Genomic DNA, 72,089 nt, shown 5'->3' on the forward strand with positions numbered 1-72,089 from the left:
TTGCCTTCAAACAGTGAAAGCACAGCACAGCCTCGGTCACTGGGCAGAGGAATAAGGGCCACTATGTCAGTAGCAAGGGAAGATCAGCCTGGCCCCAGCCAGCTATTATTTAAAATTTCTTATATACTATCTAATTATAAAATCTCAAGGTAGTTTACATAAAACCAATAGAAGACAGAAATGCTTTTTTACTGCACACTACTTTGTTTGGACCATGTTCAAATGCTCTCTCCCCTTTACCTCTTCTCTCCAGTCTCCCTCCTCTGTGTGTTGCCTTTTAGTTTGTAAGCCTGAGGGCAGGTTCCCTGTTGTTATCATTGTAAGCTGCTTTGGCATAAGAATGTATTTGTCTGAAAAGTGGAATAAAAAGGTATTTCTGAGAGTAATATTGTGCAGCACAGCCTTCTGGTGGGATGTGAGAGCTCAACTCTCTTTTACCCTGGACAGCTCTGTCAGAACTGTGGACACAGAGGAGACTGCAAGGAGAAAGATAGGGGACAGAGATCTAGAAGACAGACTGAGACAATTGTGAAGAGGGAGAGGCAGAACAGAGGAGTCCTGAGTAATCTCAGAAAGACCAGGAAAGGGAACACCAGCACCATTCTAACCTTGTTAGTAACCAGTCAGCAGTGGTTCTGTAACCAACTGTCAGTAACTAAGGTCTAGTTCTCTCAGACTGCATTTGATAGTCTGAACCCACCAGACTAATTAACTTTAATTTTTATTTTATTATTTTTATTTATTTTTATTAAAACATTTTTATGCCGCCCCATTCGCCGAAGCCTCGGGGCGGCTTACAACAAAAAATTTAAAATAACATTTTAAAATATATACAATAAAATACAAATATACACTATAAAACAAGCCGCCCTGGCCAAATAAAATTCAATAATATTAACATTTAAAATACTGCTTAAATAAAAAGGTCTTCGCCTGGCGCCGAAAAACAAATAACGACGGCGCCAGGCGGACCTCTCTGGGGAGCGCATTCCATAACTTAGGCGCCACCGCTGAGAAAGCCCTCCTCCGAGTAACCACCCTCCTAACTTCTTCCATGGAGGGCTCCCGGAGAAGGGCCTCTCCCGCCGATCTCAGGGGGCGGCTGGGCATATAAGGATGTAAGCGCTCCTTCAGGTAACCAGGACCCAAGCCGTTTAGGGCTTTATAGGTCATAACCAACACCTTGAATTGGGCCCGGACTTCAATGGGAAGCCAGTGAAGCTGACGGAGAACTGGAGTCATGTGAACATAACGTCCAGTCCCCGTCAGCAGCCTGGCAGCTCTATTTTGGACCAATTGAAGTATCCGGACCGTCTTCAAGGGTAGCCCCACGTAGAGCGCGTTGCAGAAGTCCAAACGGGAAGTCACCAACGCATGTGTCACTGTCGCAAGGCAGTCATTCTCCAGATAGGGGCGCAGCTGATGAATTAGCCGAAGCTGGAGGAAAGCACTCCTCGCCACTGCTGTTACCTGAGCTTCCAGTGAAAGCTCTGGGTCGAGGAGCACTCCCAAGCTGCGGACCTTGTCCCTAAGAGGGAGTGCAACCCCATTCAGGACAAGGTTCAATTCACCCTCTCCGAAGCCCGATCCACCAACCAACAGGACCTCCGTCTTGTCTGGATTGAGCTTCAGTTTATTGGCCCTCATCCAGCCCATTACCTCGGCCAGGCACCGGTTCAGCACAGCCACTGCCTCACCTGGATTGGTGGAAAATGAGAGGTAGAGCTGGGTATCATCAGCGTACTGATGGTTCCGCAGCCCACACCTCCTGATGACCTCTCCCAGCGGTTTCATGTATATGTTGAACAGCAAAGGGGACAAAATGGACCCCTGCGGTACTCCATGGCATAGCTGCCATGGCGCAGAGCCATAGTCCCCCAGCACCACCTTCTGGAACCGGCCATTGAGATAGGAGCGGAACCACTGCAAAGGAGTGCCTCCAACCCCCAATCCCGCAAGCTTATCCAGAAGGATACCATGGTCGATGGTATCGAAAGCTGCTGAGAGGTCCAGCAGAACCAACAGGGACGCACTCCCCCTGTCCTTCTCCCTGCACAGGTCATCATACAGGGCGACCAAGGCAGATTCAGTACCGTACCCGGGTCTGAAGCCGGACTGCAATGGGTCCAGATAATCAGTTTCATCCAAGAGTGCTTGGAGTTGTCCCGCCACCACTCGTTCTAACACCTTGCCCAGAAACGGGATGTTGGCCACTGGTCTATAATTAGTGGCCATCTCTGGATCCAGTGACGCCTTCTTCAGGACCGGTCGGACTACCGCCTCCTTCAAAGGGGCCGGCACCCGACCCTCCCTCAGAGAAGCGTTAACCACTTCCAAGATCCAGGTTCCAATCCCGTGCTTGGAATCATTTATTAACCAAGACGGGCAAGGGTCCAAAAGGCAAGTGGTTGGACGTACTCGCCCAAGCACCTTGTCCACATCATCGGGCCGCAATAACTGAAATTCATCCAATAAATCTGGACCAGACGGCAGCATTGGTGTCTCCTTTGAAACCTCTGAATCAATAGTGGTGTCCAGCTCGTGACGAATCTGAGCGATTTTTATCCATTGTTATGTGCCTCTGACTACCCCATGAATGAATGTCCTTCAAAATATCCTGCCCCTGACAGCCCTGCTCAGTTGTTGAAAACTCAGGACTGTAGCTTCCTTCATGAAATAAATCAATTTCATAGTTTGTCTTCCTTTTTGTCTTTTTCCTTTGACTTTCCCAAGCATTCTTGTCTTCTCAGCGAGTCTTGCTTTCTCATGATGTGCCCAAACTACAGCAGCCTTGTTGTCATTTTTGTTTTCAGAGCAAGTTCTGGCTTGATTTGATCTAGGACCCGCTGATTCATCTTTCTATCAGTCCAAGGTGTTCACAAAGTTGTCCGCCGGCACCCAAATGTATCAATAGTTTTTGTTTATTTTGTCCAATTATGGCTTATGATTTGGCTTTCTGAATTGCAGGATAGTTAAGATTAGTCATATTTCCAGGTTGCCATTTATTTATACTGCCTAGTAGCTGAAGCTCTCTGAGCACTTTACAACAATCCATCAAAAATATAATCCAAAATACAGCACATTATTAAAACAAAAGGTTGCTATACAGAGTTTAAACCCAAATTTAAATGATAACTTAAATAAATCTTGGAATCTGATTATGCAGCTAACAAAGCTGCAGTAAATAAAGTGCTCTGAGGTAGTGGACAGTCTTAACCTGGCATTAAGCAGTCCTCAATGGATAGCTCATTCCCTAATAGGGTGGCCACCACTAGAAAAGGTCCTTCTTTTTGCCACTAATCAAACCTCCTTCAGAGGTGGGAGTCAGAGCCAAGCTGCAAAGTTCCATCACAATGTTTGGGTAGATGGCGGTTGGGAAAGGTGTTCCATCAGGTTTTGTGGTCCCAAGGCATACAGGACTATATAGCGTAAAACCAGCACCTTGAATTGGGCTCAGAAGCATACAGGCAGCCAGGGCAAGCAGGCCAGAATTGGTGTCATATGGTCAAACCATTTGATCCTTGTAATTAGTCTGGCTGCTGTATTTTGCAGAAGCTGCAGCTTCTGAACAGTCTTCAAGGACAGCCCCCCTGATTTAGCCAATGGCATCTTCAGAGGTCCCCTCTGAAGATGCATTCCTGTTTCATTATTGTGAAATAATATGAACAACAAGAACAAGCAAGAAGCACAAAACTTTCAACTATTTTGATTCAAAGATGATTTTCCAAGTTAAAAATAGTAAAATTACACTTTATTAACAAATGCATTTGCCCAAATAGTATATTAAGAGTTAACAGGAAGATTTTCATTAAGTGTTTTTAAAGCTTAGCTTGTTATTCAGTGTAAAAACTTGGAGGCTTAAATAGAATACCTGAAAAAAATCAGTACAGTAAATTAACATATTTCCATTCAGATAGTGCTGCATTCTGATAATCATCTCAATACCATGCCCATTCTTGTAAGAGTGGAGCAATTCCATAATTTACCATAAAAATCCCTCCATATATCCATTTGTGAGTTTCCTAGAAATATACAATACTTAACAGCTTAAATATAAATACATTTTCATAATCAATATATTTACAACTGTTTTCTTAAACAATGTTTTAAAAAAGGCTATGAAACATTAGTGTTTAAGTGAATTTAAATCCTAATTCAAGGAGCTATAAAATGTCTGAACTGTCAAGAAACTTACAGAAATGCTGAAGACATTTGCAGAGAAAAAAGTGTGCAATGCTAGCTTTCAAAAGGCTCATATACAAGTACTGTGTTTCAAAAATACTGAAAGCCCAAGGAGCTCACAGCAACAAGATTCATAAGGCAACATGGACTTCAGAGGTTTTTATTTGGCATTCATCTATACCAACTTGTTACCCTTTAAAAAATTGTGCTGGGATAATAATCTTAGCTTGCTGTACACATGAATCTAATCTAAGGCAATGCTTAATTATGCCCAGACTCATGGGGCAGGGGGGGTACTTCAACCATCACTTATATACTGTTTCAGTTAACATCCATCCCTCCAGAAAGAAGGACCTGTTAGTTCTAATTTGAGCACAACTTCTGGCTGTTTGTATGTTCATGCATCATCCTCTTGATTTCTCAAAGTTTATTTTCAAAGTTGAACTATCTGTTTAGAACAGGCTGATAAAATTTAATAGGCATTTTCCATATGGCTTTATATGGCTGAGGTACTGTCATGTCAATATCCAGCAACCCAATTCCAATGCTCAAACTTTTTACATTCATAGTTAGCTTTAACACCATTTTTATAAACAAACACGCACACACACAGACAAAAGTACTAGATAACAAATCCAGTTTCACAGCTGAATACAGCTCTTTAGTTGCTCTTCCTAACAGGATTTAAAACTCAGTGCAAATTACTGGCATTAATGAAGAAGGTCCATATGAGCAACTTATACTATATGGAAGAACTACTTTAACTTATTAACTTCTTTAAATTCTGCCTCTTCTTGTATTTGACAGTATGTAACCAGGAATTCACACACCAAGACAGCAAAGTACACAGAATGGAAACAGATTGGTGAGGCAGAGAAGAAATTGTGACTTTTGATTATCAATACAAAGAACTTAACACAGGCAAATGCACTATGATACCACTATGACTTATCATTTTGCAGAGGATGGATAACAAGTAGGATATCTGATACATATATATTTCTCCATTTTGATTTTAAAAAGAAAAAAATGAACATGAACATGGCAGGTTTGAGGCTCTTCAAAAATTGTATCTGACTTAGAAAGCTGTGTTTCACAAATAGTGCAACTTTTTCTATACATTTTAACACACAATTATATCCAAGTCTAGGCCATTTTCAAATAGTGATGGATATTTCTGAGAACATCAACCTTTATGCTTGAACAAGCATGCTTGTATACTTTCTGTGAAAATCCCTAATATCTTAATTTTTTTCCATGATCTTATATTTTTGAGGCTGGATCTAGAGCCTTCAAGTGGAGGAAGGGGCAAAGGCAATGTTTAAATTCTATCTGCAGCTCCCAGTGCAACCTCCCATTTTATCCAATCTATCCTGAAACTCCAAAGCAGTCATTGAGGGCCCTACGGCAATCTGCAACCACTGCTCCATTTCTTCAGGAGGAAAATCCAGACATAATGCATTGGTTTACCTTATTTTTCAATAGGGCTCTACAGATGACAGCTATATAAGCAAAGGCATGGGGGTAAAAGATTAAAAACTCATCTGAACAATGTATTAAGTGTTCAGGTGCGACCTTCCTGTGCTAATGGCTTTCATGGTTAGTTCTAGTCAAAACAGAGTGAAAAGAAAAAGCCTACTGCTAGGAAGCCACTTTTATGCAGGCATTTCGACAGAAGTGTGCCAGTACGTTCATTTCTACAATTGAGAAGTGTCACAGTCTACACTTAAATCCACATACTCATCATCTCTCCTGGCCAAGTCTTCCTCACCTTCCAAGTCTTTCCAAGTGCTGGTAGGTAATATTGGTTTGAGGGAATGTCTTTGATGCATAGCAAATGGAAATAAGGATGATAAGCGAGCAGGATTCCTCTGGAAGGGAGATGTTGCTGCATTGTCATCAGATACAATCTGACTTTGCTTTTCATCTATTTTCTTTTGCAAGCTCCGCACATTCTCCATCATATCTAAGATTTTTGTTGCAGTAGCAACTGTGCCACCACCTGGAAGTTGAGCTTCAGGGATCCATCGTAAATACCTCTGTGCCCACACTTTGATTTCTGGTCCTTCTAGGCGTGGCAAAAGCAGTCCATGGAGATCGGCAGGTTTATTGTGCCAACTATCATAGAACTCTCTAGAATTATTCTGAAGTTCATCAGAAGACGTTATCAGCCTGCTGATCCTTTTGCCCAGAAGGTTTTTAATTAACTGATCAGTTTCTTCTTTAAAAAAGCCTTTTTTTGGAGGAGGCTTGCTTTGTGTTAGTGGCAAAGAAAGCTGTCGCTGATGCTTTAAAGAGGGAATGGAAAATAGTTTAATAAACTTAAAACATAATTGAAATGGTCCTTAACACAATTTTAGCTCAATTTCTAAGGTCTAAGAGACCCAAAACACAAAGGGGGTTTTCACAGGACACAAGGCAGTTATACAGACAGCGCAAACGTTACTCATCTTATTAATTTCAAGAAGACCACCACTTCATTTCTATATATTTTTATATATTGAAAACCTAATGCTTCATTGTATCAGGCACCTCTATTTGTATAGTGCTTTACCATTTTACAGCAGAACGTCAATTTCCATTAGTCAAGTGATAGTAGCATAAATGGGACACTAGATCTAACATTCTACCCCCACCAAAATAAGCTTTTTACTTCAATAACTAGTAAAGACATCCAGTCAAATCTCTGCAATTCAATGGTTACATATTTAAAATGCATGCTAGTCAGGCATGCTTTAATATTAAATTGATTGGTTATCTTGTATTTCTAAAACAAAATATGTGATTAAAATAAATTACTAGGCTTCTAGTGAGGATCAAAAAAAGCAGATATAGCTCCAGTTAAGAACTACATACTTCATCACATGCTTCCAACAATCATTTGATCTGCCTAAGATTACGCATTCTACAGCGATTCCATATGGCAAAACATTATTTTGAGGACACATACATCTTAGGGTGACTCGTCAAAGAATTGTTTGCACTTAGAATTGAGGGAACGGTATGTCAAAATTAATCCAAAGTGTGCTATCCAATTAAAAAAAACAGATAATACAAATTTACTTTGCTATGAAAAGGTATAAATTAAAGGTATAATTCATTTCTTTAACTTATAAAGGTTTAAAGAAGCATGCAAATGAAATACTCACCATGGACATGATATGAAATATGACCATTTCACTACATCAAAAATACCACCAAAGTATAACACTGGTGTCAAGTTTAATATGTCCTCTGGCTCAGGGGTCCCAAGACTGCAACTGTATGCATTAATTAGTATGCTGATGCCCATGCAAAAATATATGAAGTTTTAAACTTCAGGTTTTCTCTTGACTCTCTGATAAAACTACAGTTGTTTAAATCTGCATATTCCAGTTTAACTAAACAGTGGATGGGACTTAACTGTCAACCACTATCTTTACTACAAATTCAGTGATTATATAAAGGCAGAAAAATAGTTTAGAGCTTTCAGAGTTGAACATCTTACCTTGAATCGTGTTGTTTTCCTTTGATTTTTATCTAGTTTTGGCTTTTCCGCATAAAGAGGATTGCTAAGCAAAGCTTGCGCATCAGGTTCAAACTGCACAGACCAATCCCAAACTGAAAGAAAACTAAGTTTGCTGCCTTGTGTATCAAGGCTTCCCCCATACTGTCAAAGAAAAACAGGCTAAAATTAGAATCTAGAAATATGATTTGTCTAATACATGGTACTTCATACCTTATTGCATAGAACCTCTTTACTTCAGAGATTTTGAATTGCCTAACAAAATCTCTAGACTACATAACCTTAGATGTCAACTTCTATAAAATGAACATAATACAAACTGATTTTTAGTTTTCTTTTATGAAATTCACAATAAAAATAAAGATTCAAGCAGTACACAAATATTTCTGTAAGGCCCCACAACTTGAACTGTTCTCTTACCATGGCCATCTCTCTCTGATGTGGAGAATTGAAGAAAAAGGTGCTAAATATAGGTATGTAAAGACTATCTGACAGGACAGTTAGATAAGTCTCTGTAAACTCAAATGCTGCTGGATATTGTTGAACCAATTGCCATACACAATCCAAGAAGAATAAAAAAACTGGTGCCTAAAAAAAAAGAGTAAAGTAGTCTAGAAATTATTTGACATACCACTTAATAGTTTCTTACATTTATCAAGACATAATTTAACAAGATATGCATATTGTGTCCCTCTCTCAAAGGCCTCTCATTAGAGGTATAATAGGTGGGATAGGAGTATTTTCAGTTTCAGCACCCAAATTATGGAAGAACTTCCCAGGAGAGGTTGTTCTTGCATTATTTTCCCATTTTTAAATGGGATTTCAAAATCCTATTATTCAGGCAAGCTTTTGCCCTATATTTTAATCACATACAATGAACTTGTGATACTTCTGTCATTATACTAGTGCTTGATTTATTGTGTTTTGATGTATATTTTACCTTGGATTAGGCTATTTTACTAGAAATACCTTATGATCAGAAAGTCTTGAATGCCAATGAACATGTACATTGGAAAGTATGGTTCTGCACACTAGTTTATACAGAGTCCTGAACATTGGTAGTATTTTTAAAAAATCTGATTATTTAATAATCAAAAGAAGTCAAAAACTTGGGGATTAGTGTTTGCTAGTTTCCTCTTTAGTACACTTGGTATATTATTGCTCCAAACACATGCAGAATTTATTTCATCATTAGATTGTTATACCTCCTCTTTATCACTTTGCCGCAAATGGTTACATCGCTCCAAGAAAGCATGTCCTCCCATAACCCATTCTTTCTGAATAAGGCTTTGAAATCCCAATTTTGTTCTGCAGTATGAATCCATCATAACTTGAACCAGAGAAGTAATCACACAACATAGATCAGAAGCATTTTCCTCTAAAGAAAGACAGAGAAAGTGAAGAATTTGAGACACAATAAATAATTTTATGGATGCTTGAACTGAGTACATTTGGGAAACACACTGTTGTTTATTAACAGTCCCTTTCTTAGAAAAACCTTGATGTCTACAATAAGGTATTAGCTACTTCAGCACCCATGAAGAGTTTACTGAATATCCTTAACTTCCCACCTTTCTATTCAGAGATCTTTTCACAAACTGAAAAAAGACTATGATTTAGTGCTGATACAAGATCCACAGTAGTGACCAAAACATTGTTTACCCAGAAATATAGAGTACTTTTGCACAATTACATTTTTTGGTAATTCTCTTGCTTTTTTAGTTGTTTTCCCTGCCCTATTATTAGGCAAATGAGAAGTGCAATTCCATCAGCAGCGTGAACAAAAGCAATATGTCAGTGTGGTCAAGGCAATCACTGCACACAAGAGGACTGCATACTACATTAACATTACAGATAGCAATACGCACAAGGTGGGATAACCCATATAACATATAGTTCACTATGTGACACAAACACAGTTGCATGGAAGAACCAAATATGGCAGGATAGACAACTTGTAAGCCAAATCTGTAGAGGATTATAACTCCCATAACTCCTCACCACTGGCTATGCCTTAAAGTGCTGATGGGAGTTGTAGGCATGAACATCTGGAGGGCCACAAGTTGCTCACCTCTGAAATACAGAAACTCCAGGAAGGTTTTAGGGCCCTAAAACTAATAGCGTATCCAAGCACATCAGAGACAGCAATCATTATGTCAGCTTTAAGCCTTCTGAGCAACAAGGTAACAGAACAGCAACAGTCATGCTAAATACCAGTCTCTCTAATCTACCCATCTGTAGGCTAGCCAACAGGACTACTCACAGGTGGAGAAAATGTGACAGCAGAAGACAGGGTCTTCACTGAAAGGAAAACAAGGAGATGAGATAGATGGAAGATTCAGGTGCCTAGCAAAAGTCACATGTTAAATGGTTCCTCCAACTAAGGCAACATTTCAGAACGAAAGGCAGTTACTTGGTGTGCCTTAGTGAAGGGGCCATCACCATGTATAAGGCTAACAAAGGTCTACAGATTCAGCTACAGTGAGGAGCTTAGCACATTTCCTTCTGAATCTAGAAATGAAAAACAAATGCAGTGAAAGGGGGTCTAGTTATCTCTTCTATAGATGGTCCAAAGAAATAGGATTAGAGCATGACATGCTTATCACCACCATCCACATTCTGTATATGAAGTTAGAGGAACCAAGGCAGATGAAAAGTAAGGAAACTAAGGCAGGAAACCAGGAAGTGTCTCTCAAGCATTAATTTCCTCAAGTATTACTTGTAGAGTAGATTAAGTGAACTTCTGATCAAATTGCCAAAGCAGCAGCAAACTTTTCCTTATTCATTTTCTGCAAGTAGGCATCTCAGTGGAAGAGATTGACTAAAGAGACATGGAGTTAACAGAATATTTTGATCTGGACATAGAGAACCATGCAACCAGTTTAGCCACAAGGCAAACTGTTTCTGAGACACAGGAAAACACAATCTGATTGGTTTGTTTTTTTGTGCATGCAAGTTCTTTGAATCCTAAGAATATGAGCAGTTGGAATTAGTGCAATTTACACTACAATATTCTGTGTTTAGTTAGAAAATACTTCTAGCTCCTTCTTAAAAGATCCCTCTTTCCACTGGTCCTGAAGAAACCTAGCCTGGACTTAGCCACTGGTCTATGAGGGTTAAAAGTCAGCCAACATGTCCTTCCTGGGCAAGGTACTCAAAGGTGGCAGTCAGTAAAGAATATCCAGATTTAATTCAACCTGTTTTCAGGATTTGTTTGATGACAGTCTATTTCTTGGTTGACCTGTGGGATGACCTTTGTTGAGAAAAAGACAGTAGAAGAGCAGCCTTATGAATTTTCCTGGCTTTCTCCATGGCTTCTGATCCAATCAACTAAAGTATGCGTCTCTTTAGATGGCTCTCTGGATTGAGTTTGGAAGCACCACTGGCAGTTTTGCTCTTAACTGGCATGCTATTTCTAGAAGGTGGTACTAGGAAACCACTACTGATTATCTTTCAAGGCCATGCTATGGAGTTCCGCAGGGTTCCATACTTTCTCCTGTGCAATTTAACATCTACATGGAATTGCTGAGAAAGATCTTGGAGCTTTGGTCTGAAAAGTCGCCTCTTTCGTCAAATGAGGAAGAGGCTGTTGCTGTCCTGAAACAGGCAACGGATGAGAGCAAACAACCACATTCAACCCAGATGAGACAGAGGCCTTGTTCATCAGTGGTTCATCTAGGTGGGTGAGTGGCACTGAGCCTGTTCTAGCTGGGGGCTGCATTCCCCCAAAAGGATCAGGTTTGCAGTCTGGTTTAACTTATTGACCTAGAACTGTTAGAGGCTCAATGGACCTCTGTACATCAAAACACCCTTTACCAGTTTTGGCTGCTATGCCAGCTGCAACCTTACCTGGATGGAAACAGTTTGTCCTTGCTTTAGTAAACCTTCAATTTAGACTACTGCAATGTGTTATTGAGCAGTGTAGCTGCCTTTAAAAATGAGTTAGAAGCCACTGCTGAGTCCAGAATAGGGATGCAAGATTAACCAGGACTAGGTTATTTGAACTTATTATACCTGTTCTCTTTCAGCTACCTCAGCACCTAGTCTGTTTCTGGATGCAATTTAAAATCCTGGTTTTAGGTTTTAAGGCCCTAATAGGTCAGTTTCCAGCTGACAAGTCGGGTGCTCCTGTCGAGGCTCTGGTCGAACTATGGAATGGGGAGATGACCAGGGCTGTTGACACGATCGCTCCTAAGCGTCCTCTCCCACCAGGCAGAGCCCGCTCTTCCCCTTGGTACACTCCTGAATTGAGGGCGATGAAGCAGGTTGGGAGACGGCTAGAGCGTAGGTGGAGGAAATCACGAGATGAATCTGACCAAACACACTTGAGAGCCCACTATTGGGCCTATGCTGTGGCAGTGAGGGCGGCAAAAAAGAGTTTTTTTTCCGCTTCCATTGCCTCCTCACAATGCCGTCCAGCGGAGCTTTTTCGAGTGGTGCATGGCCTGGTTAATCCAGGTCGGAAAGAAGACCTGGTTACACCCTCAAAGGCCCGCTGTGACGACTTTGCCAGGCATTTCAGGGAGAAAATCACTCAGATTCGTCACGAGCTGGATTCCACTATTGATTCAGAGGTTTCTGGGGAGACGCCAATGCTGCCGTCTGGTCCAGAATTATTGGATGAATTTCAGTTATTGCGGCCCGATGATGTGGACAAGGTGCTTGGACGAGTACGTCCCACCACTTGCCTATTGGACCCTTGCCCGTCTTGGTTAATAAAGAATTCCAAGCACGGGATTGGGATCTGGATCTTGGAAGTGGTTAACGCTTCTCTGAGGGAGGGTCGGGTGCCGGCCCCTTTAAAGGAGGCGGTAGTCCGACCGGTCCTGAAGAAGGCGTCACTGGATCCAGAGATGGCCACTAACTATAGACCTGTGGCCAACATCCCGTTTCTGGGCAAGGTGTTAGAGCGAGTGGTGGCGGGACAACTCCAAGCACTCTTGGATGAAACTGATTATCTGGACCCATTGCAGTCCGGCTTCAGACCCGGGTACGGTACTGAATCTGCCTTGGTCGCCCTGTACGATGACCTATGCAGGGAGAAGGACAGGGGGAGTGCATCCCTGTTGGTTCTCCTGGACCTCTCAGCGGCTTTCGATACCATCGACCATGGTATCCTTCTGGATAGGCTTGCGGGATTGGGGGTTGGAGGCACTGCTTTGCAGTGGTTCCGCTCCTATCTCAACAGCCAGTTCCAGAAGGTGGTGCTGGGGGACTATGGCTCTGCGCCATGGCAGTTATGCCATGGAGTACTGCAGGGGTCCATTTTGTCCCCTTTGCTGTTTAACATCTACATGAAACCGCTGGGAGAGGTCATCAGGAGGTGTGGGCTGCGGAATCATCAGTATGCTGATGATACCCAGCTCTACCTCTCGTTTTCCACCAATCCAGGTGAGGCAGTGGCTGTACTGAACCGGTGCCTGGCCAAGGTAATGGGCTGGATGAGGGCCAATAAACTGAAGCTCAATCCAGACAAGACGGAGGTCCTGTTGGTTGGCGGATCGGGCTACGGAGAGGGTGAATTGAACCTTGTCCTGAACGGGGTTGCACTCTCTCCTAGGGACAAGGTCCGCAGCCTGGGAGTGCTCCTCGACCCAGAGCTTTCACTGGAAGCTCACGTAACAGCAGCGGCAAGGAGCACTTTCCTCCAGCTTCGGCTGATTCATCAGCTGCGCCCCTACCTGGAGTACGACTGCCTGGCGACAGTGACACATGCACGGGTGACTTCCCGCCTTGACTTCTGTAACGCGCTCTACGTGGGGCTACCCTTGAAGACAGTCCGGACACTTCAGTTGGTTCAAAATAGAGCTGCCAGGCTGCTGACGGGGACTGGGCGTTATGGTCACATGACTCCAGTTCTCCGTCAGCTTCACTGGCTTCCCATTGAAGTCCGGGCCCAATTCAAGGTGTTGGTAATGACCTATAAAGCCCTAAACGGCTTGGGTCCTGGTTACCTGAAGGAGCGCTTACATCCATATATGCTCAGCCTCCCCTTGAGATCAGCGGGAGAGGCCCTTCTCCGGGAACCCTCTGTGAAAGAAATTAGGAGGGTGGCTACTCGGAGGAGGGCTTTCTCTGCAGTGGCGCCTAAGTTATGGAATGCGCTCCCCAGAGAGGTCTGCCTGGCGGCGTCGTTATTTGCTTTTTGGCGCCAGGCGAAGACCTTTTTATTTAAGCGGCATTTTAACTGTTAGTATTATTTGATCTTATCTGGCCAGGGCGGCTTATTTTATATTGTATTTTTTGGATTTTTAATGTTTATATTTATTGTAATTTATTGTTGTAAGCCGCCCCGAGGCTTCAGCGAATGGGGCGGCATAAAAATGTTTTAATAAATAAATAATAAAAATAAATATATTTTAATAACTAATTTAGTCTATTTAAATACCTGTTTTTTCATAGTGGAGTTGTTGTGATGGGGTGGGGGTAGGATTTGTTATTTGTTTTCGTATTTCTTGGAAGCTGCCCAAAGAAGTTGTGTTATGGAACTGAATACAAATGTCAATAAAATAATGTACTTAATTTCAATGGCACTCTTAGGTTGAACTTTGAAGAATCTAGTGGGAATCCTACAGGCTTGCATTGTTAAGAATTTAATGGCTCTGCTGGGGACTCTCTAACATAGCCTCTTCAGAACCATTATCTACTGGCTGATGTAAAAGGAATGGAGACAAAGTATGGCGAATCTGGGATCTCTGTGCAGGCCCAAATATATATATTCAACCTATATTCCCCACATCCACACACACACACACACACATAATTTTTAGTGATAATTCTCAACCTGGACTAATTGCTACCTGGCTTTTTCTCTCCTAGAATCATCTACTTCATTGGCCATTTCAACTGACCATCAAACATTTATGAATCTAAGAATGACTTCTTTCCCTCTCCTCTTTCTACCCTTTTTGCATAATTTCTCTTTACATTAAGAAGAGTTCTTGCCTGCAGGTTGTAATCTTCATAAAGAGCTTACAAAAATCAATTTAAGAATGTATAGTCCCATCCTTCTAGCTCTTCAACACCACTCAGGTGACTTGTGATCAAAACAATTGGTAAAAATTCAACAACATTCTAAATGAGATTTAGCAGCGAAAAGAGCAAATTATTTTCTCAGTTACACAAATGCCAACTAGAAAGAAATATGTATACAATCTAATGAAACACAGCAGGGGTGTATGTATTTAATAACGAATAATCTAAGATCCAACTACTGACTGCTGCAACATCTAAAAATAGATTGCTAAAACATAAGCTTCTTTTGCTTCATGCTGCAAAGGTTGATAAATGTATTCTCTACCCCCTCACGGTTCATTGCACATCCCCATGAACTCTGGTTAGGAAAATCCTGTTTCTCCTACAAGGAACAGCAGAATCAGCAATCTTCCTATTCTGTAGAAATTTAAGTATTAAAATATGTGTTCATATTCAGTGACAGGTTCTGTATAGTTCACACAGTTCTAACTGTTTAAATAAAACAATTTGATATGTAAATATATTGGTCCCTTCTCACATGGAGGATTTGAGCTGTTCTCTCTTGGAAGGGGAGAGTCAAGAGGAGTCACCATGGGCCCATAAACTGCAGGTTATGGCAAATGAATGTTCTAGTACCTACAGTGCAACTTCACATGGAAAACCACAAAGGTACCCCCTTTAACTTCACAGGGTACCCCCCCAAAGTTAAACAATTGTTTTACTGATTTCAGCAAGTATCCAACACTAAAATCAAAGGAACAACCTGCTTTGCTTAGGTTGGACTGAGCTCCAAATATACTATGGGGTAACACTCAAGTACTGCAAATTTATGAGTACAATTTAAAGCATTAATGGAGCATCCAATTCAACTGTTAAGACTTGGATTATTCAATCTTTCTTCTTTGAATAATCCTCCATACAGCCAGGTCGATATGTGCCAAATGTAACCCATAAACGAGAATGTTACAGCAGCACATCTATACTGGAACACAACCACTTTAAAATACAACTTCAGGACAATTCTAAAAAGCAATTTACAAATCACTTCCTTCCTTTTTTATGCATAATTGATAACTGTTTTACTTCACCTACTTAGAAACAGCTGGGTGGAAGGCACACAGAAAAAAAGCCATGTAACCCTCAACTTACCTATAAGGAGAACATTTGTATTCTGTGCTTCTAGTGACTCAATAACCTCTACTGCTTTTCTCAGACACCTCCTATAATACGGAAAAATAAAGGCTTTACCATAAGCACCTGAAGTAAAGATATGTAAGTATGAAGTGAAGTAATGGTATTATTAAAGGACTTTGAACAACTGCCTCTAGCTATCATTTCTTAGATTTAAATTCACATTAAAATCTGTAGACACATATTTAAAAGAGGTCCTGTAGCATTTTAGGGACTAGCTGGTTTACTGTAGCATAGTCTTTCAGAAGTAAACCTATAGATGCAGTTTAATAAGTTGGAATTTAACCAACCTTATGATTTCCAGCCAATTTGTACTCTCCAGTAATGAAAACCATTTTACATCAGTATCCCAGAAGTCTCCACTGTTATCTGAAAATTAAAATATTTTTCTATTACTGGAAGAAGTAGAAAATTTAGCAAAAGGCACTGTTGTGTCTCAGTTACATCTACCTGTATTTTTGTATCTCTTGTCTAAATTATGAAGTAGAACATTAAGTCATCAATGCAAGTGCAATTCAGAAAGATGCATAATAAATTCTGGACAAAAAAGTAGAGGGCTAAGAAGAGAATGCCAGACAAAAGGTATTATTTAGTAAAAGTTCTACTAACTGCAGGTAGAATTGAGCAAGGAGCAATCACACCAAAAAAGGGTGGGGGTCACATGAGACTCTAAAGCCCCTCTTCAAATAAGCTACACAGTGGGCAGGCTTGATGCACCCAAAAAAACCATCAGGCTCACAGTGGGTTTTGTTCCTCCTTCCTAAGTGGTCTTCCACCTTCCTGCATCCTTGCCTCTTCCTCCTGTCTCCAGTTACTTTTTTTGTTTTCCACCCTTTGGTGGGGAAGAGTGGGTCAGAGCCTCAAAAGTGCATAGTTGGGGTAATTATCCTCCAAACCCAGGAAATTGAGCAATTGCATTTGTCATTTAAAAAAAAAAGTATTTTAGATGTATGCAGGTATGCACTTCCAATTGTTTGATATAGGTTAATTTCACCTAGACAATGTCCTTCTTTGTTTCAGTCACAGAAACATAGAAAAATATGCCCACCCGCCCCTTGAGATCAGTGGGAGAGGCCCTTCTCCAGGAACCCTCCGTGAAGGAAATTAGGAGGGTAAGTACTCGGAGGAGGGCTTTCTCTGCAGTGGCGCCCAATCTATGGAATGCACTCCCCAGAGAGGTCCGCCTGGCGCCGTCGTTATTTGTTTTTCGGCACCAGGCGAAGACCTTTTTATTCAAACATTATTTTAATTGTTAGTATTATTTATTTTATTCTTTGGCCAGGGCGACTTAATTTATATTGTTAATTTATATTGTTTTATTGAATTCTATTTATTTATGGTTGTGAGCCGCCCCAAGGCTTCGGCAAATGGGGTGGCATAGAAGTCCAATAAATAAATAATAGATAGATAGATAGATAGATAGATAGATAGATAGATAGATAGGGTGAGTCAGAAGGGGCCTCCAGGACCATTTAGTCTTGATCCCTGGCTCCAGACAGCTCTGCTCATGACATGCCTACCATGTGCATGTCCAGCTTATCCTTAAACACCCTCACCGATGGGGCTTCAACCACCTCCTGTGGAAGCCCATTCCATACCCTCGGGGTCCTGACTGTCAGGAAGTACTTCTTGGCATCCACCCTAAATCTTGGTTCCCTGAGCTTTGCTCCACTGGAACGCATCCTGCCCTCCATTGCAGGGGAAAAAGGATCATGACCCACTTCTGTGTGGTATCCCCTCACATACCTGTATGTTGCTAAGAGGTCCCCCCTCTGAGTTTCCTCCTCTCAAGGCTGAAAAGACTCAGCTCCCTCAGTCTCTCCTCATATGGCTTACCCTGCAAACCAGCCACCATCCTAGTGGCCCTTTGCTGCACTGGTCAAAAGAAGCAAAGTGCTGTTGATAAATGAGATGGAAATTGGCACTGTGAGACTGTACAGAGGCTCCCTGACTGTCAGGTAGCTGCAGTAACAGCAGTAGTAAGTGCTCCTAAAAGGAGCCCTAAAAAACTGAGATGGCTACTATCTCTCCATTTCTGGAATGACTGGAGAACCAGGCAAGTGTCAAAAATGTGGAAGGCAATAAAAATGGTCAACATTTGAAATCCAGAAGATCAAGTTGCTGCTGGGGAGATACTGTCACAAGGCTCTTTGGCGCACCTAGATTTTTCATGTCTACTCATGATTTTCAACTGACAGCTTAGCAATTATGACCAAATTAGCCTATATGCAGTCTCACCTTGACAATATCCATCAATGTTACCAACTGCACTTTACTCCCTTTAATTAAGTGAAACTTTCAAGGACATTGCCCAGACAAAATTCTACATGTTGGACAGCCAAGTGTGTACACTTGCATACCTTCAAAAGAACAACAAAAAATAAAAATCATGAAGCCATCGGCACACATTTTGGGAGCCATTTTTTAAATGCAAACACCAGTGATGTTCGCTGCACTGTGCCACATCGGTATCAGTGCAACAGCACAAACAAAATCATGAAGAGTGACAAGGGGTTTTTGCCGCTCTTGCCAGTAATTCAAACCATAAGCTGCTCCCTGCAACCCATAAAGGAATTAGTCCCCTACATTCATACAGTATAACAACTCACCACAGCTAGTTACCCACAGTGAATTGCTGTGTTGTGAGAACCCAGTCAGTGAGAACACACTGAGCAGTGGTATTGGACAAGGACGGGACTCAGAGTACCAGTCCTTTGTAAAGTAACATCATGATATGGCTGTTATTACTAAAAAGCTAGAATTATAAGCAGTCGAGTTGGAAGGGGCCAATAAGGCCATCAAGTTCAGCCCAATGCTCAATGTAGCACTCCAAATTAAAGATGTTGAACCCTGATTTAAGATACATGATGCACATCATGCATCTGCAACTTGCTAATTTTTCTAAAGGAGTTCCATCATGAATCAAGAGCAAATAAAAGCTTAGCTCCAAATTTAAAATCTTTGAGGGTACTTCTTCACCAGTGTTGGGGTTATCTTGAAAAAAATATATATTTTTCTCATTTTAGGAAGTCTATAAATATTCTTCTATGATTCTCTCAATATAGTTTTCACCTACCTATTAGAAACAGCTGCTTAAATTTAATATATGCAACTTGGATCTCTTGCAGAGATGGAAGACTGTTCGAAAGGTCATCAATTTTCATGGCTTCATAAGGAGGCTTATCAATGGTCTTATACATTCTGAACAAACAGAACACAAAGTTTTTGATTTTGAAGGATTATTAGCTACTATGTTTTCTTCAAGATGGTAAATTTGCAATCCAGTACTCAGCCTAGTTTGGATACAAGACAAACCTGTAGTTTAGCACTACGTAGATGATCATGCTCAAGCACTCCACACTCCCTTCTCTTTTTGGACATATTCCAGGTGAAAAAGATTCCAGGCAGAAGAGATTCCAGGCATCAACTTCCTTCCTTAAACCAGGAGTTGTCATTACATCCAGCCTCAACCAAAGTGTAGTTTCAGTTAAACATAGTTTTCAGTTTAAGTGTGTTAATGACTTTAAATTGAATTCTAGGCTAGAAACCAACTTATGCACTGAAATATGGCTTTCAAACACTATTGTTGGAGATTCAACTGGATAAGCAGGGTTCAGCCTGTGTTGCTGCAATGCCCTGTGAACTCAGATCACCACCTCCAAAGTACATTTCAACAGGTGACGTAGCATCCTAAAGATCTGAACTTTTAAAACATGAACAACTTTCTAGCTATTTTACTTAACAAAGTCAGATTCTGCTAACTGCTCAGAAAATTAGATACTGCTCTAGTTCATGTTTCCAAAGAGGAAGTCAACAGGATCATTAAGTACATGTTAGAAACATAGAAACAGAGCGAGTCAGAAGGGATCTCCCAGGCCATCTAGTCTGACCTCCGGCACCAGCCGGCTCCGCTCACGACATACCCACCATGTGCATGTCCAGCCTATCTTTGAACACCCGCACCGATGGGGCCTCAACGACCTCTCGTGGAAGCCCATTCCACACTCTCGGGGTCCTAACTGTCAGGAAGTGCTTCCTGGCATCTAAATGGAACTTTGGCTCCCTGAGCTTTGCTCTGTTGGAACCCATCCTGCCTTCTTCTGCAGGGGAGAACAGGCTCTTCCCATCTCCATGTGACATCCCCTCTGAGTATCCTTTTCTCCAAGCTGAAGAGACCCAGTTCCCTCAGTCTCGCCTCATACCCCATCCCCTGCAAACCGGCCACCAACCTTGTGGCCCTACACTGCACTGACTCTAACCTGGCTATATCCTTTCTGTAATGAGGGGCCCAAAACTGAGCACAATACTCCAGTTGCAGGTGCACCAGAGTTGTATAGAGTGGTAGTAATACCTCTCTTATCTAGAAGCCACACTTCTGGCTATGCAACCCAGGGTGGCGTTCGCCCTCTTGACCACCGCATCACACTGCTGACTCATGTTTAGCCTGCAGTCAACCAGTACCCTGAGGTCCCTTTCACAACTGCTGCTCTCCAGTCACTTGTCACCTAACCTGTACTTATGACAGCTATTCCTACGCCCCAAGTGCAAGACCTTGCACTTATCCACATTGAACACCATCCCGTTGTCTCCTGCCCACTTCCATAGTCTGTCCAGATCCTTTTGGATCTGGAGTACCTGCTCCTCAGTTGTGGCCACTGCTCACAGTTTTAGTGTCGTCTGCGAATTTGATCAGCAGACTGTTCACCCCTTCTTCCATGTCATTGATGAAAAGATTAAACAGGATCGGCCCTAGGACAGAGCCCTGGGGGACCCCGCTTGTCACTGGCCGCCATCCCGATGATTCCCCGCTAATGGTTACCTTCTGCTTTCAGTCAGTCAACCATGCCCTAATCCACCGGACAGTGCTTTGGTGTATCCCAAAACTCCTCAGTTTCTCCACCAGGATATCATGGGGCACTCTGTCAAAGGCCTTGCTGAAATCCAGGTATACCACATCCACTGCATCCCCTCCATCTAGCCATCTCGAAAGCTTGTCATAGAAACCTTGTCATGTTGTAGTCCTCATCTATTTTTCCTACTCACACTTATTTTGATACTAGTCAAGGGAGGAATCTCCATCATTCACTTGTACATTTGGCACTTCTGTGTAAAACAGGAAACAATATGTATCCTTTGTCTTGTTATCAGGCAAGCCCAAATAGATGCAGGAAGCAGATAAAAGGCTTTTGCTTCTGGATCCCAGCACATAGAGCAAGAATCATCAGCTAGATGTGTCCGAAAACAGCCTAACCCCTTTCAATCCTAACCATTTCCTGTAAAGAATCATGTTATCTACAAGTGTTCAAACATGCCATTTCTAGTTAAGAAATAATATCTGCCTGGCTATTCCATAGTTTGGTACCAGGAGTTTTCTTTTATAAGAACTTCCAGCTTTCTTCCTGCATGATCGTAGGTTTTTGTTTTGGTAACACAGCCATTCCAGGAAATTAATTAGATTTAGCTTGCTTTTTCTATATGGTCTATACAAGACTAAATTAGCACTAAGTAAATATGTAGAAGCTTATGCATTCAAGGGCTTAAAAGTTGAAATGCTAGTCATTATTTATTAGAATGAATCTCATTTATGAAAGTACATACCACCTTTCAGTTGTACTTACAGAGCAGTTCTCAAAAAAAAAAAAAAAAAAGGATTACACTGTCTTGGGAGAATAAAATGTTTCATCTGACACTAAAAGGATGACTTAATACAGGAGATATTCACTTCAAAAAAGAAACAGGATTTCCTGGAATGTTGAGTATACGATTAGCTATTTATTTCAATAACAGAGATAAATTCTATCAGAACAGACATTCTTGCTATAGCTGAACAAACAAAAAAGCTATCCTTACTTTAGAAACTGGCTTTTATGAACTATGTTGAGTATATTTGCATTTCATTTTCTTTGTTGCATCTACCGTTTATTGATTTTTGTACCTGTACTACTATTTTTTATAGCTAGAATAAAACAATAAGTTCATTCATTTGAAGGACTGCATGGCTAATTGGTGCATTTGTATATTCTGTTCTCAAGGCCAAGAAAGTTTACATAACTGATTTTGAAGACCGAGTGATACACAGAACCTGCCTAGGCTGATCCTGTTCTCTGCAGACAGATATTCTAGGCAAATATCACCAACTGTGATTAAAGGTGGTGAGAAATTCAATAATTTTTTGTCTGGAAGACATAGTACAATGTACAAAACAGTAACAGCTTTCCATAGCAAACAACCAGCATAAGTCAATAGTCATTAATAAGCAACATGCAGCTCATAGTACATCCAAATATTTTTATAGTATGGTATAAAGCATAGATTGGTGGGAAGACCCTCAGCAAACACTTTTTCAAGCAATGAAATGAGAACTCCAAGAAGACTCATAGTACTACCTATATTATACATCCTTATATATTGGTATATAAAGTTTCATTAAGTCTTCTGCCCCCTGTGTTATTGTAGGTGGTCATTTATCAATCCAATGTTGTAATATTAATCTTTGAGCTATCAAAAGGGCATGGAGAATTCATTTAGGTTGACCTGGCACTAATTCCAACAGAAGGAATTTGTAATTCATTAAAACATGTAATGAAAACTGTGTATCCTTATAATATTTTAACAAACTTTCCATCACAAGATTTATCTTAACTATTACCTCCTCCCAAAAGGAAGGTGCCACTGTGCACTGACAAAACCTATGGAGCAGCAGTATGCCTCCAACAATTAGATGATTTAATCAAGCCCTTATCAAACAGATACTGTTCTTTCCAGGATACTGAAAACATCAATTTTTGGTCAATTTAATGTAAGATCCATAACTCTTGCAAAATGGAGGATAATGAAGTACTCCACTGACTGGGCAAAATGGGGTGCCCCCATTCATTGTTCTGTTCTTGGTGTATCATTTTTATTCCCTGATAATAGATACTTATACATATAAAATGTAGGCCAATGTAGCTGTTCGGCCTCAGTCAAGACTTCCAATGACATAGGCAGCTCTAAAGCTGTAAAAGCAACAGGGCCATTTCTAGTTTCTAACAAATGTTTCAGTTGTATATACTGTCATGCAGTCACAGCTGATAATATATTATAGAACACAAACCAGAAAACAACAAAAAGAGAAATCTCAGGACAAGTTGACCCAATTTTTAAAAATCAGTTTGTCCACTTAAGTCCACCAAACAGTCTTTTTCTTGCCAATTTTAAAATCTGGCTTCCGCCATAATGTTATTTTTACATGTGATTACATCAGATTGTAATTTAAATGAAAATATACACTGCAACTGTAGTTGCAACAACTAGAGAAAGCACATTACTTTGGTATAATGAGAGCCCAATGTGATCCACTTGGAAAGAGGATCCAGAAATAAAAATTGTAGAACTGACCAGGGAGAGGAATCTAAGTGGAAAAAAACAATATCTACTGCAAGACAGCAAATCGGACTGACAGAATAAAGAAAGGTCAAAGAGACCAAATTCACTTTCTTTGTTTGAAATTGCATCTTTTTCAAGGCTATTTGTGATAAGTTAAAAATTTCAGAAGCTTAAATTTTTGCTTCACAAGCACTTGCCAAGTATAAATAATACAGGCAGTCCTTGGGCTACAAATGTCCAAGTTATGAATAACCTGTACTTACGAGCGAACTGCCATAAAGCTTATTAATTTAAAATTTGAGTTAAGACCTACTGCAAAATTTGTCATCACTGTAGAGAAAAAAGAAGTAAAGGGGAGAAAGGGAGGCCTTCAAAGCATGCCTTCTTGCCAGTCCATTAGGAGAGAGAAATCTCTCTCTTTGCTGCAAAGAGGATGCACTGCTGAGTTTGGGGGAGGGGGCTAGGAATATTCGTGGTTCTTCCACTTTTGTGGTAGTCCTGCACTTGTAACCCGCACAAATGTGGAGGGCCAACTGTACATGATCCAACTTACGCATTTGACTTAAAATCAAATTTCCATTTTCTCAGGCGTGGAACTTGTTTGTAACCCAGGGACAGTTGTATCACATATAATTTAAAGTGTATCTACCCTGCTACATACATTTAACTTTACAGATTCCTATGTCAATGTAACTTGATATCTTATTAAGTAGCTTACTTAAATTTAACTTAATCATTAGTGATATGGTATGTGATATGTCTCATGGGATAAGTATTCCCAGATAAGTAATAAATTAAGTGCAAAGTCTAAATGTCCAGTTAGATCACACACTAGGAGGCACATTATATCCAAAAGACATACTTTCTGTCTTTGACTAGTTAATCGAATAACCAGATAAATGTACAAAATCATTTATCATCTGCATCAAAGCAGGAATAGATGACTGAACTTCTGAAATAAACAATGGTTGATCATCAGTATAGAGATTAAGTTTATAGTCTGATTCATTATGCATAAATCTACAAATATTAGGGTTTTGTCAGACAGTACATTCCAGGGGTTCCAAACATATATCAATCATCAAAGGGGAAATGACATCTTCCTCTGGTACATCTCTGAAGTAAAAACAAACTCAGAGAAGACTTCATTAGTCCTAACTCTGGTTCTACGTGTTTAATATACATTTTTAACCAATTTCTGAAATTCTGGAGGAAGACCAAAAAATCTTAATGTTGCAAAGATAAATTTAGTTCTAATCTCCCCCCATCCTTTCTCCAACAGTGTGGTTTTGATGTTTTTGTACGGAACAATAAAATAGAAATATTTTAAAAAGCAATGAAGAGAGATCAACTATTACTGACCCATCCAAGAAATGTCTATGCATTTGTGAAGCATTATCATCTTGTTCTTTGGGGAAAGTAGACATCTTGAGAAGAGCAGCACCATTATGACAAGACCAACACCAGATCTGCAACATACATTTACAGAAAGCAGTCAGTTATATGAGAGGGACATTACTTTTCTTATGAAGAGTGCTTGCAACTTTCAGTCTGTAAATTTTCACTTAGATTAAATGTGTTTATTAAACCACTCTAGCATGCATGAAGATGTTCTTTTTGGAGCAGCTAACAAGACTGCAATAGCTTCTAGATGAAAATCAATTAAACTGGTTTGAAATTAAGTGTTTTCTTTCAGTATATCATGGTTTGGAAGATGATATTGAAGGTCTGACTCACATGTTCCCTCTCTACTCGCCTCTTTGTTTTTGCAAGCCACAACCCTATTTCAGGTGTTCTATTTCTGAACATATGAGGAGAGCAGGGACAGACAAATCAACACATTCCTACCCCAGCATTGCCATTCTTGTTGCTTTCTATGACTTGGAGGTAAATATCTTTACTGGGGAGCTCCTGCAAGTAGGGTAGGCTTTCTGCTGCAGATGTTATCTTTCCAGTTTGTGCAGAGTGATGAGGACAGTGATGAGAGAAGAAGCTAATGTGCTCATCTTTGCTTTTCCCACAATGTCTTCTGATTCTACACTTGAGTAGAATATCTGAATATGGCAACAGTTCACCTCCAAACCAAAACTGAAAACTCAGCTTAGACCATATTTTCTGATCTACTGCATATAGAAAGATGACATTGTCCATATTCTGTAATACTAATTTCATGCTTGCACAAGTATATAGAAATATATATAACTTAAAATTAAAGATACATACCTAATATTCGGTTGTTTAGCCTGTCACCTAACTTGCTTCACCTCTGTTCTTAAAATGCACTCAGCTGAATTATTTATCAGATTCTCAGTTATATGGGAGAAAGCCTAGAATTCAATAGATGCTTGGAAATCTATTCACACTTGCTACAATATACTCACAGGAATTCCTCTTCCTTGATACTGCAAAATGCACTCTTCAGAGACAGCCATGGGAACAACAAAGTATGCTGGCAATCTAAGAAAATGAAGTTTAATAAATTTAACTCTAAGCATGCACTTACTAAGCTGAAGTTTACAGGAGCTTTACATTTTAAAATATTTTTTCTTCAACTTTACCTCATTTCTGTCTCCACATAACAGTGGTGGGGAATGGAGAGAGAATTGCTGCACTTGAACACAGATGTAATTCAACACTGAAGTGAGAACTACAAAGCATTCAAAGAACAGGAGATTCACAGAACAGAAACTATTGCTAAAGGGAAGAGAGAGGCCTTTGCTTTTGCTTGCTATTTTAAGGCTCCATGCACACTTTAACTGTGGTGAAAGGAAGTGTCTGGCTTCTAGAAAAAGACTTCTCAAAAAGAAAGCACTGCAGATATTGACTGGATTTGTACAATATGTTAAACCATAAGACACAGTGGTTTAGCATGATGTCTGAACTGAGGCATTTCTAATGGTAGGGTTTATTAAGTCCACCACTGTGCTGTCCAAATCCAGACAACAAAATAGGCCATGATCAAGTCAAAAAAATTGACAGCCACTTGGCAAGAGCAGCAGAAAGACATGCTGCTCTAGCCAAGGGCCCAGTGGGCAACTGCCTTTCCTAAGCACCCTGAAGTGCCAAAGCAGCATTTAGGAACATTCGGAAAAGGCTTCCTCCATCCTGCTAGCAGTGCATACTTCAAAACTTGTGCAACCATGTAAACAGGCTTGTCTCTTAAAATTAGAAAACTTATGCTCCTCCTGGGGTTTTCCTCAGGATTTGCCACTTCCCCAAGATGCTATTCAGAGTAAATTACAAAACTGAAAAGGCAACTGAAACTTCATAGCATCTCAAATAAACCCTGGGGATTCTTGCCTGGTAAGGGAGCAAATTGGGGGAGTGTTTCCCCAAACACTTTACAGGTTCTTGAGGGGTCCTTTTAGGGAAGACTATCTGCCTCTGCTACCCACACTGAGTGACAATAGCCCAGGGCCACAAAAGTAGCCACCAACAAACCCTGCCCTGCAAGTTTTCTGCTATAAAGAATGCCATGTACACCTTTTTAAAATAGTTAAAAGTGATTAGCAGTGAGCTAAAAAGTTATATGTATTGTGCCCATAACTTTCCAACTTTGTAGCCCACTACTACTTCAGAATTTTTAAAAAGTAGTATATAGACAGCACTCTTTATAAACAAAAATAAAAAAGTCAAGCCACAGCAAATACTAAATGGCTTGCTGAAGCTCAGGGGGTATCTCTATCCTACAGAAGTGTTTTTTGAAATGCAGGAAGCTGAAGAAGGGAAGAGACACACAACTCCTGTTGTGCTTTATCACCTGTCAGGTGAAGAGGAATGTTAAAATGCATGTTTAGAATTTGCAAGGGGCTTAACATGTTAGATGGAAGGATCACATCTTTAGCAGTCAATGGAATAAAAAATGCTAGCTATAGTTTCACCCTTCCAAATTTGTACTTTCTCCCATTCTGCAGTTGTTTATGTAGAGAGAAGGATGCAGAATGGCATGTTCCATGGTCAATCCAGCTGTGGTGGTTTGACTCAAATGGTCTGGGGGGCTAAGTACAAGGGAAAGGCAAGAATTGGAAAAAAATCAGTTGAAAATTCGACCTGTTACGATTATAATGCTTTGCTGTGGGCTCACTCTGTGTTAAATGAAGTTCAAAAGTAGTATGTTGCAGTGAAGAATGATATAAAATTAACGCTTTCCTTGCTATCTGTTTCTGAAATTCTTAGATGAATTATTTGGCTACTAAAATGGGCTCAAGTGAGGTGGGTGGGGTGGGTTAATTCTAGGAACAGCCAGTCTGCACTAAGGTGAACCAACCAACTTCTCAAACTAATATGCAGACAAGATTGCAATTAGCCTCCCATTTACACACCTGTCTCAATTTTGTGACATTTTTCTGCTAAAGGTGTACAAAGCATGTACAAAATTATTTTTTTATGAAATGTAATACTCAAACATATATTCTCATTTTTCTTTAATTTGTAGGTTGATGCAGAAAGAGAACAGCACAAATACTGAATACTAACATGGAATGGAAAGAGATCTCTCCACCTTTGAAGAGACAGCAAGGAACTGCCAATTACAATTCCTGCTTAGCAGAGAAGCCAAACATCAGACTTCTGCCCATGAACAGGATGTTTCTTGGTTTGCAGCACAGATTCTCAGGATTAAAAACAGCACACAAGCCTTGAAGAGGCCTGATTCTGAAAGCGATTAATTTTAACTGCATTGAAATAGGACACACTATGTACCTCACTGTAAAGGCTCAGAAAGCATTGCCAGCATTTCAGTAACATCCACCTGCTTATACATTTTCTACTTAAGTGATTTCATGATTGTAATCACTACGGAAATTAATCCTGCCAGTCCTGCTGCTGCAACAAACTCTCAAGCCAGGAGTCAACCTTTTTGGCCATGTGCAAGTATCTGGGAATTTCAGCAAGTGATGTGGGCAGCTATCTGTCATGGTTAATGATTTTAGGTGGCATTTTATTCAGACAAAAATGTTTTTGTCCCTGGACACTGTAATCATTCCTTAATAAAGAACTATCAAATGCAGCTAATTGCTTGTACTGCAATACAGCTAATGTTTCTTTTAAATAGGTGCTTTGGCCATGTCCAGTAATTATCTCTTTTGAAGGGAAGCTTATTACATCAATAAACTTTGTACTGAAACAGCTCTTAATAGTGATGTACATTATCTTTGCTTGTTTCATGGAAATTAAACTGTCGGCATAAATGCATTTTCTGAACTTTTTTGATAACAAGAATACTGATCTTACAACATTATAACTAGCATTGGAAAGATGAACACCTTGTATAATGCAATGGATTGAGAGCTTTACCATGCTTTCAATATTCATATGTGGCATATAAATGCCATCTTCAAATGGATACTTAGCATGTTATTTGGTCAAATTTTGTTGAGACTTATGTGTATTTCATAAGAAATTGTGTATTTCATACAAATCCATGCATGTACATTGAAAAAACTTGTTTTTAAATGGGAAGCTGACTGGCACCATGTTGAAGACAGTTCCATGATATGAGGTATGTGGCTCTGCTGCTGGCATAATGGATATACTGAAAGCAAGATATTTTCTGACAAGGAAAATTGCCTTGGATGTGCCTTATTTTTAAAGGATTCTGTTCAAACAGCTTAAGGGCAGCCAAACTACCTTGTCAATTACCAATTATTACTATTCAAAGGAATCTGTTCATAAAACCAGTTTGTTGTATGGATTATTTGAACAATGGAATACTAGTATACATTTATACATGTAAACTATACAAATAAAGACTGCATTCCTACCTCTTAGAGATTTTGTAGCCTTCATTGGCACTCATTGCTTTGAATTTTAGGTTTCCTTTGGTACGCTCCAACTCTTGACGCCAGTCCTTAATAGAATCAAACATCATTGTTTGAGTCTTTATTTCTGTTAAAAAAACCAAAATGGTTAGATTTAGCTATTCTTAATTCTTCAAGCGGGTTTTATGTCTTGACTAAAAACTTAAAGTAATATTTGGAATGGTTAGTTTAATACCATGGACCCACTAGAAAGTTTGTTTATATAGTTATCTTTTTTAAATTTTGGTGTTTGATGGTAGAAATTAGCACTGAGATGTTTCCAAAAAGAAACATCACTTCATACAATGTCCACAACCCAAAGCACATGCTCCCAAAATTTTGGTGAAACTTGCAAGGAAATTATTGCTTGTCCATGCACAACATTTCATTTTGAACTATTCTCAGATCCTCAATCTGCTTTTCTGTCTCAAAACAGTTTGAGGAACAGTGTATGTATTTGACCAAGCAAGCATTCTAAAAAGTAAAGTGCAGAAAATTCACATGCATGTGTGTTCCTTTGTATTGTGATTTATACACACTTCACTACTCTGGCTTACAATCTGTTTACACCTTTTGGAATTGGAGAAGCATTACAAACATTAACATGAAACACTGATTTTATTCAAGTGTTGGATATGCAACAGCATTAACTAGCATCTATACATCTATAATACAGATCTTACACAAGATCACTACAGTTATCCACAATGTATGAGAGAAAAGCATTTGATGAGAGATTTTCATAAATAGTAGTATGCAGTGTCAAAATTCTAAGAGAACGTAGTCGTAAGTAAAACAAAATTCAGTTTATAAGAGATAGTCATCATGCTTCTCAGAATAATTTCTTCAATTACAGTGTTGCTTCATTACACAATTAGAATGTATCATTCGATCTACTCAAAAATTACAAGGAAATACATAAGCTTTTATCAGACACTGGTCTGCCAAGAATCTCAGAGAGACTGGAAAAACTACATTTTATGGTTGTTTTATATCTAACTCTTTCCCTCCACTGAAATAATCCCTATTTGGAAAGCACATTCTTCCCATGATTTATTATGTATAAGGCATTTTGTTTTGCTATAAGCATAAAGATCAGGGTAACCCAAAACATAATAGGACACTGCTAACTATGAAAAGGACTAATCATGCAGGTATGAAATCATGGAGGGAATTCGTCTATGGAAGGAAAAGAAACTGTCCTTGGAATTCTAACAGATTGATCTTGTCTTTCCTTTAACTCAGTATTTACATATCAGAAGGATAAAAGTCAGCAAGTAGAATAAAATGCACGAGTGAAGACAGGCCAGGGACTATCGGAAGCAGAGTGTGAAAGCTTTTGACATCATCATGAAGCATCTGTTCTGACAATTTCAGGGTACGACCAAGATGACTACCTATTCTTAATTACACTATTTATAATTACATTTCAGGAAACTCTTTTTTAAAAGTAGCATCAGACTAAAGAAAGCAGCTGCTGCAATAATGCGTTTGGAAAGGATCAGGCAAGGTATGAATTTTCCAGAGTTTCTTCCCCAAAATGTGTGGGCAGAGACTTGGCACAGCCCAAAATATCACATAAGTAAAACAATGTTTTGGTATAAATTGTGCTTCTATTGCATGTGTTTATCGTACTTCACTTTGGCAAAAATCTAAAGTTTGGGGAGTGCTCCTTACTATATGCCTGATACAAAAGGTTAGTAAACGTCTGGCTGTTATCTATGATATTTGGGTACATAATCTGACACCTTGGTTAACACCAATGCCTTATTCTCACAAAAACATTTGCCAAATGGGCAATACATTTAAATTTAAAGATGTAGATAAATCTTTATCCTTCTTCCCTACGTCCCCACAGCTTGGCTTGATCTCAACACAGTAAACAGCTACATTTTCTTTATTATTGATCAGGCTCCAGAAGTGATGGCATCTATCCAATACTACACTTATTTCAGTTTGGCTCCTGACAAAACAAGAGTATTTTTCTGCAGAATTTTCACTCTGAATAAGACAATTTTGTGTCTGTCTTAACACAGCCACTTTCCGCTCTCAACTATGTGTTATTTATCAAATAAGAAGCCCATGCATAAAGAATGAGTTTTGCCATTTCCCCTCAAATTCATATTGTTCTTACCAAAAATTCAGACAATTCAGTCACTACAAAAATTAGTGTATTTTTAATTAAAGACTCAACACCCCCCCCCTTTTAAGGGTTGAACCTTAAGCAGATGTCTACTAAAGCACATCTCTTTGATACCGCACAGATAAGCATTATCTCACACCTGCACATAATTTGTAATAAAACCCACCTTACTACTTCGCAGAAGGATACAGATGATCAAGCTAACTATTGTAAGAAGCTGGTCTGGTCTGCTGTATGAGTTATATAGCTGCTCTATTAAGAACCAAAGCATACAGAGACAGAAAATTGCATATGCTCACCTGTAGCATTTGGTACAGCTGTTGCATAAGAGAATAGAAACAAGCGTTTAAACAGCTTAGGAGTCTGCGTTTGATGAACAATGCCACTGACGATCTAAGAAAGGATTAACAATTCAACACACTCATAAATCAGAACAGGTATTAGCCAGAAGAAATGAACAGTTAAGATCCTGTAAGACTGGCACACAGTCTGCTCAACCAATATAGCTTTTCACTCTTTTAATGAGCTCCATGTATCCTTCCCCATTACTATGGACAATTGCTTGTAGGGGATGGCCTCTGATCAATGTATTGTTTATAGTTCTATAACAGCAACACCAATCAAGGCTACACCATCAACATTATAAAATAGATGAGCCCCCATATGCCTTTAGTAAGAGTATATTTTAGTGTAATGTTAGTATTATGTTTAAAAGGAACAGAAATTCTAGTATGTACAGAAATGCCACAACCGAGACATGGTTTGGCTGCATGCTAGTTATATTCCCTTCTCTTTCTTCTATGTAATGGTTTCTTCTATGTTAAGGACATTCCAATCAGGCAAATTAGTCAATGCAAACTAGGAACTAAAGAGAGAATCAAGGCAAAACTGCAAAACATTCCTATCATCCAAATATTGTCTGGGTTGTGGTGCCAAAACAGTTCGGACACAAGATTCAAGTATGGCCACAGGAGTACACATGTCAGAAACCATACAAAGAAAGTCTCACCATTATGTAAATACAAAGTCAGTTCCAAGACAATCACTGAAGGGTTTGCATGCTTAACAACAATTGGGAAGGGGCAATTTTTCAAATTAAGACTCAGAAAACTACTTAATAGTTAGCACCCAGCAACTTAGGATGCTCTCTACTTTCCCTAAACTGGAGATCTGTCAGAGCTTCAGGAAAATACATGCACCAATTCCATGGTTATTCCTATACTCTTCTGTAAGCAGCCACCAGAGGCAGTGGAAATTAGGCCTTTCTCCTTCCCCAGTACACACTATTCCTCCCACAATTAAAAAATTATGGAGCTAGATCTCCATAAAGAAAAAAACTAAGGAAACAAACTGCTCCACTCACAGGAGAGTATTTGTTGATATAAGGTGGACACAATCAATGATGAAAGGACTGAAAATTACAACAAACCTATGTCTAAAAAATTTTATAAGCCATCCCCAGCTACTACCCATGTGCACCAGTTGCTAGGGAACTTGGGCAGGAGGATGTTGTTGTACCCATATTCTGTATGTGGGATCCCATAGACAGCTGGTTTGCCACTGTGTGAACAGAAGGCTGGACAAAATCAACCACTTGTTTAATCCAACTTGGTGGTTCTTATGCAATGTCAACTGTACTTGCTGCTAAAGATGGTCCCTAGTAAAGACAACAAATGCAATTTGTATTCGGCTTAATCTCAAATATTTCCTCATTAAGGTGATTATGTTAACACTCTCTGAAGGAATCAAAACTGTATGGTGCTTTTAATTGTGATAACAAATGACCCATAACAATATAAAACTGTAGCAAATATATTTGTCATAGATCGATATTGCATTTGAGAGTGAAAACTTTCACCATGTACTACAGTTTGTCTGGATACACAAAGTGTGCCTCCAGTAAACTGGTCTTATCATACCAAAAATGGTGTAGAAAGGGTCGCTTCCATCATTCAGGTTTAGCTTGATTGCTTCTTCCAACAGAAAGTTGCTCCAGAGAAACTCTACAATACCTTATGGGCAGAACTCAAAATGTTCTTAAACACAAGTTCCAACTTTGCAGAGACAATAGGAATATGGGGATAGAAAGAAGACATCCTTTTGTACTCAAGATTTTCTCCTGCAAATGCTTCCCATCCTCAAGTAGGTTTACTTTGACTTGGTGCACACAGCTTAGCAAGGATATCCAGCTTGTGTGGATTGTCACCCAAACTCAGGATGTTTTCCCTGGGGTAGCCTATTTTCCAACCATCCTATGACCCCACAATGGATTGTAGCATAATCCAAAGCTGGTACAGTGAGTTTAATATGGGTTGTAGAGCCACTTGGTAAGAGTGGGGAAAAAATGCCTGTGCCACTCACTTTTCATAAACTTGCCAATGGCAACCTTTTCACTGATCCTGAAATGGCACTTTGGAAGGACCGTCACTTGTTCCCTAGCATTTTAAGCGCCTCAGAAACGTGCCACTGAGGTCATAATTTTGTTTAAATCATCATCTTATTGATCTTTCAAAAGCATGCACTTAATATGAGCACTGAAAAGACAAGATTGCCTCTCAGCTAATTTGTATAGCTGCAAAGCACTGGAGAAGGGAAAGAAGGGACCTGGTAGCACAAGTGAGAAGTACAGAAACTAAGGGAAGAAAGGCAAAGAAGTGCACCAACGTTAGCGGGGAGACAATATCTCAGCTTTGCGATGTGATTCTCTCAGTTTTGTGTTGAATTGATACTTCTCAGTGTTTAACACCTTTTCAGCACTTCCAGCTACTACAGAAAGAGGAGATACTACCATCCCCATTTTTCATGGCTCCTTTTCAGAACAGTTACTCTGGTGTCCTGATAGTATTTAAAAAATGTACAGAAATGTAATGGCTGAGAAGTAAATGGAAGGAAAGTCAGAGCATCTGCAGTAACTGTTCCACTTGAGCCCAGGTTATGGAATTAAAAATGGCCTTGAGGCAGGACAGTTAAACATTTTCCTCATGTCCATCGACTGTCCCATTCAAGCATTACCTTGAGTTTTACCCTATTACTACGAGGGGAGAACATAAATCATCCTGTTCATTAAAGCCCCTCATTGAAAGGTTTATTTTTTTAAAGGGGGAATTAAGTGAGGCTATAGTTACCCTTTTAACTTCTTCCTCCTTGGTGTATCTCAAACAGAAGTGAAACACTCTGAGATCTTTGCAGTAAATTATTATTGTCTCTGGGTATTTTCTCAGTTGACCATATAGAGATTTCTTTTTCTCATCATAAACTACAAGAAAAACCTATATGTTAATTTTTAACATTTCTTCAGGCAGAGAGTCATCTGTCACTCTTATCCAGACAACCAGTAAGATAAACACACATATAGACACCCCCACCTGAAGAGTGAAATCTACCCATTTTCCCAATAATTTAGGTTACAATTATAATGACCATAGCTGGAGCTGAAAAGAAATGTACTATCATCTTGATATAGAGAATGGAAAAACCAAAGAGGCTTATCTTGCCAAACAAGACTTGGGGACTATTCCTGATATTGGAACATAGGTTTTATAGTGAGCACAGAGTTCATAGGAACATACACTTTCACTGAAGGATTTGTGAATCTTATTCTTGGTTTGGGTTACCAATGATGCATTTAGATTTCTAGTACTATTTTGTCATGCCACCATGTAAAGTGCAAATATTTTCCTTGAGTATGATGTTTTTGTCATCCATAATTCTTGTATGAAGAATCACCTATGCCCAAGCAAAGAAATCTGCATTCTTTCAACTAATACCTTCAATTTTAGAATGGTATTTTAAAACGTTTGCATATACCTTGAAGGATATTTACAGTAAAATTTAATGTAGACAATTCAACAAAGCTGGAAACAGAAAGAGGAAACCAAAAGGAATTAGGCAGGAAGAAATGTGAGGCACAGAAACCATCTAGACAATTCCAGCTTTGAGCCTACAGCAATTTTGTTTGAAACCTTCCAGAGGGTTTCTCCACTTCCTGATTTTCTCTAGATAATACTTTCTGGGATTGTAGTCTGCTGTTTCAGATAGATCGTAGTCAAGAAAAATAGAAGATCTTTTAACTTAGTTTATGCTTAGTGTCAGTACATTTAGTGAATGATAGAAAACCTGTATGTTATTCCAACACATCCAACATTGCAAAATTTAAAAACAGATCTCTCATCAAGTTAGACAACACTAAACTGGTTTCATAGACATCAAACAATCACAACAAATTTGCCAGCCTACCTCCATAAAGCTGATCTACACATTGAAGAGTGATGTCATTTTCCCCAACAATTGCATTCTTGAATTGTGGTTCCTGAAGGAAGGAAAATGCCTTAGAGTTCCCTTAACAGAGCACCATAAGAGCCCGCTTATTAATAGATTTAGACCAACATTCACATATCATCTAATCTGAAGCAATTTCTAGATCCAATTCAAATTCCTCATTTTGATTTGGATCCTTGGATCCAAAGGTGTCCTGCTGACTACCACCATCTTGTATTAGCTACAGTATTATCCACAAAAACAGACCTTTCCTGAAAGGGAGATTGGTAGCATTGTATCTGTTACCAAGAGAGATTCATATAACCTTGCATATTACATTTATGCAAGACTTTAAAAATATTCAGATTGCCTTGTTAGCCAATTTTAAGAGCTGCCTTCCTCCTATGCCTTACCATGTTATAGGTATTAAAAGCTTACTATGTTGAGTTGCTGTTCATTACTTAATTTTAAATTTGCTTTTATTACCTTGGCAATGTTGTATGTTTCTGCAGAGTTTCAGTATAAAACTTTTAAAATAAAAATTCTATACATGTTTATTCAGAAATCCTATTCACGTTCAAGAAAGTACTTCTGGGTATGTGTGCATAGTATTCCAACTTCATTTTATTTTGTTACTGTGTTACTGAAGTACTTTGTAAAAGTGCCATTCACATACTCTGCCATATTTCCATGGAATATAAGAACCAATTTCAAATCCCTAGGAATGTGGATTTTTAAAATTCTATTCACCTACCACATTCTCGTCATACATTTTAGTTTTGTTTTCCCCGCCCTCAAGTTGCCAATCTAATAATTTGCCACTTTCAAGTGACCAGCAAATGCGAGTACAGCTTAAGTGTGAGTAGAATTCAAATTTCCCTGGATCTAACTCTACACTGTCTACAGGAAACTGTCTACAGGAAACTTTTATAGGCCTACTTAAATATTTTGTATTGACACATTACCTTAACTAGTTTCATCCAACATCAAAGGACAGCTGTAGTTTATCATCTCAATATCTTTGTATCAGACTTCCGTCCATAATGTTCAATCAGAAATGAGAAAATGTATTCTACCGTATGTAATAAATAGGATTTGCTCACAAAGATAAAGCAAAAGTTAATTTTCATTTCTTACATCCTCCAAAGCAGATTCTTCACCAAGGAATGAAATCTTGAAGTTGGTGCATATAAGTTTCCCGTAAGTACCACGATTGGATCCATCATCTTTTATATACTTCAAAACCATGTTTGCTTCACAAAGCAGCAGTTCACCTGATGGAAATTAACATGCTTCTTAGTGAAGAATAATGAAGTATTCCAGTTCTTGCATTCAACACTTCTCAAATTACATTTTACTGTAGCTGCTGAATATAAAAGAACTATATATGTACAAAGTATTTAGATTAGCCACTTGCTGCCAGTATTATTGCTCTAAACTGAATCCACTTTCAAAATTTAAGTCATTACATAATTGTGAACCTTATAAAAGAGACAAAGAAAATACTCTTAAGTACACTTGGCATAATTTTGATTAGAACTGTATTATATGGCTAGAAAATTAAAGATCAGCCCACCAGCAGCAAAACCAAGACCTGAAGCCTTCACTAGGGTGGCATGGTAGTTAGAGCGTTGAACTAGAGATTTGGGTTCCAGTTCCCACACAGCCATGAAGCTCACTGGGTGACCTGGGGCCAGTCACTCACTCTAACCTGAACCAACCTTTAGAGGGTTGATAAAAATGGGAGTGGATAAGTACTTGCAAAAGGAAGTTCTTTGCAAAAGCAAAGAAAGGCAGGATATAAATGCTATGCAGTAATAAATGCAAGGTAGTAATATTTCTTGAATTCTAGTAGTTTCCCAGTACTTGTTCATGATCATATTCATTGAACTCAAAACAGTCGTCATACCACTAGCTGTCTGACATTGGAGATCTATCTTGAAATCTAACATAGGACACCCACTTGGCTTGATGCAAAGGGCAGAGTTCTTTTACCTTAATAGGTGCACAGTTTTTTGGGGGTGAGGCAGGTACAGTTTATAATCTATATTCTACAGTAGCTAAGAATCCTTCTTCTACATGCCTATTAAATGTAAAGGAACTCTCATGGGCACCCTATGCAAATTTCTTCTAAACAATATAATGCTAGTGCCCAAATACTGTAACCAGAATTAGATTCCTGTAATCTAGGAATCTGAATCCAGATTCCTCTAAACAGGAATCACTACAATCATATGAGGGTTCCTCTAACCTAGCACCTTCTTTCTAGGCCAGGGGTCCCTAACAATTTTGAACCTGTGGCACATTTGAAAATTTGAAAAACTGTTTCTGGCACCAACACAAAATGACAAATCAGTGGATTGCTACTTTGGCATCTACCTGTGATACAAAATGATTTTAAGCTGCATCTTATTGAGCAAGAGTGTGTGTGTGTGTGTACACGCACATGCATATGTGTTTACTGGACACTGTAAGATCTCTGATGAAATACAGTTCATGCTTCTTTAAAATATAGATTTTGGCAATGTTCGGTAATTACCTACTTTTGGGGTAGGCAATTAGAGAAATTTTATACTGGAAGACACGGGATAAACATTCACCTTTTACAATGCAATAGACTGAGAACTTAGCAACACATTCAGTAAATGAATAGGTGGCATATACTGTAGATACCAGCTGCAAATACAGTATATCACAGAAGTGAGTACACCCCTCACATTTTGTAAATATTTTATTATATCTTTTCATGTGACAACCCTGAAGAAATGACACTTTGCTACAATGTAAAGTAGTGAGTATACACCTTGTGTAACAGTGTAAATTTGCTGTCCCCTCAAAATAACTCAACACATAGCCATTAAATGTCTAAACTGCTGGCAACAAAAGTGAGTAAACCCCTAAGTGAAACTGTCCAAATTGGGCATTATTAGCCATTTTCCCTCCCCGGTGTCATGTGACTCGTTAGTGTTACAAGGTCTCAGGTGTGAATGGGGAGCAGATGTGTTAAATTTGGTATTATCGCTCTCACTGTCTCATACTGGTCACTGGAAGTTCAACATGGCACCTCATGGCAAAGAACTCTCTGAGGATCTGAAAAAAATAATTGTTGCTCTACATAAAGACGGCCCAGGCTATAAGAAGATTGCCAAGACCCTGAAACTGAGCTGCAGCACGGTGGCCATGACCATACAGCGGTTTAACAGGACAGGTTCCACTCAGAACAGACCTCGCCATGGTTGACCAAAGGAGTGCACATGCTCAGCGTCATATCCAGAGGTTGGCTTTGGGAAATAGACGTATGAGTGCTGCCAGCATTGCTGTAGAGGTTGAAGGGGTGGTGGGTCAGCCTGTCAGTGCTCAGAACATACGCCACACACTGCATCAAATTGGTCTGCAGGGCTGTTGTCCTAAAAGGAAGCCTCTTCTAAAGATGATGCACTAGAAAGCCCGCAAACAGTTTGCTGAAGACAAGCAGACTAAGGACATGGATTACTGGAACCATGTCCTGTGGTCTGATGAGACCAAGATAAACTTATTTGGTTCAGATGGTGTCAAGCGTGTGTGGTGACAACCAAGTGAGGAGTACAAAAACAAGTGTGTCTTGCCTACAGTCAAGCATGGTGGTGGGAGTGTCATGGTCTGGGGCTGCATGAGTGCTGCCAGCACTGAGGAGCTACAGTTCATTGAGGGAACCTTGAATGCCAACATGTACTGTGACATATTGAAGCAGAGCATGATCCCCTCCCTTCAGAGACTGGGCCGCAGGGCAGTATTCCAACATGATAATGACCCCAAACATACCTCCAAGACGACCACTGCCTTGCTAAAGAAGCTGAGGGTAAAGGTGATGGAGTGGCCAAGCAAGTCTCCAGACCTAAACCCTATTGAGCATATGTGGGGCATCCTGAAATGGAAGGTGGAGGAGCGCAAGGTCTCTAACATCCACCAGCTCCGTGATGTCGTCATGGAGGAGTGGAAGAGGACTCCAGTGGCAACTTGTGAAGCTCTGGTGAACTCCATGCCCAAGAGGGTTAAGGCAGTGCTGGAAAATAATGGTGGGCACACAAAATATTGACACTTTGGGCCCAATTTGGACAGTTTCACTTAGGGGTGTACTCCCTTTTCTTGCCAGCGGTTTAGATATTAATGGCTGTGTGTTATTTTGAGGGGACAGCAAATTTACACTGTTATACAAGCTGTATACTCACTACTTTACATCGTAGCAAAGTGTCATTTCTTCAGGGTTGTCACATGAAAAGATATAATAAAATATTTACAAAATGTGAGGAGTGTACTCACTTCTGTGATATAGTGTAGATACTTATTTGTATATTTGTTTTGTTTTGTTTGGAACCTACATGTAATTCCTAGAGTCCTTATGAATTTCACACAAACCTATAGACATATATAAAAAGGGGAAATTAATTTTGGGGGTACCCACAGGTACTATGCTGCAGACCCTAATCTAGGCTGTTCAAGTAGCAGTTTATTGACACAAAAGATGCCTTAGCTACAACACTTTAACTTCTATCTCCACCAGCAACCAGTGAATGCTTAAAGCTGCTCTTTTTTTTTGCTAAGACTGCAGTATGTATCTAGTCAGTCTTTCCACCCTCCCTTTCAAAAGGTTGGGGCCTTGGAAAGAAAATCACTGTTCCTTTAACAGCTATGCTGTCTGCCTTGGGGAGTTTTATTGTTGTTAAAAATGTTTGATTTATTGTTATAAAATTGAGGAAACATCCTGCAAAAAAGTAAAAATGCAGTTAGACAAAGTTTGACCTATGTTCTTTATTTTAAAGCTCAATTCACCTCAGGCTAAGGAGTGTGTGGCATAAAGTATAACTGTAAAAACATTAAAATGATTTTACATCATTGTCTGTTTAACATTACCTGGCAACAAGTGAGGATCTACTTCCTTTTCTGTGGGTTCCCTTACATATACCTCCTATCAAAAAAGGAGAGCATGATATTAGTCAAATAGTAAGGAAAAGAACTTTGAGTTCCAAGTAATAAGTGCATATGTTAATGTCAAGTCACTTTAAAAGTGCTATACTGATAAAAATACAATGGTCAATGTTACATAGTAACTTAAGGTCACAGCTATGTACTCGTAAGTAGGCAATCTAGTAAACATCTTAATTTATCTGCTAAGTTGCCTTACACCAGTTTAGTAGAAATTGCTTTATTTGTGTTGAAAATCATGAACATCCCCTGTTGATGCTACTACGTCTGTAAGTTACTTTGAGAATGATCAAAGAAAGCTCCCAAGTTAAACAAGAATCTAGTACATGCTTTTTAACACAGCGGGAGCAAAAGGGAACGTGTGATCAGACATTAAGTTACCTGGGACAGATTTAACATTCCACTTGATACAGCAATCATGTATTCTTTGTCAACAGGATTGTATAGAGGTACATGATTTCCTTAGGGCACAGAATCAGCTCATTTAGATCAAGAACCACCACCAGATGCCTAGGGGTCATACTCATAAGGCACTGATGAAATGCTACATTATTTTGATGGTGGAAGAAAGCAGTAGAGCTAAATATTATTTTTTAAAAATATCTGACTCTGCTACTTCCATAAGTAGAGCATGTGCCTTGTATATCCAAGGTTTCAAGTTTAATCCCTGATATCTCCACTTGAAAAAAACCAATATTGAAAAATGTTTCTGTTCAAGGTTTTAGAGAGCCTCTGTCGGGCAGAAGAGATAGCACTGCCTAGACAGACTATAGGTCTGATTCAATATGGCAACATTTTATATTTAGTGTACTATCCCTTTTATTTTCCATATCCCTTAATCATTTCTCCAGAGTCCCAATACAACACCTCTAGCTTGTCTTCAAAAATCCAACATAACAAACTAATCAACCCTCCTTCCCTGAATTGCTCTTTCAGTAAAATTTGCTTTTTTTAAAGTAATTTTCCAGCTACATTATGCCAACACCTAATAAGATGAATGCAAAGATGCTCTTAATAAGCTACCTCAGTAGTTCTATCAGGGTTGTAGAACTCAATAAAGAGGTCAGTTTTTATGTTGTTCTTCCAACCATGAGAAGACACAAGCCACCCAACAATGGCAAGGGCACTACTGCATTGTTTGGTGGTTAGAGGGCTGGACGGGGGCCTTGGGAGATCTGGGTTCTAGTTCCCCCATCATGAAGCCCATTGGATGACTTTGGGTCAGTCACACTCTCAGCCTGACCACATTCACAGGGTTTGTTGTTGTAAAGATAAAAGGGAGTGGAGGAGGTCTATGTAAGCCACCTTGGGTTCCTCAAAGGAGTTGTAAATGCAACAATAACAGTCATCTAAAGAAACACTATACTTACAGGACTCAAATAAGTATAGTGATTTCCACTCTTTCTGGGTGGAAATCATGACTATATCTTCTTATTATTGATATTATTCATTGTATTATATATTATATTATTGTATTAAGGTTTGTTTGATTTTTGTATCGCTTACAGTTAAATATTGTATTGTTCTAATGTACAATTGTATTTTTATGAAATATGTTTTTTTGTTTTGTTTTTTGTTTTGTTCTATTGTAAGCTGCCCAGAGAGCCCTATGGGCTATGGGGCAGCATACAAATAAAGTGAAATGTAAAGTGAAAAAATGTAAAAATACACTGATATACATAAGTAGAAAGGTATGTTTGAACTCTCTGGTTCAAGCAACAGTAGATATGCTGTAAAATTTAGCAAATACCATCATAAATAATTTATTGCTTTAGTATTAATTTATCAGCTGTATCTGGTAATCTTATCCTCTGTAAAGTAAGGCATTTTATTGATCACTCAACTGTCAGCCCTTTATTTTTTCAGATACCTTTTCTGAGCTTTCTCTTCCCCTTCAGAGGGAAGGAGAAATTCAGATCAGCCATGATTATTCCTCCCCTTATAGCAGTTACATTATGGGCCACTATACCCAACTTCACCGCCCATTCCATTTTAACAAGTTAGGTGTTCCAAGATACTAATCTAAAGATCTTTTCACCTGGAAGAATATTGCAGTCCATATTTAATATGTTGTATGACATGAAAATACTTTTAGAAATGCTCAACATTTAACTGTTGGGCAAAGTAAATACAGTGGTACCTTGGCTCACAAATGCCTCAGTTCATGACCATGAACAGAAATTTTGGCAAACTCCGCTTTGGGTGACAATTGCAATCGCACCCGTCTTCCCTGCAAGGCACGATTGCAGTCGTGCTCGGGGGGGGGGGGCGGGGAGACGGCCGCCATCACACCTGTCTTCCCTGTCCAAGCGCGATCGCAACCACAACCATCTATGATCGCAGTTGCGCTTGGACAGGGAAGACAGGCGCGATCGCGGTCGTACTTGGGGGGGGGGGGGGCCGGGATCATGGTGGGGGGGGGGGGAGATGGCCGTGGCTGTGCCAGTCTTCCCTGCATGAGCATGACTGCGGCCATCTCCCCCCCAGTGCAGCACAATTGCTATTGCACAATTATTGTTTGGACTCTCCCTCCAAACAAAAACCTCCCCCGCCCATGGTTAGTGTTCTCTACTGTACTATGATTAAATTTGTGTGATAAAAAATGATTACAGAACAGATTAACCTTATTTACAATGAACCTTATGGGGAAATTTGACTTGAATCACAACCAATTTGGGTCATGACCAGAGTCCTGGAATGGTTTAAGTTCGTAAGCCAAGGTACCACTGTATATTTCTTTTCAGACACAAAGCAGTAAGAAGAAAATTGTATGTCTAATCACAATAGGACTAGAAATAAGTGGGTTAAATTTGTTATGTATTGTCAAATCATCTCTGATTTATGTCAATTCTGAATGAATGACCTCCAAAACATCCTATCCTTCACAGCCCTGCTCAGCTCTTGTAACCTCAAGGCTGTGGTTCCCTTTATGGAGTCAGTCCATCTCACAGTCTTTCTCCTCTTCTGCCTTCAACTTTCCCTGGCATTTTTGTCTTCTCTGTGAGTCTCGCTTTCTCACGATGTGTCCAAATTATGACAGCTTCAATTCCATCATTTTTGCTTCCAGGGAAAGTTCTTGCTTGATCTGATCTAGAAGCCACTCATTCCTCTTTCTGTAAAGCTCTCCTTCAGCACCATGCTTTAAATGCATTGTTTTTTCCCCCTGCAAACTTTCTTCATTGTCCAGCTTTCTCACACACACAGAGTGATTGGGAATACAATAGACTGGATGATCTTGGCCTTGGTCTCCAAGGAATCGTCTTGGAAACATTCGTTGGTTTCAAAGGAACCAATTTCTAGTTCGTTCACTGCTGCCCTTTCAAGGTTCAATTTTCTAATTTCTTGGCTGAAGTCTGCCTTTGAATTGATGACTGAGGCAAGGTATGTAAAATCTTTCACAAGTTTTATTTCTTCACTGATGACATTAAGTTGTGTAATTCTTCTGTAGTCATGATTTTGTTTTCTAAATATGAAAAGTCATGGTTATTCTTTTGCATTTTCTTGTTATACCTTCTTCAGGAGTTGTTTCAATTCATTGCTTTCTGCACATGAAATCTGAAAAGCTTTTGATGAATCTTCTACCAATTTTCACTCCTGTTTCCGCTGATCCTAATCCAGCTTTTCTTATATGTTCTATGTACAGACTGAACAGAAAGGAAGATAAAATATACCCTTGCCTATAGGAGACTGTTCAGTTTCTCTATATTTTACCATAGCTGTAGCTTCTTGTCCATAATGCAGGTTATACAGATCAAGACAATCAAGTGGTGAAGTGCACCCATTTCCTTCAATACCATCTATAGCTTCTTATGATCTACACAGTCAAAGGATTTGGTGTAGTGTATAAGATATAGACTGATCTTCTGAAATCCTTTGGTGTGCTCCAGTAGCCAACATAGGTTGTAATATGATCGTGAGTGCCTTTTTCTTTTTGGAATGCAACTTGAACATCAGGCATTTCTCATTCCATATGGGGAACATTCTTTCTTGAATTCTGCTGCAAATCACTTAGCTGTCATGGGAAATTAGTGCAATGGTCCTGCAGCTGCTGCACTTTTTTTGCATTCTCTTTTTTAAGAATTATTTTTCAAAATTACTGCAGAAAATCATCATTATTATAGAGAGAGAAGTGAAAGGGGAACAAGGGAGGGCCTCCAAAGCATCACCATAGAGAAGAAGTAGAGAGGCAGGCCTTCCAAAGCCAATTTTACTGCCTCACCCATCTGGAGAAAGAAATTTTTCCAGAATGTCCTTGTTGCAAAGAGGATGTGCTGCTCAGTTTGAGGGGAGGGGGCTAGAGATACTGTTTTTCTATTTTCATGCGGGTCCTGTACCCCTGAACCCCACAAATGTCAGCTATGTGTGGACGGTCAGCTATGTGTAATCTAACTTATATACAAATTTGACTTAAAGATTAATTTCCATTTTCTCAGGAATGGAACTCATTTGTAACCTGGGAACCACCTGTACACAAAAGTTGACTACAAGGCTAGTCTAAAAAAAACTTACAGGATTTCAGGGAGTTTAGGAGCTACTACTCAATTGAAGACTTGAAAAAGGAGTTTGTGGTATATTGAAGTGAATAACCAAATTACAGCTTAAGCTATATAGACAGGGATATAAAGCCTAATTCCTTCTACGATTAGCCATCTTTTCTCATGTCAACTATCCTAACTTCTAATACTTTCATAGTAAAATGTTCACACAAAATAATGTCAGCATAGCAAAGTATTACTGAAATATGTCAGTAAATAAAACTCCTACTGAAATCGCCTCCTACAATGTATTAGGGAATGCAGTTCACAATTATTATGGTTTCTTCAGCAGTCTTTACTTTCTTGCAAATATGTTTAACATAAAGGATTGGTGCATGCTCAATTGTTTCTTTCCAAAAATAATACTGTGAATTCTGCAGCACTTAAATTCTACTTATCATTAAAATTAGGGGGTTTCAGGTTAGTTCAGCTGAACTTATTATCAGTCACTTATGAAAACATTTGATACATAACCATTGCTGGGAACCTAGCATACCAACTTAGCCTTCCAAAAGACAAACAAGCCCAGATACATTTTATATGATTTGGCATAGCTCTATTTCTTGCCTTAGATACTAACATTAATAGCAGCCTTCTGCTTTACATTCAAATAGATATTTACTACTATATACTGGCCAAATCAATGTAAACTAGTCAGAAACAATGCAGTGCCAACAGTCAGTTGACTTGACTTTAATAATCCAGAACACCTTACTTGCAGTATAAATACATGTTAGCCACTGAAGACATAAAATGTCTGCAGTTAAGTTGCTAAATAAATTTAAGTTGTGTCAGGGAACAACTTCCACCTATATGCAGAAAGTCCCTGCTGCTCCAAAGCCCTTCACTGAAGCAGAAAGACTTTGGAGTTTGCCACTGAACACCAAGCAGTGGTAACACCTATCATCAAAAGCAGCAATCTTTAAAAAACGAGTTCAACTTAGCTTATAGCCTGAGCTGGCTAATGAAAGATGGCCCCTTCCCTCCACAAAGGACAGGGTCATTCTGGGTGATGTTAAAGTGTCCAGCAGCTGCTGCACATGTAACAGCCTTTCTTCATTTTACCATTGTTATGACAGTATGGATTTCCTTTACCACTCAATCTTGGAGTCACTTGGATTCCCTGTGCCATGAGAGTTATTATTGGAACAGGACAATTTGGGTCCAAAAGAATACTTCTGCGTAGCTGTGACTTCCACTCCATCTTGTGCATGTTTTATGCTTCAGTTTACTCTTTCTGTGCTTTGGTTGCTATCTGCTGAAGGATTCAAACACTGTTCCACCTTCCATGACCCCTTGGCCCCACCATAACACAGCTAATAGAAAAATGAAGACAACATTCGGTAGCACTACTAAATCTTTAATACTTTTGTTGTACTCTGAACTAAAACCTGGGTTGATAATAAGGAACTTATGGCACTATTCAGACATTATCAGGAGGAATATAGAATTATTCAGAACTCTAAGACTTAGGTCTTGCAAGCTCACACTCTAAACACAGAGCCTTGACCCCATCTCTTCATCAGCTGGCATGGAGAGAATCATGCTGTCTGACTCTGAGGCTGTAATTTAGCCTTGAAGGACAGGAAAAGGGGTGTGGCAGGGAGAGAGCAGGAGACTGGGACTAATAGTTTATGACATATCCAAACAGCGCTCTAGGGACCTTCCCTCCCGATCCAAAGTGCTACAATTGTACAGCCAAAATGGTCACCTAAATAAAATACGAGGCAGAGGGCACTGGACTGCCCCCTTAGGATGTCTATGCTATTGTATCATTCTTTGATATTTTGGCAGAAAATACATTCATTTAATAAAAACAGTTATAATAGCAAAACCATCTGGATTTCAAGTTCTCTTTATTGAAGGCAGTAATAGTCCCTTATTTAACCAGTGGGCAGAAGAACACACAACTGAACATGTCCTCTGGATGATAATCTTCTTACTGCAAGTAGAAGAGAGCGCCCCAATTTTAAAATTTCCTATGTAAAGAAATAGTTTGGAAAGCTAAATCTTCCATTTTCCTTATGTGCCCATGTGTTTAGTGTGCAAGGAGGCATTCTAATATGTAATTGTCCCACTTGGAAGACTGAATAGTACTGTTCAAGGGGAAAAAAGCATACAACTCCACTGCATATGAAGTTCAACACCAAGTGTTTTCTTTTTAATACTAAGAATGGTTGTGCAAAACTGGTACTGGTTTATCCAAGCAACTTTGTTCATAAGATTAAATGGTAGAAACAGAGGTATTCAGAGCAAAAAAAATTCTTGTAACTTATCCAATATTGTTCCAGTAGGTTTGTACCTGCAGAATGAGAGGTTAGAGCACCCTCTTTTACCCTTCCCCAAGGTGTCTTTCCTTTCTGACTAGCAAGCTTGGTTTATATCTTATTTGTAGCTTGTTAACTTCAACTTATGCTGAAATTAGAATCTGCCTATATCACCAGCTTCTCCTTACTTTAAAGAAAAGAGTGAGCTAGTTTTGGAAACATATTTTGTACTGTGCAACACAAAAATCCCTTGACAATAGGAGAGATATGAACCAGCAGGAAATCAGCCAAATATAAATGCCGTCAGCTCTGGACCTTGCATACCAGTGAGCTGCATATTGTGGGAAAATAAGTGACAGAGTAACCTTATCAGTATCTACTCCAGAGAAATGCAATTCCCTAAAGTTATAAGAATTAGGTAACAATCCTATGTCCCTTAGACAAATTCAATTTCCCAAATGCAATGCTGGAGTCAATACTCCAACCTCAGAGCTGGAAATGAGAACTCTGGCCTAAGAGCTTGTACAGAAAGAACCGTGCCAGCTGCTCTCCAAGACCAGTAAAGAGACCTTGGAGAAGGGTAAAGGGGGTGCTCAAGTTTTGGGGGTAAGGAAGGAAACTATGGAGGTCATGTTATGAGCTATGATGATGCCTCCCACAGCCTCCTTTCCTCCCACTCCCTCCACTTCTCTCACTCCAGCAAGACAGGCATTAAAGTTTATCTAGTAAAAATGCAAGACAGATGGATAGAGAGGCTGAGATCATATCCACTGTTCCTCCCCTTTTTCTATTGGTTGACCATACGCCTCTGAGTTTGGGAGATTCTGGCTCTCACTATAGGACTATGGAGTCTGTTTTTATTTTAAAGGTGACACAACCCTAATTTCACCATGTTAAGTAATTAACTAGTTTTTGCCAGCTGGAAAAGAAATAAAGACTGGGTCTGCATAACACAACAAGCAATGACTGTTTATTAATGATTGTTTGGCATATTGTCAAAACCCAGTCATGATGCCCTACCATTGTGATTTAACATGGCTGAGAACCACAGTAAGAAACAATGGTCTGTTCCAGGGTTCCTCTCTACCATGACTGTTTGTCATTAACAGTGTAGTCCAAATTCAGATAACACAATCCATGATGAGGAATCTCCAGAATAAGAGAGCATCTTGCCAAGAGCGGCCATTGCTGCTCTTATCAAGTGGCTTGCCAGAGAGCACAGCTGAGAGCTATTCAGCTCTTGGCAGCAGCACCAAACTGATCCCCTGCTGTGTCTGAGACACTTCCTCTCATGCAGAAGCTGGGAATCAGCCGATTGGTCCTGCCCCTTTTAGCAATGCCACCCAGCTGACTGCTCCCTCCCAGCAGTGAATCAGGCATTGCCTTGTCCACTCCAGAGCTCTCTTCTGGAGGAGGCGGCAAGAGTACCTGATTAGCTCCTCTGCTATGCTTCAGGACATAAGCCCTGTCCACAAAGCAAAGACTCTGACAGTCAGGTTGAGCTAAGAGTTGCCCTCATCATAGCTATCAAAGAGAATATCCTCATTCCTGTGGTGTCACCTGGGATACCACTAAGAGGAATGAGTTGTAAACAGGTTGGGAGGAGTAAAGCAACCAGAATGAGCTCAACTGTCTGTCAGGTTCATTGTGACTGTTTGGCACTTAATGAAAACTCATCATAGTAATTTGACTGATAGGCTGCCTTGACATGAAAAACTACCTAAAGTTTATGAAATGCAAATCTGTGGTGAATGCTAACTAGGCCTTCATCTTAGCTGGCATCCGAAATTGTGTTTTGAAGCCAGTTTTAAATCCAGTAATCCTGATTAGCAGCTACCCATGGTAACACAATTTTTAATGATAGAGAAATAAAGGGACAGGGTAAAGGAATCTATATTCAAGAGCATGCAATTTTACTGCATACTAATCGCTTAATGATTACAGGAGAAGCCAACTTCATCTCAACACTAACCCAAGGAGTTCTCTTTAGGAAAGCAATGAAATTAAGGATGTGTGAGGAATCTCAGATTTCCTGGCCTTGACTCCCCAGACTGTGGTCCACTTTGCAGCAGCCCAGAGTTGGAGTTCCTGACAAAACCCAGCGTTCATGCAGCACTCAATATGAATTAAGCCTCACTGACTATGCAAGCAGTGCCTAGGAACAACTGCTCTGTAAATAGCTGCAATTGTGCCAAAGAAATATCAATTTCTGAGCGGCTGGATGCTCAGTCAGGGCTCTGAGCATTCATACTCCTTCTCAGCTCTGCTCACATCAGAAGACCAGGCTGAGCACAAGAGGAAGCCATGAATGCTTAGAGGGAAGGATTCCAATAGGGTTCATCCCAACCCTAAATGAAACATATGTTTAAACATACCCTCAAGAGCTTAAAAACTGAAACTTAAGCCAAAAATATCAAGTAATAATGAGTGCAGCAAAACAAATTACAAAAAAATTACACAGCACAAGTTTCTGTGTTGGACTTTAAGCAGGGAGGCCTGAACTCAAGTTTGTGTTCATCTATGAGGCTCTGAGTGACCATGGGGCAGTTAGTTTGTCCAATATCTTCATATGGCTATTGTGGAAACAAATGAGGAGCAAGTATTACAGGAGGAATTAATTCCACAGATTTCTACAGAATTAATTCTACAGAACCATTCCATTATTTATTCCACAATTCCAGCTAACTCAAGTATGGAAAAACAAACGTGTCCTGAGCAAGCGCTGTCTGACAACTGCTTCACTCCTAGCGTTTTCCTTGTGCACCATTTTGCTCCCATTTAAGGAACTGAACTTCTCCGGGAATTGCCAGTATAGTGCTACAAGGTGACATAGCAGTGCTACCCCAGGGTAATCTTTAAATCACCTGAGCTTCACAGTGAAATCAGGGCAAGTTATTGCTGTAAAAAGTCATTGAACTAGGTAGCCGGCTCCTCCACCTACATGATTTGCTAAATGCTCTTTGTTTCACTATAAACTAAAATGGAGTTTTAAAGCAAGGGATCCGTTCACTGATTTTGCAAATGGATATATGTAGTGATGTTTTTATATTAAACTATAATTTGGGGGTGTCAAGAGTCTTATTTTAATGACCTTCAGTTAATAAAGGAGAATGAAACTAAAAAACAAGTATAACCAGTATGAAACTGGCCTGAGGGGCAAGTTCAAGTAAACTTTCTTAAAGATGCTTCACAACAAGCAAAACTTTGTTTATACTTTCGGCCTGTATCAAAAGGAAGCAGAACAACTATGTTTAAAGTAGTTTATGAGATCTTCAATAAAATTACACTTAGTAGTATTGCAACCCTGAAAGGCTGTATTTCTTTATTTAAAAAACTAAGTATTTTTCTGAAGAATTTACAGACCAGATTTGCATATACTTATGAAAAAGTAATTAGTGAAGTTTTCATAAAGCTGTCCAACTCTACATACAGTACATACCGACAGCATATACGAAGAAAGAAAATAGCAACTTGTTCCACCTATGACATTTGGAACCCAAAATATTTAACACTTGTTTAACACTACTTCAAACATCTATTGCAGACATCTCCCATGTGTGTCAAACCAAAACTTCTGCTACTACTGCTCACTTACTTCATTTTGCTAAACTAAACACTGGACCAACCAAAAAAAATCCTAAATGGTACACTATACATTCAACAGATCAGAAAGTTACAATACATCCTGAATAGTGTCAGTTCTCTTGTCAAAGGGTAAGTAAAAAGTAGATGAAGAAATCTATCCTGCCTCATACTAAACCTACTTCCTTTTGTTATGTGCTGCCAAGTCATCGCTGGCTTATGGTGACCCTATGAATAGAAGTCTTCCAAAGTATCCTATCCATGGCAGCTGTGTTCAGCTCTTGTAAGTTCAAGGCTGTGGCTTCCTTTAAAGAATCACTCCATCTCATAACTGGTCTTCCTTTTCTTCTGCTTTTGACTTGCTCTAGTATTCCTGTCCTCTCCAGGGAGTTTTCTCAAGATGTGCCCAAAGTATGGCATCCTCAGTTTTGTAATTTTTGCTTCTAGGCAAAGTTCTTCCTTGATATAATCTAGGAACAAATTGTTTGTCTTTCTGTTAGTCCAGGATATTTGCAAAGCTTTCCTCCAGCACCATGTTTTAAGCTCATCAATGCTTTCTTCATTGTCCAGCTTTTCACACCCATACATACTAATGGGGAATAATGGGTGTAGATAATCTTGGCCTTGATCACCAATGAAACCTCCCTACACTTTATGATCTTTTGCTGCCCTTCCAAGGCTCAGTCTTCTAATTTCTGGGCTACAGTCTCTGTATGAATTCATAACTAAGCCAAGATATGAAAAATCTTTCACAACTTCAGTTTTTTCATTGTTGACACTAAAAGTTCCATAGTTCTTCTGTGGCCATGGTTTTAGTTTTCTTAATATTCAGCTGCAGCCCTGCTTCTGCACTTTCATCAGAAGTCATTTCTATCCAGTCCTTGGTATCAAGAAATGTACTACATTGCTTTTCAATTTTATCTTGTGGCAAAAAGATCATGAATAGCAACACCTTACTACTTAGCTATGAGATGGAATACTGGTGGATGTGACATCTGCTTACCTAGATCCACATTCTCTCAGGTCAGCAAATATGCCTGTACAAAGGCTACAGAAGGCCCCCTACATTCAAAATAATATAGGGAGGTACAGTTTCCAATTACTTCCAAATAATCAGAAATACTTCTATGGAACAGGAGCATGACTAAACACTCGCATGAATCTCTCAGAGAATCTTGTTGCATAACCTGAATGCCTTTTCATTCCTCTGTGGAACCCAACCCGTATCTGAAAGAGAACTATGGTGTCTCCTCTACATATATCTGTTGCTACAGAAGTTATAAGGATGCAGAAGTCTTTTCCTCCCACTGGGGTTTTCCATGTAATTGTTTCATTTCAAACATAAGGAATCTAATCTGAGAATTTTTCTTGGAAAGCTACCTGATCAATAAACCTAAATCCAAGGAAATACTCAGTTTTTCAGAAATCATAAATATTTTATTGTTTATTCCCCTCTAGAGAAAGTGTTACAGATACCAAAGCACAGTGAGTTTAGAACACATACTTCTTGAACACTTTGAAATCACGCAACTATCTGTGGAAACAAGTTTTCTTTCTAGTTTAAAGTTTAAAAGCTATCAGTATTCCTATACTGATAGGAATCCTCTAAAATGATAGGATATTGTAGTCTTCTGCTTCCTTCTTCAGTTTCTGCTTCCTGAAAGGTCATAAGGAATGAGTGAAGTGCTTAAAAACTTCTTTTATCTAGGAAAGAGAGGGTGCTGCCGCAGTTTGCCCTTACTATTATAACAATTTCAAAAGTAGTACCAAGACAGAAATAAAGGTAAGTCAACTACAGACTTAAATATGTACCACATATATTACAAGCTGTCCATTGTACCATCACAGTAGCCCTGTCCAGTTCTGAAATAAGTGGGTGTTGGAGAACAGCACTAAGTGCTGCCATTGCCCTTTCCTGGCTTGCAAAATGACCTGACATTAGAGTGAGCATGTGACTCCTGTGTAGGGTACAAACTGCAATCAACACCAGAGCACCAGCCCTGCCCCAGTTCTCAAAGTAGTAAGTATGAAGAGCTGCACGTGTATGACGTTATCTCCCTTTCCAAGTTGGTGAAATGAACTAGAATAGAACATGTGATTGTCAGATTGAGATATGCAGCTTAGTCTGGGTAGCAGCACAATTGTGACTGGTGTGTACCCGAGACAAAATACAGCCACTAAAAAACAATAAACATGAGCTTAAATATTTCTTGTTCTGAATGAAGTACTGGCAATAGTGTGGTAGAAGCTAACGCACAGGAAGCAAGGACAAACTCCTATTGAATCCCATGTCAAACAACTGAACAAAAATCAAGATAAAAAAAGTTAGAAAAAGAGATTCACTGCTCTGAAATTTAACCTTGGGAACCACTGATTAACCATGCACTCCTATGAAAACAAGAATGAAAGAGGTTCTTTCTCTTCCAGATGGAAGTAAGCCTTGCCTGATTGGCCAATATATCTGTTCCATGTATGACCAAATCTAGATCCAATCAATTGTACATTGGTATAATTTGCATGCCACCATTTATTATCATCACCTCTTGCCTATGTCTTAGAAATATCAGAAACACATCAGCTATTCTATTTACTGATCTTTCACTCCTGAAAACTCACTCAATGTATCCTATATCAGGTCATCTTTTCCTCAAGACACAGTCAAAGGCAATTACACACCTTTAAATTATAAATCCACAGTTGCTCCCTATCTACATTCTTATCATATCCTTGCCCTGAGAGAAGGATTTGTGCCTTAGAATATCTTGTTTGCCAAACAACATACACCCTCATACAGGAAAAATAGTGTGGGATAGCCTACAGCATGGGTCCTCAACCTACAGCCTCGGGGCCGGATCCAGTCCGCCATGCCCATTTAGACCCACTGCATGCCGCCCATGCGCACGCCTGCCCCCACCCACCTCGCCCCGTGTGCAGGGAGGCAGCGGTTTGCTCGCTCGGAAAAAACAATCTCCAACCCACCTCGCCTAACCTTGGCTCGGCACCCGCCCACATGCACCATCCCCACCCCCGTGCCGGCCCGCGTGCACTGCCGGCACCACCTCTCCGGCCCACACTCAGCACCGGCAGCTTTCAACTGGCCCCCTGGGGGAAAAGTTTGAGGACCCCTGTGCTACAGTGTATTGACATGAGCAGCTATTACATGAAACAGGACCCTATTCCTTGGATTGTAAGGCTGCAGTTAATTGTTTACTGTAAGACATGTGTGAACAGGATATGCAGAGGATATGCAGCGGTAGCCTCTCTCATCATACCATCACAACACAAATTCTAGCTCAAGGCCAAATATAATCATACATCACCTTTCCTTCTCCATTCCATTCTAAAGTCCCTCACCACACCTGCATACCCAATTATAACCTTCTCATTCACATTAACTGGAAGCAGGAAAGAAGTCTGCAGAGGAAAGAGCAAGTAATTTATTTCAATCCCAGATCTATTCACAGCATTCTTTTATCAACTATGCCATACCCATCCAGCTCTCCCCCAAGCCAACAAGACTAACTGCAGGAGGCAGCAAGTCAAAGCAATTCTGGTTGTGCTGCCAGGATTTACTAGCAAAATTCCAATCAAATAATGAATTTACTTATGCGAAAAAACTGTAGGGAGAGAATGTACATCTGTATTTGTATCATTTATGGATCTTTCTCAAGCATATAGGCTTCACACAGTAAAGCCTTTCTTACCAACATGAAAGTTTACCTATTTTATTTCTATACTGCCCAATAGCTGAAGCTCTGGGCTGTGTACAACAATACAATAAAATGCAATATAAAATAAACAAAAGTATAAAATCCCCACAAAATTATACACAAAAAATTAAACCACATTTTAACAATATAAAGATCAATACATACCACTAGGACTGCTAAAAAACAGCAGGCTTTACTTCCACCCTCATGTGCTATTTAGAGTTGGTAAAATGCCTAAGCAAAGAAAGCAATCGTAATGTGACACTGAAAAAACAGTCGAGTTGGTACCAGGTGGGACTTGGTGGGGAGATCATTCCATAATTTGGAAGCTACCGCAGAGAAGGCCCTCTTACTTGTTGCCACGAGCGAAGCCTCTCTCAGAGGTTCTAATAAGGAGATGGTCTCAGTTGTTGAGCACTGTGCCCATGTATATTGTGGTTGGAAAAAGTGTTCCTTCAAGTATTGTGGTCTCAAATTATTCACTATCAATATTACTTGTCAGTATCCTTTCTACTAATATACATCCTTTCCTCATTAAGATACATTGTTCAGTGGCTCCCTGCAGTTTATCAGCAGCCAAATAAGGAAAACATCTCCATATTCTTGCCCTGATGGTATGAAATAGATACCACCTGATTTGAAAGCTGACTTAGACCTTTTCGAAGAAGTTTTTATACTGATATTTTTGTGTCCTTTCTGTATAAATATTTAAATACTTACAAGTATTTAAAGTTATTTCAATTTTATGCTTCTATTTTGATTCAAACCTTTATCTAACACAGGGGTCTCAACCTCACGGCCTGCGGGCCAATTGCCGGGAGGGGCGGGGCACGGGGGAGGGGCCCTGTGGCCTTCAAAGCGCCTGCGGCGCCCGGCCGGCCTCCGGGAGCGACGCGGGATGAGCAGCCCACCACCACCGTGCTGGTGGAATACTTGATGCAGCCCAGCCTCACCCAGACTCTACTTCCAGCAGCCCCCAGGTACATTGAGTTTGAGACCCCTGCTCTAAGAGATCTATATACTGCTTTCTTTAATGTTAAAGCCATAAACATGCAGTATTGTACAAAGTAGAGCAAATACGCACAATAAAAACACTAATCAGCAATAGCTGAAACCTGTACTATGCTGTGGGTTACAGACCACAGCTATTGGAGTGGAACTTTATGGCTCTAGGTCAAGACCTTTTTATTTACCCAATATTTTAAAGTTTACGTATTTGTTTTATTGATAGATCCTCAGTTGCATTTTATCTTGTTATGGTTTGATGCATGTATTATATTGTAAGCCGTCCAGAGACGATTCATATTGGACAAGATAAAAATATCCAAATAAATGAATACTTCAAGAAAATCCTGTTTTAAGAGATGGGTCTTGAAGAAAGAACTAAAGACCAGAATTCTGGGGCCCTGTCTAATGACAACTGGCAATACATTACAGAGAGTGGGTGCTGTAACATGAAGCACTCTACTGCCAGTGCTCTTGAGGCAAACCTAGGTGCAAGTTGTATCTACAAGAGTGCCTCCTCTGATCATTAATAGATTGTACAGGAGCATAAAGGCTGAAGTTATACAACTAGTCTCATTTAAGGTTTCATATGCTAAAAACATGACCTTTGGCTCTCTTTTGGCTCCCTCCCAACATCTTATTCTTTCCCTATGGAAATGAATGATGTAATTTCTCCATCTATTTGCATGGGATGAAAAAAAGCTGTACTGTTGAATATCAACGGCGGGGGGGGGGGGGCTCCTATCTCCATGCATAGGGTAGCTCATACCCCCTGCAGCTCCCAGAGATGTTGGTGCAGGGATGGACTTTGCTCCCATTCCATAACTTGTTGCAAGAAGCTCACCATAAGCACCATGCAAGGAAATTGAAAAATTGTCTAGCAGGCACCGTAGCCTTGCTTTGCAGATACAGTGATGCATTTAGGCTCTCCATTAGAAATCTGTCCTAAGTAAATAATGGTTGCCACTCTCTTAAGAAGAGATGCTACTGAAGACAATATTGCAGAACTGAAGTACGAACAAATTATGGCATAATGTTGATGCAGTAGTGTCCACTTGATTAGGCCTCTTTGATTCTACTACAAACCAAAAGGAACACCTATTTTTATGGAAGTCTGAGTGTGGAAATTAGAGATGAACATCATTACAAGTTGCATTACTTCAATTATTATTTATGCATTTGGTTGATCCAAATAGCTCTATACGATTTTCTTTCAGAAAAAATATTTTATTAATAACTTCACAAACACACCTTTTCCTTATTCAGTCTTCCCCTACTTACCTTGCCTCCTCTTCCTCTCCTGCTTCAAGTTTCACACTTAAATGCCTCAGCACAGTGACCTGTCATCTGGTACTCAAAAGCATCCTGGCCATTGATCATACTATATAATCAATAACTGATCTCTTTAGTATTCTTGAGTGCCTCACCTTTTCCTCTTCCTGACTATCCTGCCTTTCTCCTCCACCCAAAAGTATGTATTTTACACTGGAGCGACACCATTGCCACTGGGTTGTACCCACTATTTAGTCCTTTTTAGAGAAAACATATTGAAATACATGGGAATTGAGTTAGATTAATACAGGATACAAACAGAAATCTTATACAGCCAAGCCACCATCCTTCCTTGACAGAACCTCCACCCACGACATTTTTTTTTTCAATTAAAATGAATTAGGGGGTAGCTCCGCCCTTTCAGGGCAACCCTCTCCCCAAGGGGTGCGGTGCGGTGCGGGCGCACAAAGTCAGCAAACAAAGCATGGAAACCAGCCCAATTCATTAACCTAAACATAAGTTTACTCATCCGGGCAGGAACTCCTCTGAAACACCGGCGGGCGACCTTGAAGGAAGGAAGCGCTTGCGGGCGAGCCGACTTCCACCTCGGCCGCTCCCACGCATGCCTGCCTCGCCTGCCTACCTGAGCTGCCCCGCCACCCTCGCCATGTCCCGCTCCTTCTTCCCGGGCGCTCGCTTTCTCCTCACGCCAACCGCCTCACCTCAGGGCTGATATAGGAAACGAAGGACGGCTTGGCTGGCTTGGCCCCCGCGCTGGCCGCGGCGCCCAGCATCTCTCCCTCTCTCCAGGTCCCGGCAGTGCTGCTCGAGCTGGAGCTGGAGCTGGCGGGCGCGGGCGGCGGCGGCAGCTCCTCCCAGGAGGACTCCGCTTCGTCGTCGTCGTCCGCCTCCTGCTGAGGCAGCTGCCGCTGTTCTTGCACCACCAACAGCGCCCTGCTCCGCCTCACGTAGTTAATCCCTCCCATCACAACGACCGGCCTCGTCCTCGCCTTCGCGACGACACCGTGATTCTCCCGCACCCGCCTATTTCTGGAGAAACGCCTCTTCGCTATCGATCCCGCCGTTGGCCCAACGCCAGGTCAATCAAAGCAGTGCCCCGCCCAGCCAGCCGTCCTCTTTCCAGGGAATGGTCCGTCTGTTTGGTCCGTCGGGTGGTTGGTTTTGCGGAGGAGGGGGGGAGAGTTCCAACGAACCAATCACAGCCATGAAACCAGACCTTGAATTGACAGATTCGTTCTCCAATCAGTGAGCAGAAGCATGAGCGGGGCGCTGATGGTCGGGCTTAAACGGAGAGCGCTCTCTCTTTCTTTGCTGTCAGTTAATTGCCTTTCAGTAGCTCTGCTTGCTAAATCCGCACGATTCGTATGCTGCTGGCGGTGCAGGAAGCGAGGCTTGCTAGTGCCTGTTTCTCTAGGCAGCTAAGTTCTGGGAGCAATTTTTTCAGACCTTCAGAAGGGGGGAGCGACCGGGTTTGTAGGAAGGCGGCGAGGCTAGCAGTCTATGAGGTCAGCAGAAATCAGGAAGCAGCAGGCGCAGGTGAGGTTGGAGGTGGCCGACGGCGGAAGACTTCTGCCTGTCTGTACAGGCTGGATGGAGAGGGCGTGGCAGTCAGCTGGAGTGAGTAAGCTTGCACGTTAAAAATAGCCGTCGTAGAAACTCAGGACACGTTTGCGAGGACAGGCTTGTTGTTGTGACATGCAACCAACGTACGACTTACGGCGGAGCTATGAATGTGTGCCCTCCAGAAAGGCCTGTCCTTGACGGCCCTGCTCAGCCCTTGTAAGCGCAAAGCCGTGGCTTCCTTGATGGACTCGATCCATGTCACAGTTGCTCTTCCCCTGCATGACTGCCTTCCCCAGTCAAACTTGTCTTTTCGTGATGTGCCCGAAGTACCGTAGACGATCATTTTGGATTCCAGGGCAAGTTTCTGGCTTTGAGCAAGGAAGGACTCACTTATTCATCTTTCCCTCAGTCCAGAGTATCCACAAAGCTCCCCTGCAGCACTATGTTTTAAACATCAATTTTCTTCCAGTCAGCTTTCCTCACTGTCCAGCTTTCACACCCATACGTAGTGATCAGTCTTGTGGATGATCTTGGCCTTGGTCTCCAGAGAAATGACCTTAAACTTAATTATTCTTTCTAGTTCCTTTATTGCTGCTTTTTCAAATCTCAGTCTTCTAATTTTTGGCTGCAGTTTCCATTTGAATCACAATTTTGGTTTTTTTCATTGTTGACATTAAGTTCTGTAATTCTTCCATAGTCTTTTTTTAATATTCAGCTGCAGTCCTCTTGCACCTCTTAAACTTTTGTCAGGATTTGTTTCATTGCTGTTTTCTTTCAATGCAATCATCCGGAAAATCTAAGTTACGAATGTATCTTCCACCAATTTTCACTTCTATTTCTTCTGATCTTAATCCAGCTTTCCTTATCATAAATTCTGCATACAGACTGAACAGAGAGGGAGATAAAATACTCTTCTCTGGCATCTTTGCCTGTAGGAAACTATAGTTCATAGCTTAGCTTCTTGTCCCTGCTACAAATTACACATCAGGACAATCAAGTGCTGAAACCCAACCATTTCTTCCCATTTCTTTTAGGACCATCCATAACTTCTTATAATCCATACAGCCAAAGGTTTTGCTGTAGGTTTATAAAGCATAGACTGGTCTTCTGAAAATCTTTGGAGCACTTCAGTAGCTTATGTATACTTGCAATGGGATCTTGAGTGCCTTTTTGGAACCCAACATCAGGCATTTTTCACTTGGTATAGGGTAAAATTCTGTTGCAACACCTTCAGCATAACTTTTCTTGCATAGGAAATGGTCCCATAGCTTCTGCACACTTTAGCATCTCCTTTCTTGGGAACGGGAATCTATATTGAACATTTCCAGTCTGTGGGACATTGTTTGGTTTTCCTTATTTGCTGGCATATTCTTGTTAGAATTTGGACGGAATTGATCTTTGCAACTTGTAATACAGGCAGCCCTTGGGCTACAAATGTCCAAGTTACGCACAACCTGTACTTACAAACTGTCATAAAGCTGGTTAATGTTTTAATCGGAGAGGGAGAGAGAGGGGAGCCTCCAAAGCTTGCCTTCCTGATCTGCCCATCCGGAGAAGGAAATGTCTTTGACATTTCCTTGCTGCAAGGAGGTGGTGCTGGTGAGTTGTGGGGGGGGGGGCTTAGAGATATTTGCATTTTTCTACTTTCTTGGGCATCCTGTACCCCTAACTGCCACAAAAGTGGAGGGTCAAGTATACATGATCTGACGTACATACAGATTCAACTTAAAGATGAATTTCTGTTTTCTCAGGAACAGAACCTGATCATAACCTGGGGACCACCTATACTTCTGTTGGTCCTCCTTTATTATTTGTATCTTGAATGCAGAATTTCATGCGCTGGAGGGGGGGGATTCAGTTTTCAGGGTTTCACTAATTAGTCACCTACTTAACTCCCTGGCCTCACCCCCATTCTAGCCCTGATCTTGTGGTGGTGTCCTGATTTTTGTGCAGTTTTTACTTTACTTTGAAAGCGTCTCCTAAAGCTTAGGGTTAGGATTGAAATATTTATTATTACTCTTACATCATTTGTTTGAGTGTGTGTTTATTCTTTCAAGGAACCCAAGAAAGCTGACATGATCATCTTTTACTCTCCAATTTATCCTCACAATAACCTGTGAGGTTGGTTAAGGTTGAGAGTCAGTGATTGGTCCAAAGCCACCAAACAATGAAAGGTTTCATTTTCATCTTTTTCTTGACTGCATGGTCATTAGTAGACTCTGATTACCATGCTCCTTTTATTCTTTGCTTCATTTCTATGAATTCAGGTTCTCTCAAATGGGCTACTAAGCTCATCCTCCTGCATTTCTCTGCATTGATATGTACTGTATATACCAATGCATAAGACAACCTTTGCAACCAGAAATAGTGAGGCAAAAATTGGGTGTTATTTTATATGCCAAGTGAATAATTTTCATCCCATTTTTAAAAAGGGATAGAGAATAAAGACAATTGCATTTACAATCTCATTTTCATTACTAATAATTAAAGCAACTTCTTACTGGTACCAGGGAGCTTGTCTTATGTGGCATTGCATCATGAGATTTGTGCGCACCCATAGTTGTGAACTGTCAGCAGACAGCAGTCGCTTGTGGGCAGTCCATGGTCTGCAGAATCTGAAGAGGCAGCCTTCTCATTAGAATCCCACATGGCACTGTAAAAAGATTTAAGATTCTAAAGAAGGAAGTAGAATACTTAGAGGTCATACTAGCAACCAGGGAGAGTCACAACCTAATATTGCCAAGTATTAGAAGGGTGTGAGAGATAGAAGCTGACAGAAACATGAGTACAGAAGGGAAAGATTGAACTGAGATAAATAGAATAAAGACTGCTCAGAGAATCATCAGAAGGGAGAGGAGGATTTGAGAGTGAGAAGCGATTGTGAAGGGAGAGATACTCAGAAGTTGTTCTTTTACATTGTTTTATTCCCTAAGGAAATAAGTTACAGAACATCTTGAAACCAATACTCTTATTGTACAAATAAAGTTTTATTTTGTTTATTGTTTATCCGGAGAGGCTGTTTGTATATCAGTGTCTCATCCTTAGAACCACACAGTCCAATGAAGGAGCCTTACAGCTTGGACACAAAGGAGGTTAATTGATAAGATTGGAGTTAAAATTCCTGGTGGCGCTGTTAGATATCAAGAGAGTTAAATACAGACGACATCCAAGCAAGGAAAGGAGAGTGCTTGTGACACTTTTATTGAGTTATATTACAAATGCTGTCTCTGTTATGATGTATAAGCCTTTGTCCATTGTTACCCCCAAGTTTACTTCTACTTTTCCTGTAGGGTTCATTTTAAAGTCCTGCTGATGAATATCTCCATGAGGTGGCTACATGCATTCTTCCCAGTCCTTGTGAGACACAAGCTCTAGAATGTTCTGAGTGTCTGTTCCGCCCAGGTGCATATCCCATATGTGTGAGTGAGAGAGACCACAAAGAAGAAGGAAAAGAAGTTGAATGACAGAGACTTGATCACTTTTCATGCAAAAATTATATAACCATAGATTTAGATCTTGGTTTTTTGTGTGGGGTTTTTTTTTTTTTTTTTTTTTGCTTCATGTTTAAAAATGCTATAAACATCAGAGACTGTGCCAGCAGTTTGCTTGTTTCATACATTCATAGATCACCATATGTACAAAAGTTGGAGGACAGGAAAGAATCAAGGTAGTAAAAACAATACAATCATGCATTTTATTTATATATTGAAGAATTTTTGCAAAAATTTATGGAGGGCTTGCAATAGCTTCTAAAATGCGATAATCACAGAAACAAGTTTCCATCTTAGAAGGGCACCGCTAAAAATGAGCACAGCAGGAATTAAATACATACACGTCAGAGATTAAAAGCCTTGGAAAATTAAAAGGCCTTTGCTTGGTGCCTGAAGGGCTCTGGAGCTTTGCCTGGAAAAGAATTTCTCAACTTGGTATTACAAGGGAAAAGGCCTCTTTTCCATAGCTGCATGCCTCACTTAAAATGGTTGTAGTTAGAGGTGGGCCTCTAAGGGATATATTAGTATATTGGCAAGTTGATGTTGGAAAAGATGCTCCCTCAGGTATCCAGGTCCCTTAAGTATTATTATTGGAGATGCGATCTCAATGCCCTGTTTTCAATTCCCAGTAGTCTAGTCACTAAATCTTGAATAGCTGTAATCGTCTTCAAAATCAGCCTCATTTGCAGCATATTGTTGTACTTTAGCCAGGACAGTGCCTGTTGCCAGACTGTAGCCATCTAGGAACCGCTGCAACTAGCACACTAGCCTTGCAGAAGATGAAGGCATGGAATTGGCTGAATGAGCCATAAACTTGATGCTGTGACTCAGTAGCTTTCTCTTCCTTCCTTCCCTTAGGTGGGTGGGGTTGATGCTTTGGGAAGGGGCATTACTTAAAGCTTTTGCAAGCTAGATGAGGTGGCCTGGTGAGCCAAATTTGGCTTGTGAACCAGAGGCTCCCCATCCCTACTTCAGAGGAAATGCAACTACTTCCAGAACAGGGTGAATACCATCTTTCACATGTTAGGATTTAGGCTGAGTTTGTTGCCCTCATCTTGTCCATCACTCCCTCCTGGCAATAGTTCAAAAAAGGAGAGAACCGGGTCTTGTCTTTATATTGATGATGCTCAAGTGCAAAACTCGAATGACCTTATTCAGAGCTTTCATGCACTTGTTTGAAAATCATAGTGGTCTAGACAAAATCATGTCAGGTGCCTCCCAGTACACTTTCTGGACTTGGTCCTCCAGGTATCAAAAGTCCACCTTGCCAATTTCCAGCACAGATTATCCAGAAGGATTAGAGTGCCTGTAGGAATGAAGAGTAGCATGTGATGCTTGTGGTCTGCCCACTGGGGGAAAAAAAGAGCTAACCTAGATTATGAGAGAGTATATATGGAGAAAAGAGAGCAGGAATGAGGAAATAAATAGAGGTTGGATATTTCTCACCTTGTCTTTAATTGGATTCTTAGATTAGCAACTGAAGAAGAGAAAGATCAACTATGAGATGAATCTGTTCCACAGATGAAGCTACAGACTTGAGTTTACACGACATTTTAGAGGGCATTCATTCATATGGTCACTGTAAACTGGGGATAACTTGATGGCACATAACTATGAGGAAGTATGTTAAAAAATAAAAGTATGCTAATTACTAGGGCGAAGTGAATGATTACACTCCTTAGGGCATGATTCTAAGGCCTCCCAAAGTTGTCTGAAGGTAGGGAGCATAGGATTATTCCGAGTCCCAACTCTGAGATCCTGCAGTCTCAGAGCTGGGGATCTGAAGGCTTAGCCCCCCACCCCTTTGTGTCCAGCACAGGGAGAACCACACCATCTACTTTTGCTGAGGTCACAAATGCACCTTGGAAGGGAAAAGGGGAATGTGCTGGGGAATAGGAATATGTTGGGATCAAGGAGTTATGCTGATTCCTAGTGGGGTCCAAACCTCTTTCTCTCCCCTTCCCTGGTGCTTTATCTAGACAGCCCAAAATGACACTCTAGATAAAAACAAACGTGCAAGGTGCAGCAGCTATAGAGATATTTGGAGTTTGGAGGCTTAGGTGCACCAGGGCAAGAGTGACACGTTCGGACAATCATACTAAAGCTCCCTTCCCCCAGCCTCTTATCCATAGTGATCTAGCAGGCTATGATGTGCTGGTTGCTCTAAAATGAAATCGCTATCCACACACAGAATTTTTCAAATACATTTATACATAATTAAGGTGTCCTGCATTTTTTCAAGACACTGCTATTTAGAAGGTCGCTTGGCAGCCTTCAAATTACTTCAAAGGGTAAAAACTTAAATTTTAAACAGAAGCACAAAAGTTGAATTTCGACTGGTTGAAGAACAGCCTTTTATTCAGAAAAAAAATCAGCTTTTTTTTTAACATGCACAAGTTATTCAAGTTATTCTCATAACGCACCTGCGAGGTAGATTATGTTGAGTTACATGCTGAAAGCCATCCACTTAGCTTCACAGATGAGATGAGCAGTTCCAAAACAAATCCAGCACAATCTTCACAACATAAATATCCCACCATATGCTTTGGAAGAAGCATAAACTTCCCTTTTAAACATTTCTCTGGGTAAGTTCTGAACTGTATGTGTGGCAAATTTCAGCTGTCTGAAGTACTCTAACAAATTAAAAACCAGTATGAAAGAAAATGCCAAATAATTGTTACATATACACAAGAAAATGTTTGGTCCTACATGTAACCAGTTTTTGCTTTGTGCTTGTTCAGCTACTATATGTTTCTGATTTTGAGTGTCAGATGTGGAAACATCTCATTTTCAGAGCTTTCTACTAATCAATATGTCTGAGTAATTTCAGCAGGCAAGCTTTGCTTTGTATCCTTTTCAAGAGACAGACCTTAGACTTAACATTTTGAAAGGTGACTTTGGCAATTTTATCTACTCTGATAACCCACAGAGATTAAAAAATTCTATTACTGATTATTTTTCATTATTATATAATGAATTGTAGAAAACCCTGAAGAACAAAGAGTATTTATGAAGGTAGTAAGGATTTGTTGAGAGGAGCTGTATGGTTCCATGCCCCTAACAATTCTTCCCCACAAAGCAGTAGCAATAACAATTAAAGGGCTTAATCTGAGTCATGGGTTACTAAGCTTAGTCCTCGAATATATGAATCTGTGCATCTTTGTGTACAATGCCTTTCCCCTCCCAACAAATAAGAACATTCAGGTCACAAAGCAAGGATCTCCTTCAGATTTGCACTTTAGTACTTCTTGTTTCTCAGCCACTTCATAATAGTGTTGCAAGACTATTATGTTAAGTGTTTAGTTTTTTGGCTTTCCCGTTATGTCTGAAAGTGGCTTACTCATTAAACTATCCAGTAAGGCACGTAAAACAGCTTTCCGTAGTTGGATTACCAAAGAGAAAATTTCCCAGCAAGAGTGTCAAATCAAAGAGAAAAATCATTTATGCATACTTCTATTTATATGCTGCCTACTATTGAAGTCTCAAAGTGATATTTATTTATATAAAATCATGTTCTAATTCTACTGGAGTTTGGGAACAGTACTTCCAACTTAATTATTACTTAGTTTGTCAAGGCTATGTTAAGTGGTGTGCCAATTTTTGTATCTTCCATAGTTTAAAAAAAAATTGGAATTCTGGCACAAAGACAATCCCAAAAATGTGCAAATAACACTAAATTCTGCAATCTGCTTTTACAATTAGTCCTGAACAGCCAAAGAGTCTTATTAAAAGGGGTTTTCAAAGGCAATGAGAGGGAAAGCAGAACTATTCCACCAGCTCTGCTTATAGGCCTCCCTTATGAAGGCTCTTCCTTTCAGCTGTAGGCACTATCAGCCATTCCAGCAAGCTTTTCAGTCCAAGAGAAGCAGGTCCTTGCTAAAATACTTTCCCTTTCCCTTGTGCGTTATGTTTAGACAGTAAGCCTTCCAGCAGGGAACATTTTAACTGATTTTATGTAAACCAATCCAGGAACTTTTTTGAAGCTGTACAAGAAATAAATACAGCTTCTGATAAAGGCATTGCACAACAGTCCATTCATGGAACATTGTCTTGATGAATGAATTCATAAAGTATTTTTGTCATTTAAATCTTCTGATACTCTTAAATCCTCAGTTTTGCTCATTATAATTTATTTGCGTTGCACTCACTGAATTAAATGGTTGCAAAAAACCCATCTAAATGTTGAGAAGAAACCCACCCAAGTAACCCACCTTGTGTATATTTGGCACTTTTTATTGGCCTGTTTTAAAAGGGAAAGGTAATTCTAAAATTACATTCAGGTTATATAAATTCAGGAAATATATGCAAATATGCTTCATTTCCTCACTTTGAAATATTTATAACCAAATTCTGTGCCTGATTACTTGAAGGAAAGACTCACTCTTTGTTCAACCAGGTTTTGTCCAAGTTAAGTGTAGACAGAATTGCATCTCAATCCTGTTCATATTTACTCAGATATTTGCATACATTCAATGAGACGAACTCCCAAATAAGCATTTACAAGACTGTAGCTTAATTTCTTTCAGACTTAGGAAAAGTACAGAGCATTACAGAAGTCCCAACTCTTTAACTTCTACTCAACTACACCTACTTTACACAGTGGCTATGTTCACATATGACAAGGAATACCAGTTACCTTTATTTCCTTCAGTCTGATGTTTACACATTTGCAAGGTAACTACTCACGAGCCGTTTCCATGCTCCTCCTCCATATATCCTCCAAATGGTGGCAGGTATCCTATCAGCAGAGAGCATCTGCATGGGCAGGCCATGCCAGGGATAGAGGGAGAACATCTTGCTGTGATTACTTTCCATCAGGACCATGCATGGGCATTTGCCTGGGAGTTTTTAGGACAGCGTCAATGAATGTTTGTCAGATAGCTGTGATGGGACAACAGGGCTTGTCGAGTGCCCCCAGGAATGCCAGGGACAAGCAGTGTTGGGGAGGGCAGGAGAGAGTGCAAGAGACCTGAGTTTTTCAGGGTGATAGCCTGATGGTGATTCTCAGCATTTAAGGACTATATCCACTTAATTTAACTGTGGATGAGGCCACTTCAGTATAGATTAACACTTGTTTCCATGAGTAGCTTACAGATACATTTTCAGCCATACTAGCAAAATAAGCTGGAGTGTGGCATAATACTATTCAATGTACCTAGAGCACTTTAGATGGCAGTTCTTCTCCAGGCTGGGAACAGGTTGTGCTTTCTATAGCATTGCCAATATACAGAGCACTAATTTACACCATAAGAAAAAATGCAAATGACTGCCCCCAGAGAATTTATAACCTAAATTTTACATTATAAGAAACTATGGAGGGAGCACTATGGCTCTAACAGATTAAGCCAAAGATTGCATGGACATGGGTAATTTCCCAATGTCTGTTAAGGTACCATTTTTCCAATAACTGTGTGTGCATTCTTATACCAAGGGAAAGACAGGCAAAATCTTAAATAACCCAGGAACAGATGAAAATGACTTCAAGTAGTAACTACTTCCATCCTGTCATAACCAACAGTCCTAGAAAGAGGGTCATCTGACAAAGAGGTCATCTGACAACCTTAAGATGACAAGGAGATGCTGCCTGTCCGTAGGCTTGATAGGGCAAGTGCATCTTCAAGGCTCTTGATCTGTGCTAGAGGTATACTGCAAACTGAATTGTGGAGTTTATGATATGGAAGACATTTGAACTGCATATTTTCTGGGTTCTCCAGTCAATCAATTCACTATCAGCAGCAAAATGAGTGTAATGATCTGGCCTTTCACACTGCTCTGCTCTGAGGGGAATGGGTTTGCAATTTCTAAGTTTTCAACACTCAGAATCTAGAAAACATGCATTTGATGATCTGCACAATTGATACTAGATCAGCACAGGCTTCAAGTTTCCATGCAGCTGATGTTAAACTTATGCCCCCCTTCAAATATCTCACCGAAACTAACCTCTTTTCTAGCCTTAAACATGGAATAGCATTCTACATAAGAGATTTGGGCAGAAAATGAATGTAAATGTTTGGGCAATCATTTGGTTTTAATGATAACTTTTTTTTATAAAAGTCAGAGTTCTGCACTGCATTTTAGAAAATGCTGGACTCTCTCTGTAGCAGGAGAGGGCTTCTGGGCCTGCTGAGAATGGTAGGGGGCAGGGAAGTCAGCATGACACTGATGTCGCACCCATTCTGGATTTGATACATTTAGAGACAGATACAGAATTAGCAACAGTCAAAACATATTAACAAGTATTAGCTAGGCAGTCTCTAATGAATTAGGCCAGAAAAAAACTCAAATTGTTTTTAAAAAGTTAATCGGCGCTACAGTCTTCTATTTCTCAAGCCATTTTCGGAACATGACATCCTTAAATATATGCCTTAAAAACTAGCATGTGCCACTCAGACAGACTGAGGTATATGTCCCTGCTGTACAATTATCATTAAGTCATTGAATAGATTTTAGTCTTTATTTGTGTATTCAACTGTAGTGCTGTAACAATCACACCTGTGTACCAGAGCATACATCAACAGCCAGATGTAGACCTGAATTACACCACTGCTATAATAGTTAGCTGTTTGAAGGAGACATGAGCATACACCTTGGCCACAAATAAATTTCTGCAAATTTCTTTTATAGCCTTCAATTTACCATAAATATTGTTATTTACCTTCATTTTCATTTTACGCTTAAATGAAAATCTGTTAGTAATTTGGTTCAGGAACAGTGAAAGGAGCAATCCGGCAGGCACTGATATGGTAAACAACTATTTTTATTAAGAGCTAATGGCATTAGTACCATAGCAATAAAGCTCTCTGAAAGAATTAGCCTGCTCTCTTCAAATAGGGAAAATGCCCTTACATATTCAGCAAAATTTCAGAAAGTTATTTTTTGGCCTTGCTATGTCAAAGTCAATCAAAGACCTAGGCTTGAAACCTAAAACAATACTTTTTAAAAGCCCTTCTATTTAAAAACGTCATGCAATTTTTGATCAATTATGCAATTGCTAAAATGGGTGCAAATCCATACCGTATACGTTTAGCATTTATATTGCTAATGCATAACTAACAACAAACCTGATTAGAATAACACAAATCTGTCTTAATTACACCATTGCATCACTAGAGAGACAAATGCCATTAAATTGGCAGAAACATTTAATTGAATGCACTTAAATAGCAGGATAAGAGTGTGTTAACACTTCACATTTAGGAGAAATAATCCTGCAGCCCCACTTACAAAAAAGGGTTCTGCTATAAAATATTAAGCAAAGGAGGAACTGTATTTACCAATTCTAATACAAAGCAACTTACAGCTAGTGTCAAATGTAACTAAAAATTTTAAGCAGAATAGCAAAATACACAAAGCAACTGAAGCACATAACTCTGTATTAAATACAGTACAATTTAAGTACACAGTGTACCTGTTAATATAAAGAACAGAAAACAAGAGTTATATGTAAGAAATTGAAACAATGAAGGGTGGACTAAAAGAACAAAACTAAACAATACAGTTTCCATTTGTGATCTCTTTCCACCATAATTAGTCTGCACATCCTTAAAAATGTGTGAATGCCACACAAAAAGTAATTTCCTAAATTTTTGGGATGTATTTAAACAGACGTTAAGAAAAAAAGTCTGACAAATGGCCTCCATTATCACCTTTCTGTGTTAACACTGAGTATGCACATGTCTTTTTTAAAAGTTATCATAGTCTTTCTTGTCTTTCTTCCCTTCAGCTTCAAATCCATCGACACCATCACTGTCTCTTCTTCTTTTACGATTATTGTGGATATTGAAGCGTTGATTCATCTGGGGCAAAGGATCCATTCCTAGAACTTTGTGAATTTGACGGAATGCAAGGAGTCTCAATGCAAACTAGTAACAAACAGAAATGGGAAAAGTATGTCAGAATTACTACATTTCATTTTTCCAGAGTAGATATCTGTAAATATCTGTAAGACACTTTCAAACTCAAAACTGTATTTAAAACTATTAAAAGCTATAGATAGATACAACAGAAAACTGTACTACATTTTAGTTAACGATGTAGTTTCAAAATACCTGAATATAAACATTAATTTAATAAAGAAGCAAACAAGTCCCTTGGGCAGAATTTCCTCCAAAGGTTTTTGTTACGTTTCAATTGCATATTAGGGTGCAATCATAACTGTCACCCTCTGAACTCAGAACTATGGGCACCTTACACTGGGTGGCAGGAGCAAAGCAGCTAGACAGCTGATTTTGGCTGTCTAACTGCACAATTTCAGAGCAGAAGGGAAAGAGGCTGAAGCACCATCCTTTGGTGATACTGGTTCCCTCTCATCCTGGAGGGCCTCAACATATGCAGCCTTGGAGACACAGCCAGCATGGCTCTTTCTGTGCTGGCTGAGAGGGGAGGGAAGATATTACAAGTGCAGAGTCCCAGCTCTGATGTTGGAGTTCATTCTCTAAAAAATTCCATGGCCTCCAAGGTGCTGTCCAGGGCCAAAGGACTGCATGTCTGAGACTTAATAGTAGCATTTCCCTCTTTTTTGAGCCACTCTGCTCTTTTACTTGAAAAGCAGTAATTTATAAAAATAAAATATAAATAACATTTAAAATATAATGTATAAAGTAAGATATAGTTGGCAAGAAGTATGACTAACTTTCTCTCCACTCAAATACAGTGGTACCTCAGCTCATGAATGCCTCAGTTCACGACCAAATTGGGTCATGAACAAAAATTTCATAAAAATTTTGACTCAGGCCGTGAACTCCGCATTGGGTGGCGGCTGCGATCGTGCTGGGGGGGGGGGGGAGATGGCCAAGATCGCGCCCATCTTTCCTGCATGAGCGTGCCCATAATTGCGCCCATCTTTCCTGCAAGAGCAATCTCGGCCATCTCCCCTGCCCAGCACGATCGCGCCCGTCTCCCACCCCCCCACAGCATGCCTGCGATTGCTCCTGTCTCTCCCCCTACAGCGCTGGGATGACAGGCGCGATTGCGGTTGTGCTGGGGGGCAGTGAGATAGCTGTGCTCGTGCTCAGGGTGGGGGCGGGGAGATGGCCATGGATCTTTGTTGTTGTCACTTTGTTTCACATTTTTCTGATTTAAAAAATAGTTACAGAACGGATTAACCTTATTTAAATTGAACCTTATGGGGAAATTTAACTTGGGTCACGACCAATATGGGTCACAACCGGAGTCTTAGAACGGATTAAGTTCGTGAGCCAAGGTACCACTGTACTACTTAGTCTGAATGCAGCAGATTCACATTTCAGCTTATGGTCTACTTTTAAAGTTTTCTTTAAAAGTATTGTTATTTAGTTAGAACAATTAATTACCTGTGCACTTGACGTAATATCTTCACGTTGCTGATCTGTCATTAAAGCAAGAGTATCAAAAGGATCTTTTTCACAAGGGTCAAGAAGGCCTGGCCCTCCTGTAAGAAAGCAGGATAAACATTTTTACTAATTTCAGACAATTTTTATCATTTTATGAATAGAATAATGTATGAAATAAACAAACAGTACAGCTTAAAATGCTTCTACTTTCATGTGTAGACAAGGAATTAAACTTGCCTTTAAGAATGATTCCTGACGATATACACTCAAACACTCTTCTTAAGGCATCCCCAGGACTTTGTGGTCCAGTAGCACTGCTAATTGCCTTTTCTACTAATAATTCCATTGCCTTAAAAATAAAAAGAGAAACAAAAACATGTATTCAAAACATGAATTGCAGAATTCCATCCAGAAGTAATTGCTAACACCAAATAACTATTCAGTGGTAGTCTAGTAAAAACTTGTTAAAACCTGACAAAACTCTACTTTAAAAAGGCCTAACCAAACTCAAGTCTTGAATTCATTCATACCGCCATGCTTATCTCAATGGAAGCCAAAATACATTCTAGATTTTTTTATTTTTTATTGCACAAAATGTGCTCCGCCTCTACATGAACTAAAGAAATGTGTGTGGGGGCTGAAATCTGATGCAATATTGGTATGTGTATGAGATTATCTGGCATAGTATTTTTTAGGAACATTATACAAGAAATTGAATCAAAGGTTTGGATCCTATGTTGGCGTTCTGTGAAGGGAAGGGTTCCCTTTGTTCATGGAAGATACTTGATCCAATGGAGGTTCCGGCTGGTGGAGACTGGAAGTTTTAGCTTATTCTCCTTCCCCCCCCGCCCCCACCAACACCACCTCTCAGGCTGGCAGACCCTCTCAGAATAGATTTGGGGAGGGGGCCTAGGAAAATGTAGAGAGGACTCATAAAATTTCAAAATTCCA

At 39.9% G+C, this 72,089-nt stretch overlaps 2 protein-coding genes across 6 annotated transcripts in view; both read right to left on the reverse strand.

Moving 5' to 3' along the window:
• Positions 1-2,904: 2,904 nt before the first annotated feature.
• On the reverse strand, positions 2,905-57,691 carry MTMR12 (myotubularin related protein 12). 4 transcript variants are annotated; one of them, XM_044431187.1, is made up of 16 exons: positions 57,475-57,691; positions 40,310-40,364; positions 36,557-36,693; positions 35,399-35,471; positions 34,288-34,418; positions 31,462-31,555; positions 28,984-29,107; positions 25,603-25,678; positions 24,584-24,690; positions 18,930-19,054; positions 16,144-16,222; positions 15,812-15,882; positions 8,893-9,065; positions 8,108-8,275; positions 7,670-7,831; positions 2,905-6,470 (listed from the first exon to the last, which is right to left on the reverse strand). In XM_044431187.1, the coding sequence occupies exons 1-16, from the start codon at positions 57,544-57,546 to the stop codon at positions 5,880-5,882; spliced, it is 2,238 nt and encodes a 745-aa protein (XP_044287122.1). In that variant the 5' UTR covers positions 57,547-57,691; the 3' UTR covers positions 2,905-5,879. The 4 variants fall into 4 exon arrangements, with proteins under 4 accessions (XP_044287122.1, XP_044287123.1, XP_044287124.1 ...); XM_044431188.1 differs by having other exon boundaries at positions 57,396-57,481; XM_044431189.1 differs by lacking the exon at positions 57,475-57,691 and adding an exon at positions 43,290-43,293.
• A 10,576-nt stretch (positions 57,692-68,267) lies between these two features.
• ZFR (zinc finger RNA binding protein) overlaps positions 68,268-72,089 on the reverse strand; it is a 49,481-nt gene continuing 45,659 nt past the window's right edge. Inside the window, exons 18-20 of one of the 2 annotated variants that reach the window (XM_044431124.1) lie at positions 71,376-71,487; positions 71,139-71,236; positions 68,268-69,689 (exon numbers count right to left, since the gene is read on the reverse strand). In XM_044431124.1, the coding sequence (XP_044287059.1) occupies positions 69,510-69,689; positions 71,139-71,236; positions 71,376-71,487 (390 nt within the window). In that variant the 3' untranslated portion in view covers positions 68,268-69,509. Of the gene's footprint in view, positions 69,690-71,138; positions 71,237-71,375; positions 71,488-72,089 lie in introns of those variants that run through there. The other variant, XR_006414837.1, reaches the window with a different exon arrangement.

This window comes from Varanus komodoensis, unplaced genomic scaffold (assembly GCF_004798865.1).
Source record: "Varanus komodoensis strain SLA01 unplaced genomic scaffold, ASM479886v1 scaffold22, whole genome shotgun sequence".
Lineage (NCBI taxonomy): Eukaryota > Metazoa > Chordata > Lepidosauria > Squamata > Varanidae > Varanus > Varanus komodoensis.

Coding starts and splice junctions, on each gene's coding strand:
- MTMR12 (XM_044431187.1), bottom strand. CDS start 57,546: ATGCTGGGCGCCGCGGCCAGCGCGGGGGCCAAGCCAGCCAAGCCGTCC. Junction 40,365..57,474: donor TTTCCTATATCAGCCCTGAG/GTGAGGCGGTTG, acceptor CTTTTTTGATAG/GAGGTATATGTAAGGGAACC. Junction 36,694..40,309: donor AGATCCTCACTTGTTGCCAG/GTAATGTTAAAC, acceptor AATTTCCATCAG/GTGAACTGCTGCTTTGTGAA.